Source organism: Monodelphis domestica, chromosome 3 (assembly GCF_027887165.1).
Source record: "Monodelphis domestica isolate mMonDom1 chromosome 3, mMonDom1.pri, whole genome shotgun sequence".
NCBI classification, from domain to species: domain Eukaryota; kingdom Metazoa; phylum Chordata; class Mammalia; order Didelphimorphia; family Didelphidae; genus Monodelphis; species Monodelphis domestica.
The window spans coordinates 480,415,260-480,487,348 of NC_077229.1; the positions used below are offsets into that span (position 1 = coordinate 480,415,260).

The following is a 72,089-nucleotide window of genomic DNA, read 5'->3' on the forward strand; positions in this document are numbered from 1 at the left end:
CTATGAATATTTTTGTACAAGTCTTTGTGTCCATTATCTCTTTGGGGTACAGACCCAGCAGTGCTATGGCTGGGTCAAAGGGTAGATATTCTTTTGTCGCCCTTTGGGCATAGTTCCAAATTGCCCTCCAGAATGGTTGGATCAGTTCACAGCTCCACCAGCAATGAATTAATGTCCCTACTTTGCCACATCCCCTCCAGTATTCATTACTTTCCTTTGCTGTTATGTTAGCCAATCTGCTAGGTGTGAGGTGATACCTCAGAGTTGTTTTGATTTGCATCTCTCTGATTATAAGAGATTTAGAACACTTCTTCATGTGCTTGTTAATAGTTTTGATTTCTTTATCTGAGAACTGCCTATCCATTTCCCTTGCCCATTTATCAATTGGAGAATGGCTTGATTTTTTGTACAATTGTTTTAGCTCATTATAAATATGAGTAATTAAACCTTTGTCAGAGGTTTCTATGAAGATTTTTTCCCAATTTGTTGTTTCCCTTCTGATTTTAGTTATATTGGTTTTGTTTGTACAAAACCTTTTTAATTTGATGTAGTTGAAATTATTTTTTTTACATTTTGGGACTCTTTCTATGTCTTGCTTGGTTTTAAAGCCTTTCCCCTCCCAAAGGTCTGACATGTATACTATTCTGTGTTTACCCAATTTACTTATGGTTTCCTTCTTTATGTTTAAGTCACTCACCCATTTTGAATTTATCTTGGTGTAGGGTATGAGGTGTTGATCTATTCCTAGTCTCTCCCATACTGTCTTCCAATTTTCCCAGCAGTTTTTATTGAATAGTGCATTTTTGTCCCAAAAGCTGGGGTCTTTGGGTTTATCGTATACTGTCTTGCTGAGGTCGCTTTCCCCCAGTCTATTCCACTGATCTTCCTTTCTGTTTCTTAGCCAGTACCAAATTGTTTTGATGACTGCTGCTTTGTAATATAGTTTTAGGTCAGGGACTGCAAGGCCCCCATCATATGTGTTTTTTTTTTCATTATTTCCCTGGATATCCTTGATCTTTTGTTCTTCCAAATGAACTTTGTTATGGTTCTTTCTAAATCAGTGAAGAAGTATTTTGGTAGTTCAATGGGTATGGCACTAAATAGATAAATAAGTTTGGGTAGGATGGTCATTTTTATTATATTGGCTCGTCCTATCCATGAGCAGTTAATGTTTTTCCATTTGTTCAAGTCTAGTTTTAGTTGTGTGGCGAGTGTTTTGTAGTTGTGTTCATATAGTTCCTGTGTTTGTCTTGGGAGGTAGATTCCTAGGTATTTTATTTTGTCTAAGGTGATTTTGAATGGGATTTCTCTTTCTAGTTCTTGCTGCTGAGCTGTGTTGGAGATATATAGAAAAGTTGATGATTTATGTGGGTTTATTTTGTATCCTGCAACTTTGCTAAAGTTGTTGATTATTTCAATTAGCTTTTTGGTTGAATCTCTAGGATTCTTTAAGTAGACCATCATGTCATCCGCAAAGAGTGATAACTTGGTCTCCTCCTTGCCTATTTTGATGCCTTCAATTCCTTTATCTTCTCTAATTGCTACTGCTAGTGTTTCTAGTACAATGTCAAATAGTAGAGGTGATAATGGGCATCCTTGTTTCACTCCTGATCTTATTGGGAATGCATCTAGTTTATCCCCATTGCAGATGATATTAGCTGTTGGTTTTAGATATATACTGTTTATTATTTTTAGGAACGACCCTTCTATTCCTATGCTTTCTAGTGTTTTTAATAGGAATGGGTGTTGTATTTTATCAAAGGCTTTTTCTGCATCTATTGAGATAATCATGTGGTTCTTGCTAGTTTGCTTGTTGATGTGGTCAATTATGTGGATGGTTTTCCTAATGTTGAACCAGCCCTGCATCCCTGGTATGAATCCTACTTGATCATGGTGAATGATCCTTCTGATCACTTGCTCACCAAGGCTCTGAGTCTAGAAAACCTCATAGTCATAAATTTAGTAAAGACCTCCTTTCCCCTCTAAACAGGAACCAATAACATTTGCTGACAGATGTGGATCTATTTTTTTTTCGTACTTTTAATTTTTATTTGGTAATTTCCAAACATTATTCATTGGAAACAAAGATAATTTTCTTTTCTTCCCTCCCCACCCTCCTTAGGGTTTCTTTGTTAAAACACCTGGTTGAGTATTTTCTACTTTAACTAATCTCAGCAAGGCAACCAGAGTTCTAGAATGTCTGGATTGAAAGTCATGGCCTTTAACACAAAGTATTTGTTCAAGATTTTTTTTAAATGTAGAAGATTGCTATTCACTTCCTGCTATACAGTGGTTAAATATAAATATTTAAACCTGAGGGCTCTGAGTCTAGAAAACTTCATAGTCATAAATTTAGTAAAGACCTCCTTTCCCCTCTAAACAGGAACCAATAACATTTGCTAACAGATGTGGATCTATTTTTTTTTTAATTTTTACGTACTTTTAATTTTTATTTGGTCATTTCCAAACATTATTCATTGGAAACAAAGATAATTTTCTTTTCTTCCCTCCCCACCCTCCCACCACCTCTCCCATAGCCCACGCGCAATTCCACTGGGTATCACATGTGTTCTTGATTCAAATCCATTTCCATGTTGTTGGTATTTGCATTAGAGTGTTCATTTAGAGTCTCTCCTCAGTCATATCCCCTCCACCCCTATAGTCAAGCAGTTGCTTTTCATCGGTGTTTTTACTCCCACAGTTTATCTTCTGCTTGTGGATAGTGTTTTCTAGATCCCTACAGATTGTTCAGGGACATTGCATTGCCACTAAAGGAGAAGTCCATTACCTTGGATTGTACCACAATGTATCAGTCTCTGTGTACAGTGTTCTCCTGGTTCTGCTCCTTTCACTCTGCATCACTTCCTGGAAGTTGTTCCAGTCCCCATGGAATTCTTCCACTTTATTATTCCTTGGAGCACAATAGTATTCCATCACCAACATATACCACAATTTGTTCAGCCATTCCCCAATTGAAGGGCATCCCCTCATTTTCCAGTTTTGGGCCACCACAAAGAGTGCAGCTATGAATATTCTTGTACAAGTCTTTTTCCTTATTATCTCTTTGGGTACAAGTCCAGCAGTGCTATGGCTGGATCAAAGGGCAGATAGACTTTTATCACCCTTTGGACATAGTTCCAAATTGCCCTCCAGAATGGTTGGATCAATTCACAACTCCACCAGCAATGAATTAGTGTCCCTACTTTGCCACATCCCCTCCAGCATTCATTACTTTCCATAGCTGTTATGTTAGCCAATCTGCTAGGTGTGAGGTGATACCTCAGAGTTGTTTTGATTTGCATCTCTCTGATTATAAGAGATGTAGAACACTTTTTCATGTGCTTATTAATAGTTTTGATTTCTTTGGCTGAGAACTGCCTGTTCATGTCCCTTGCCCATTTATCAATTAGAGAATGGCTTGAGATGTGGATCTATTAATAAAGGAATAGCTTCCTGTTAATGTTGGAGATCAAAACTTAATTCATGTCACTTACAAATCTGGCATTAATTATTTGTCAATCTTAGATGTAGTTTTGTAACAAAGGCATGAATGGTGCATGTAAAAGATTATTTACTGCCCTAATTATATTTAAAAGGAAGACTGATGAAATTTGTTATAGCAGAACTGCAAGGATAGCTAGCTACACTATAGAATCAATTACAGTGTTGTATGTACTCCACCGACATATTTCATAGTCAGAGTGAATTTAGAACAAGGAATTCAAATATTTCCATAGTAATGAAGCACTAATTTTTTCTTTTATTTTATAAGTACAAATCCTGTTGGGAGTGGGAGTGAATCTTGCAGGATAGGTACAAAATTGTACAAAATCCCTGGTGAAGTTTTATGCTGGATATGTATGTATACTTTACAACATGACCTCTATCAGTCTTAGGGAAAACATATTACTTCCTTAAAATTTAATTTAATTTAATTTATGTTCTGCCAATTCATGCCCAAAGGGACTAATCCTTGCCCTGTATTCAAGGTAAATTAAATTATGTGTAAAGGTGATAAATAGGCTTTCACTATCCTTGATGATCTGTGTGCTGCTATCTCTACATTGTGAGTACCCCGTGTTGACTACTTGCCTACACTATTATCATTCATAATTCAGTTTTGTTTTTAATGAAAACTGATACTGATTCCTGGACCATCTAGTAATGAAAAAATGTTAGGAAGAAAAACGAGGAGAGAAAGGAAAGGAATGATTACTAATTACCACAAAATTCTTGTTTATCAGGCTTCCATTGCAAGTTGACCTATTGTTTTCAAAGACCTGTCTTAGTTCTGGAAATATAGCACAAGATCATAGATTCAGAAGATTTTATAAATAAGGAAAATGAGGACCAGAGAGAATTAATTAATTGCCCCGACATCATCCAGGTTTTATGATTCCAAATACAATATTTATTTCATATTCTGTTACTAGATTTTGTTGAATTGAAATAGATCAAATAGAAAATTTTTCTTGCAAAATTTTACTATCAGATTGCTCAAAATAGTTGTCCGGTCATTTTAGTCAAGACTTTATTTGGAGTTTTCCTGGCAAAGATACTGGAATGGTTTGCTGTTTCCTTCCCCACCTCATTTTACAGAAGAGGAAACTGAGAAAACTGGGTTAGGTAACTAGCTCAGCTTCACACAACTAGCGTCTGAGATTGGATTTGAATTCAAGACTTCTTGACTCCAGGCCTAGCATTCTATCCATTGTTTTACTTAGCTTCCCCATGAAATAGTAACATTTTTCATTTTAATAATACATCCTGTGGTCACACACAAAAGAAATTCCCAAAGACTGACAGTTGACTTTAAAAGTAAGTAGGTATGTGACTTAGTTTTTCAATGTACTCTTAAAGTAATCACAATGCATGCTTTTGCAACATGAATGAAACTGACTCTACTCTGTTATATTTTACCTTATTTTGGATTCTCTTGAACCTTGAATGTGTTGAAGGGTTTTTCTTCTTTGCAATTAACCCAGACCCAATGACTATGCTTCCTATAGTTTTAGGGTCCCAGAGACTAAGCATTCAAGTTCCATTTAACCACTTTTATAAAGGGCTATTTAGTTCAAAGATACAATAATAAAAATACCATTAAAATGTTCCCCAATATGTGGGAGCATAATCCACCTTCAACCATCTTGGTCTCTGAGAAGAGTTAGGTTCATAACTTATCTCAGTTCCTATATGGCATTAGCCCTACAAAGTTCAACTGACAATGTCGACTTCTAGGCTGGGCTGGCACTGGCAGATACATGTTACTTGGCTGAATTTAGAAATAACTAGATTATAGCACCCAGCATAGACCTTTGGACCCTAGAATTCTTATGGTTCATGATTCCAGGTTTGACCGGACTCTCTACTTCATGCATAAAGGACATAAATGAATACATGCAAAAGCCAGAGAAATTTGTCTCTTCGATTACTTTAACTTTTTTTTTTAAGGTAGCCCTACTCCCAGGGTCTCTTTTTCCCTAACTCTCAAATACCCACATCAGTTTTGTTTCATTTGAAAAGGGAAAGTCTTTGGAGCTGTGCTTATTAATTCCTTTTTCTGTCCTGTTTTTATGTAATTATTTCTTTGCCTCTTCCCACCTCCCCCAAACTATTTAGGTAGATTTCCCCCTTTCTATCTTCCCCTTTTCTTAGTCCTATTCATTAGATTTTTAAGTTCTTTTTATTATCCTCCTTTCCAATTATGATTTCATTCATCCATTCTTTTCACTATTCATCCCTTCTGTCTACTCTAGTCCTACATTTCTGGTTCATGGCCTTAGCTAGTTTTACGTTCATGGATTTCTAAATTCTTCATGTAGTAAAAACTTCTAAGATATCCATTCTAGGATCTCTAGCCTAAGCAGTTTTCTGTCCCTCTCTTATAGAATATGTCCCATAAATTCATGTTTCATTGTTTGATTCTATTATCTCACTCCCAGAAAAAGATACCAATTCCTGCACATAGAAAGGAAGACAGCACCCCATGTCATAAATTTCCCTTGATTTTGACACATGTCAGAAATTATCCTTGATTATGTAGCTCACCTCTGCCCTCTGGCCACATTCCTTCCCCATTTGCCTCAAAATCTCCTCTCTGGGTTCCTGTCCTCTTATATTCCCAGGAGAAATTTATCCTTAGGAGTTCAAATTTCCTCCTGAATCAGTTTGAGTGGTATTTTTGAGCAGCAAATCCTCATAACACCCAATGCATAATCCTCATCTCCCTTCACAGAACATCTTTATTCACCCTTAGAAGCAATCATTTGTGAGACCACATTCTATCACCCAAAGAAGGCCTCTTTATTCACCTCCTTTTTTAATCATCCACCCTTCCACCTGACCCACTTCCTTATAGTTTCTTCTTTTACTGGGAGGGAGTCCACAGAAATCACTTTCCCCTTGTTTTGATTCAAGCACATCATGTACTCTCCTCAATTATCTTCTTCCACACCTCCTTTCTATGGCCTCTTTTTTTTTTTTTTAATAACACAATCCCACAAAAGGCATTCTCTGGTAGCCAATGTGTCATGAAGTTTTGTCCATAATATCCCATGCCTATCTCTTCACTGTTTCACCATCTTATTTCTACCTTTACCCTTGTCTCTGTACAATTAGAAATAAATCTCTTATTTGTCTCTCTGCTTTCATTCTGTTGCTGTTGATGTCCTTGGATGCTGTATGTTGTTGAAGGTATTCAAGAGGCAAATAATCTCTTCAGGTCTAGACTTCATTCTAAGAATATTTCAAACCTATTTATTATTGAATATTCATTTTTTAATTTATTATTAAGCTCAAGTTAGCAAGGTTAGTCATGCTGGTGGTATGATGAGCTTTGTAGTTTTTGTAAAACATTATTCCATTCTCTTTTTAGTGAGTGTGAAATAGTCTTATGCCATCCAAATTTCCTTTCTTTTATATTTGAAAATTTTTCTTCTGGTTGCTGGCATAGCTTGTTTCTTAATTAAATCATCATTATGTTTTAGTGTTGTTTTTTTTAATAACCCTTACCTTCTGCCTTGGAGTCAATACTGTGTATTGGCTCCAAGGCAGAAGAATGGTAAGGGCTAGGCAATGGGGGTCAAGTGACTTGCCCAGGCTGGGAAGTGTCTGAGGTCAGATTTGAACCTAGGACCTCCCATCTCTAGGCTTGACTCTCAATCCACTGTGCTACCCAGCTGCCCCATGTTTTAGTGTTTTAATTCTGCCTTTTAGTGGAATTAAATTCTGCATTCTTGCCATAGGTATTTCTTTTTATTTTGTTCAGAAGTTCCAGGATATTTTCTTATATTTTTTCACTTATGATTCTCAGGATTTGGGAATTATCATGTTTTTCTTGGAGACCTACAATCTTTATATTGTCTCTGCCTCCTGCCTTTATGATCAATATGTTTGCCTAGATTTGCAAGTTTATTTAAATATTAATACCTTTTGGGGGAGTTCTGGGGGCAGAGCCAAGATGTCAAAGTAAAGCAGAGAATCTTAGAGTCACCAGGAGAATCCTCTCCAACCAATATTAAAATAACACCACAAAATGAATATAGGAGAGAAAGAACCAACAAAGAAACAGAGTGGAACATCTTTCAAGAAAAAATTCTAAACCTGTGGGGATGTCAGGAATCTCAACCCAGGGCAGCTGAAGTGGGCTGATCTCTGTTTGCCCAGAATGAAGCAAGAAAGCTCAGGACTGACCTTCAGGACAGAGCAATCAACTGTGTGCCTGATCAAGTACACAGTGAAGCAAAAAAATAAGCAAACAAACAAACAAAAAAACTTACACCTACGCCTAAGGCTAGAATTTGAACAGTTCCTGACTTGATCAAGCTCAGAGTAACACCAAAAGCCAAGCCTAAGGTAAGTCTTCAATGTTATTATCTTTTGATTTTCTTCTTCAAATTATTCTTTACATAAATGTGTATTTATATGTCCAATAAGTTTTTCTCCTTGTCAGACTTGCCATTGCAGATGCAAGTTTTTCTATTCTACTAATAATTTTTGCTATGCAGAACATAAAGTATGTTCTAAAAGTTTTCATTTCTCTATTAATCCACTCTGAACAAAATATATATTGTATTTTCACGTTCTCCCCAAACTTTGTAGTGTCTCATTAAGTTTTGAATCATTTTTCTTTTTTCTTAAAAGTTTTTCATAGCACTCTGAAGAGTTTACTAAATATGGTGGCAATGTTTTCTTCTGCTCTTTACATTTTTCCTGTTATTATACTTGAGAAGATCTAGTTTAAATATGGATCTTTTCATTTCAAATTTAGGCTTGATCTCTGTTTTAAACCTCTTTATCCTGACATTCTCTTACATACCCTGCTCCAGAGCATCTTCTAGCTTGAGATGATTGAAAGTGAGATTGTGGGCTCCCTTTTGCAAAGCCAGCTAGACTAGCTTAAGCCAGGTATGTTTGTGGGTAGAAGGGTAGTATACATAGATCATTCTCAAGTGAATTGGAGTGAATGAGACAATGCTATTCTTAACTAGGCATAATCTGATTTTTTGATCTAGAGATTACAATCCTCAGACCCAGTATGTGATTTTCCCTCCTCATCAAAGAATTGTGATAGGACTGCTAGAATGTTGCTCTCCTTCCTCATTAGCTATCACCAATTAAAGTTGTCTGGGGATGTCTAGGAGAGGGCTGAATAATGAGCTTCTAAAATTATATTTAATGATTTGAGGTTAAATGTCTTTGCAATGATCACTGAAAAATTAACTTATTGGGTATTGCTAGCCTGATCAGTAAATTTATTTTCTTGTCCAGAACTTGATCTCTGAGAAGTTTTAGCTGTTATATACTGAAGGTCTTTAAATTTTCTTCCTATTGATATTTGAGATTTCATTTTCATCTATTTCCATCTTGTTTTCCCTATTGTACACTTTCTAATTCTCTCCTTTCAGATCATGTTTTTCCTAGAGGCTGGAACTCAAAGTATCTTAGCTCCACATTGGGCAATTTACTCTTGTCATTTGCTCTTGATGGCATTAACAACACAAGGAAATACTCAAGAATAGTGTTCACTGTTGATATTGTTGATATTTTTGAGGTTGAAGTTAACAATATTTGAAATTATGGAGAAATAACTTTGCTGCCTTGGAAAATATATCATACATATCATAGCTGATTGATGTATTCAATCTATACGTATAAGCATAGCTAGATACTAGGCTCTTTCCCTTTGACTTAGTGACATGAGGTATAGCTCCTTTCCTCCATCACATATGGAAACTTGTTTCCAAATAACCTTTAATTCCTTATGTTCCTCATATTTTTGGCCCCAGATTTCAAAACACTATAATGCTATTATTATTGCAGCTTAAAATGATTTCTAGTATTTGGAATTTGGATCTCAGAGACTGAATCAGGACTAGGAGTGGGATTCAGAATGTGTGGTTAAGCTCTATTTCAAGCCAAGATATGAGTCCTGTCCCATACTCTCTATTCTCCTTAAAAGACCTTTTGCAGAACAGAATTCTGCTGTTCCCCTGGTCATCAAGGGTTCACTAAATTTCTACATATTGGAATTCATATTTCAAAGGCACCCAGAAGGAATTGGGGTATAGGGTTGGATTTTCTTGCCAAATATGGAAGATGGTAAAAGAGTAGATCCTTAGCACACACTAGGCAGGTATTCATAAATGTTTTTTAAACCCTTGGTTCCGAGGCAGAAGAGTGATAATGTATAGGCAGTGGGGCTTAAGTGACATGGGGTCCCATAGCAAAGAAGTATCTAATGTCAGATTTGATTCCAGGACCTCTCATTTCTAGGAGTAGCTCTCAATCTACTTAACCATTTAGCTGTCCCCAATAATTTTTTTTTATTTTGGGTAACTGGTAAACCATGGAAAAACAGCTTTGTGTCATTATTTCTTTTTGGGGGATATTTAAGAAGTCATAAGGATCAGAGAATATGTTTTCTCCTCCAGTTTGATGATCACATGACCCAGATATGCTATAGATTATCTTTAAAAAAAAAAAACTCTGAATGTTTTACAATCATTACAAGTATCAGTTCCAAGGTATAAGAGTGTTAAGGGCTAGGCAATTGGGGTCACAAAGGTGGGAGGTGTCTAAGGCCAAATTTGAACTCATGTCCTTTTGACTCCAGGTCTGGCTTTCTACTGAGCCACCAAACTTCCACTTAATCCCAAACACTCTTGATAGATATTGTAAGCACAAGAAAAAGCTCAGGAATTGTGTGTACAACCAATAGAGATGACCCAAGTTGTAAAGATGCAAGATTTCTAAAGATCTCTAAAGATGCAAGATCTCATGATTTTCCCTCCAGAGTAGGACTCCAGTGCCAATTCTACTGGCATTATCCTGCCCTTTGCCGCTTCTTTCCCCCATTAAAGTTTTGCTCTATTACCTTACTGTGGTCTCATTGTCTCTTGAGTCAAACTTCCATCAGTTGGGTTGACATACACAATTAATAATAATGGTAGCTACCAATATGAATGAGATTAATTCATCCACAAAATTTAAAAAGATTGGATTTTATTATAAAGCAGAAACAAACTCTTTCTTTATAAGAAACACACAACAAAAATAGTCTGGAGTAATATCTATTATATTTTTAAAAAGACAGAGGTAATGATCATGTTCTCAGATAAGACAATAGGAAAAATAAACAATTAATGCTGAAAGATATATAATAAAAAAGACATCAAAATTTGACACATATAACAAATTGCACATGTAAAATGGAGGTTTGAACCCCAGACTTCAATTCCCAGAAGTCCTTGGTAGTTCCCAGAATTCCCCAAAATCCCACTGGAGGTCCTCACCTTGGCCAGAGCAAAAGGGGTATTTAAACTGACTGTACCACCTACCAATTCTCTCTAGGCTTCCGCTTCTGGGCACACCTGGCTCTCTACCAGGTAGGCAAGATGTAGGTTGCAAATGTTTTTCCTTATTTTGTATTTTCTTTAATTCTTAATTCTAATAATCTTCAATAAACCTCATAAAAATATAATACTTTTAGCAGAGAAACTAATTTTAACTGCTACACATGAGTTAAATTCTTAAAATAAAACCTAAATGAATTATAGAAAAATGACTTTTAATATGAAACAAATGACTTGGCTACTTAAAGAAATGTTGGCAATAAAAATAGAGCTAGAAATTCTAAAGACACAATGCTAAATACCATAACTCACAATATTTTCTCAATGCTGCTTGTTTCACTGCTTTAGTTTGTGTAATCTTTCTAGGTTTATTCTGAGATCCTCCTGCTTGTCATTTCTTATAGCACAATAGAATTCCCTTTTATTAATATACTATAACTTTACCATTCCCCAACTGATAAATATTCCCTTGATTTTCAATCCTTTTTACCCCCACAGAAAGAGATACTTTAAATATTTTGTATATAACAGGCCATTTTTAATCTATTTTTATTAGATAAAATCCTAGTACTGGTCTTGCTGGATAAAAAGAAATGCACTGCTTTATAGCCCTTTTATCATAAGTCCAAATTGCTCTCCAAAATTATTAAACAAGTTCACAATTCCCTCAGCAATGTTTTAGTATCTCAGTTTTCCCACATCCTCTCAAAATTTTATCATTTTTCCTTTTCTGTCATAATAGTCAATCTGATAGGTTGGGGTAGTTCCTCTGAAATGTTTTTATTTGCATTTTAATTTTTTAATAGCGACTTAGAGCATTTTTAAATTACTATAGAGATATTTAATACTTTGAGAATTTCAAATTCATATACTTTGACCATTTATCAATTAGGGGATGATTTGTATCTATATATATTTGAGTCATTTCTCTATGTATTTGAGAAATGAGGTATTGATTTCCAGGTTAAGATGGCCCCAAAGTAGAGGCACGACTCTTCCTCTCCTCTCCACCAATTTAGATAGGGTGCCTCACAAGGACAAAACCAAGATCAGATGACCAAAGGGGCTCCACAGTAGGGTGCAGAACAGAACGTAGGCAAAGCATTTCCAAACTAAGAAGAGTGAAATTACTCCCACTAAGGGGCAAGGTCATCACCCCATCCCCACTCCACCTATAATACCAGAGTCAGAGTCAGTGAGGGGCAACCTCTAGGTTCTGGCTGGCTAAGGTCACCACAGTCTTATTTCAGGAGGCTGAGGAAATGTGGAGATAGGGCACGGAGATTGGACAGAGAGGGACAGCTCATAGGGGACACCACAGAGACTAAAAAAATAAGCTCAGGGCAAAAACCTCTCTGGAGCTCAGTACAGAGATTTGCCTACCCTCCACACTCAGACCTCTGAAGAGCAAACTCTAGGTCCTCAGGGGCTGGCTGAGGCCACCACAGACTTGCCCCCAAGAGCAGTGAGACTTGAGTCCCCAGGATGCTAAGGAACACAGAGTTTGGGTGAAGAAAGAGTGCAGGACTACACATAGAAGACTGCTGAGGATACTCAAAAAATAGCCTCAGGGCAAAACCTTGCTGAAGCTCAATAAACAGAGTGCTGCCTACTCTCTTCATTCAGACTTCTGGCTGGGAAAGGAAAAGAAAACTAACAGAAATGGCTAGCCACACCCAAGAAATACAATCTATAACTACAGAAAGAAATAAAGAGAAAGAAAGAAAGAAAGAAAGAAAGAAAGAAAGAAAGAAAGAAAGAAAGAAAGAAAGAAAGAAAGAAAGAAAGAAAGAAAGAAAGAAAGAAAGAAAGAAAGAAAGAAAGAAAGAAAGAAAGAAAGAAAGAAAGAAAGAAAGAAAGAAAGAAAGAAAGAAAGAAAGAAAGAAAGAAAGAAAGAAAGAAAGAAAGAAAGAAAGAAAGAAAAGAGAAGAAAAAGAAAAAGAAAAAGCCTTTGACTCTGGAAAATTTCTATTTAGAGAAACAACAAACTACAGAGGAGACAACAGAGGATGACAAATAAGCAAACATCCAAACTGTTTTTTTTGAAAATTTTATCTAGTCAATATAGAACATTATTCCTTGGTTACAAAAATCATATTATTTCCCTCCCTCCATTCCCCCCACCCCACCCCATAGCCGATGCTCAATTCTACTGAGTTTTACATGTGTCCTTGATCAGAACCTCTTTCTATGTTGTTGATGTTTGCACTAGGGTGATCATTTAGTCTACATCCCCAATCATATCCCCTCAACCCATGTAATCAAGCAGTTGTTTTCCTTTGGTGTTTCTGCTTCTACAGTTTTTCCTCTGTATGAGGATAGTGTTCTTTCTTGTAGATCTCTCTGGGTTGTTCAGGATCGATGCATCACCACTAATGGAGAAGTCCATTACATTCGATTGTACCACAGTGCATAGGTCTCTGTGTACAATGTTCTCCTGGTTCTGCTCCTCTCACCCTGCATAAACTCCTGGAGGTCATTCCAGTTCACATGGAATTCCTCCAGTTCATTATTTCTTTGAGTACAATAGTATTCCATCACCAACATATACCATAATTTGTTCAGCCATTCTCCAATTGGAGGGCATCTCCTCATTTTGCAGTTTTTTGCCACCACAAAGAGCGTAGCTATGAATATTCTTGTAGAGGTCTTTTTCATTATTATCTCTTTGGAGTATAAACCGAGCAGTGCTATGGCTGGATCAAAGGGCAGACAGTCTTTTAGCTCCCCTTGGGTACAGTTCCAAATTGTCCTCCAGAATGGTTGGATCAATTCACAACCCTACCAGCAGTGCATTAATGTCCCAACTTTACCACATCTGTTCTAGCATTCATTACTTTCCTTTGTTGTCATGTTAGCCAATCTGATAGGTGTGAGGTGATACCTGTGGAGAAGAGAGAAATTACAAGACATGTAGAGAGGCAAGAAGCTATAGATTGATCAGTTGTCAGTCAAAGGAAAATTCCATTTGGAATGTGACCGGGAAACAGGCAAGAGCCAACTACTGACTTTTTCCTGGCTTTTGGCTGATGGTGGTGACTTTGAAGGAAGAAGCAGGGTTTATCTCTGGGACTTGGGGTAATCAAGCTGGAGGTGGCCTGCCTTATTTGAAGGCAGAAGAAGGACAATAGTTCATATCTCTCTCTCTGACTTTCTCTGTTTCATGATAGTGACTGAATTGCCATTTCTCTCAATATCCTCCAACCTAAGACTCACTGTAGATAATAGGGAAACCTCCAACCCTCTTACTTCCATCTTCCTTTTTGTCCTGTTTTCCCCAATAAACCCTTACTTGAGATAAAGAAGAGAAAAGAGTATTTCCTCTGAAACATCATAGCTCAACCCGAGTGACATAGAAGGAGGCTGAAGAGAAGGGGGGAAAGGGAAACTAAAGGGAAGAGGGGAGGAAGGGAGATTGGAAGATGGAGGAAGGGAAGTATAAAAGGGAGGAGGGTAGGCAAAGAAGATCCATTAGTTATCTAGTATCCATCAAATATAGCCCCTCCAATATCATCTATTATAAACCTCAGAGTTGTTTTGACTTTTTCATGTGCTTATTAATAGATTTTGTTTCTTCATCTGAAAATTGCCTATTCAAGTCCCTTGCCCATTTATCAATTGGAGAATGGCTTGAATTTTTTTGTACAATTGATTTGGCTCTTTATAAATTTGAGTTAATTAGACCTTTGTCAGAGGTTTTTATTATGAAGATTGTTTTCCAATTTGTTGTTCCCTTCTGATTTTAGTTGCATTGGTTTTGTTTGTACAAAACCTTTTTAATTTAATGTAATCAAAAGTATTTATTTTATATTTTGTGATTTTTTTCTAACTCTTCCTTAGTATTAAAATCTTTCCTTTCCCAAAGATCTGACATGTATACTGTTCTGTGTTTACCTAATTTGCTTATAGTTTCCTTCTTTATATTCAAGTCATTCACCCATTCTGAGTTTATCTTGGTGTAGGGTGTGAGATGTTGATCCAAACCTAATCTTTACCATACTGTCTTCCAATTTTCCCAGAACTTTTTATCAAATAGTGGATTTTTGTCCCCAAAGATGGGATCTTTGGGCTGGTCATAGACTGTCTTGCTGAGGTCACTTACCCCAAGTCTATTCCACTGATCCTCCTTTCTGTCTCTTAGCCAGTACCATATTGTTTTGATGACCACTGCTTTATAGTATAGTTTGAAATCTGGGACTGCAAGGCCACCTTCCTTCTCATTTTTTTTTCATTATTTCCATGGATATCCTTGATCTTTTATTCATCCAAATGAATTTTGTTACGTTTTTTTCTAATTCAGTAAAAAAAAAAAGTTTTTGGTAGTAAATTGGGTGTGGCACTAAATAAGTAAATTAATTTGGGTAGGATTGTTATTTTTATTATGTTAGCTCATCCTACCCATGAGCAATCAATATTTTCCAATTGTTTAGATCTAGTTTTAATTGTGTGGAGGTGTTTTGTAGTTGTGTTCATCTAATTCTGGGGTTTTCTTGGCAGATAGATTCCAAAGTATTTTATATTGTCTAGGGTGATTTTAAATGGAATTTCTCTTTCTAATTCTTGCTGCTGAGATGTGTTGGAAATGTATAGAAATGTTGATGACTTATGTGGGTTTATTTTGTATTCTGCAACTTTGCTAAAGTTGTTGATTATTTCTGCTAGCTAGCTTTTTAGTTGATTATCTAGAATTCTTTAAGTAGAATATCATATCATCTGCAAAGAGTGATACCTTGGTCTCTTCATTGTCTATTTTAATACCTTTGATTTATTTTTTTCTCCAATTGCTCATACTAGTGTTTATAGTACAATGTTAAATAATAGAGGTAGGTGTTAATGGGCATCCTTGTTTCACTCCTGATCTTATTGGGAAGGTTTCTAGGTTATCTCCATTGCAGATGATGTTTACTGATGATTTTTAGATATATACTGTTTATTATTTTTAGGAAAGGCCCTTCTATTGCTATACTTTCTAATGATTTCCATAGGAATAAGTGTTTTATTTTGTCAAAAGCTTTTTCTGCATCTATTGAAATAATCATGTGATTTTTGTTGGTTTGACTCTTAATATGGTCAATTATGTGGATGGTTTTCCTAATATTGAACCATCCTTGCATTCCTAGTATAAATCCTACCTGGTCATAATGAATAATCCTTGTGACCACATGCTGGAGTCTTTTTGCTCTTTTCCTTGATTAGGGCCTTAGAATTTCTACCTGACTCAGAGAAGTTAAAGGTTTTTCTCTCTATATCATTCTTTAATATCTTCCCTCTATTGCACATAAAACTACTATAAATTACATTTTACTTTAATAATTCATTTTGGGATTTAGAGTTTAAATCCCTGGAAACAACCAATTTAAACCAACAATAATATTCAAGTCCAACCAAAATTAAAATTAACACCTGCAAGGTACTCCCTCTAGACTAGCACCCTTTCTTTGCCCAAAATTCCAGCCACTGCTGGAGGCTCAGTACTGTAGGTGTGGGATTGGTCCTGGGACCTTCCTTCTTTGTTCCCCTTAAAACCAAGTGTTCTTGGATTCAGGCTTTTTGGGGGTATACCTTTTAAGTTGAGTCCAGCAGGAGGGTTCCTTAACTCTGTCCTGTTGTTACATTTGGTTTTCAATCCCCTAGGAGGATTTTGTTTTTTAATTGGTAAGGAAGGGTTTTCAGAGGTCTGAACTTTCACTTCCTCTATGCCACCATCTTGACTCCACCTCCACCACCCACATCCAAACTTTCCAAAAAAAAATGGAAATCAGCCACAAACTGTCCAAGAAATCAGGATTAAATTTGAGAACCAAGTTTAAAAGATAGGAGAAACTTGGCAAGAAAAGTGGGAAATAGTTAAAAAAATAAATAACAGTTTAAAAGACAGAATCTCCCACTTGGAAACAGAAGTCCAGAAATCAAATAAAATGATAACCAAATTGAAGACCATAAATGACCTGCTGGAAGCCATGAAAAGCAGGATAGACCAAACCAAAAAGGAAAATAAAAAGATTATAGTGAAAAACCAGTCTTTAAAGACTAGAATTGAGCAAGATCTCATGATCTAACAAGACAGCAAGAATCACTAAAGCTAAGTCAAAAGATTGACAAAATAGAAGGTAACATGAAATATCTCATTGAGAAAATGAATGATTTGAAAAACAGGTTGAGAACAGACAACTTGAGTATCATAGGTCTACCTGAAAACCAAGAAATAAACAGAAATCTTGACAACATACTACAGGAAATTATCCAATAAAGCTGATCTGATGTTTTTGAACAAGAGGGAAAAATAGACATTGAAAGGGCCCATCGATCACCTTGTACACTAAATCCTCAAAAGACAACCTCGGGTATGTAATTGCCAAATTCAAGAGCTTCTAAGCTAAGGAGAAAATATTCCAAGCCAGAAAGAGACAATTCAGATATCAAGGAGCACAGATAATGATTATCCAGGATCTGGAAGTGTCCACCCAAAGGACCACAAGACTTGGAATATGATATTCAGAAAGGTAAGGGAATTGGGTCTAAAACAAAAAATCACCTTACCCATCAAAACTGATTATATACCTTGAGGAGAAAGTATGGGTATTTAACTAAATAGAAGGTTTCCAAGTATTTGTAAAGAAATGACCAGAAGTAAATGGAAAATTTGATGTTCAAATATAAAAACTCGAAGAACATGAAAAAGTAAAAAAAAAGAAAGGGAGAAAAAAATTTAAGGGCTTCAGCAAGGTCAAATTGTTTATATTCCTGTATAGAAAAATTATATATGTAACTCTCAAACATTGTATTCACTAATATAGGAGTTAGAAGAATTATTCATAGATAGTGATTAGGAAACTAAGTGTTTTAAGATGATATGCAAAAATAAAAGGTGGGGAATAGAAGATGGCACCAAGAGAAACCTGAAGGAATAAGAAAATTTGGATAACCTATATCACACAAAGAGGTGCACAAAAGTGGGAGGGGACGAATACTATTATAAGAAGGAGAGGAAGGGAGTGCTACTAGGTAATATTCAAACCTTACTCTCAGTGGAATAAGTTCTGAGAGGGAAGAGCATCTAGATCCATTGGGGTCTTGAATTCTATCTTACCTGATAGGGCAGTTGAGAGGGAAAAACTAAGGTGGGGGGGGGAGAATGGCGCTGGGAGTACAAGAAGGGAGATAAAGAGAAGGGGGAGGAAATTTAATAGACCCTAAAAAAATAAGAGGGGAATAAAGAAGGAGGGAGTGGAAAGGGCAATAAAAAAGGGTGGGGATTAGGGATTAAAAGCAAACCACTGGAGTAGAAGGAAATAGCAAAAGAAAAGAATGCAAGGCTAGGAGAAGAAATCAAAATGTTGGGGAATACACAGGTGGTAATCATAATTTGAATATGAATGGGATGAACTCACCCATTAAAAGGAAGCAAATAGCAGAGTGATATGTTGTCTACAATAAATACACCTGACGCAGATAAACACACACAAGGTACCAACGAAGAAAAAGAAGGCAGGAGTTGCAATCATGATATCTGAGAAAGTCAAAATAAAAATACTTCTGATTGAAAGAGATAGGGAAGGTAATTGCATCCTGATAAAAGGCAGTATAGACAATGAGGAAATATCAGTACTTAACATGTATGCACCATATTGTATAGCATCCAAATTTCTAAAGGAAAACACAGCAGAGCTTAAGGATGAAATAGATAGTAAAACCATACTATTGGGAGATCTGAACCTTCCTCTATCAAATCTAGATAAATCAAACCAAAAAATAAATAAGAAAGAGGTAAGAGATGTGAATGAAATCTTATAAAAATTAGTTAATAGATATATGGAGAAAAATAAGCAGGAACAAAAAAGAAATACACCTTCCTTTCAGGCTCACATTGTAAACCTTAAAATTTCTCAGACCCTACTTTATAAGATTGGATTAAGACCATTCCCCATTTGGGCAGTGAACTCTACTTAAAGCAGGAATGTGAGAATTCTACTTTATCTACTTGGGTCTGCCCTACGGGAAGATAAAGTTGTAAACTCTTTTCTGAACAATGAAAAGTACTTAAACCCATACTTTTCTTAAGCTAAGTACCTATAATGTCAAGCAACTTGTGAATTTACAAGGAACAAAGAACTGGAAAACTTACTCAGAGCTTTCCTGGTGTGAATTACTCAAAAATCCACACCTTCTTAGGTGTGGACTAAGAATGGGTGGTCCTTTAGAAACATCTACAGTGATTGGTAGATGTAAGGACTTAGGGGAGGTGACAGAGGAGATTTTGCCCTTAAAAATAAGAGCTCAGAGAAGAGCAAGGGAAGGGGATCTTGATTTCTGACTCTCATTCTGAAGAAGAGCTCCTTGAGGAGCTCCTCTGAGGGGCTCTGTCCCTCTGGGGTAGGAGCTCTGGAGGCTCTTGAGAGAGGCCCTTTGAAACAATCTCTGCACTGGAAGACTCTTTGAGGAAGGACACTGGCCTGGTGTCACTAAAATCCTTGTTTAGTCAGATCTTGTGGTGAGTGTTAAAAAACTGACTGATTTCTCTCTTAAGGCTCAGGTCTAGGCCTTATTGGCTTGAGGCCCTTCATACTTATTCCTTTCTTACTACTCTCTCTCTCTTTCTTTGATTACTCATTGTATTGTTAATTAAAAATCTCCATAAAACCCAATTGACTTGGTTATTTGAATAATTGGGAATATTTCCCTGGCGACCACCTTATATTTGATTTTGAACCCAAAACACTGTAGTGACACATATTTCTGCGGTCAAATTTACTCACCCTGTCTTATATCTATCACAATTTATATCTTTCACTATTTTAATCACTACAGTTTAAGACCTCAACCATTTTAAATCTCACAACATGGCATATTCACAAAGATTGACCGTGTACTAGGGCATAAAAACATGGAAAACAAGTGCAAAAGAGCATAAATAATAAATGCATCCTTTTCAGATCATAACGCAATAAAATAACAATTAGTAAAGGAATATGGAGAGGCAAATCAAAAACTACTTGGAAATTAAATAACATGATTCTCCAAATTGGTTGGTTAAAAAAATCATAGAAAAAAATTAACAATTTCTTTGAAGAAAATGACTATGAAACATCCAATCAAAATCTAAGGGATGCAGCCAAAGTAGTACACAGGGGGAAATGTATATGCTAGAGTGCATATATTAACAAATTAGGGAGGGCAGAGGTCAATGAATTTGGCATGCAAAGTAAAAAAAATAGAAAGTGAACAAATTAAAAATCCCCAGATGATAACTAAATTAAAAATTCTAAAAATTAAAGGAGAAATTAATAAAATTGAAAGTAAAAGAACTATTGAATTAATAAATAAGACTAGAAGCTGATACTTTGAAAAAGAAAATAAAATAGACAAAGTACTGGTAAATCTAATTTAAAAAAGGAAAGAAGAAAATCAAATTAACAGTATCAAAGATGAAAAGAAAGCCCTCATCTCAAATGAACAGAAAATTAAGGCAATCTTTTAAAACTATTTTGCACAATGATATGGCAATCTAGATGATATGGATGAATATTTACAAAAATATAAATTGCCTAGATTAGCAGAATAAGAAATAGAATACTTAAATAAACCTTTATTAGAAAAAGAAATTGAACAAGCCATCAAAGAACTCCCTAAGAAAAATATCCCCAAGGATTCACAAGTGAATTCTATCAAATATTTAAAGAACAACTAATCCCAATATTACACAAACTATTTGACAAAATAAGCAAGGAAGGAGTTCTATCAAATTCCTTTTGTGACACATATATGACACTGATTCCAAAGCCAGGTAGATCAAAAACAGATAAAGAAAACTATAGACCAATCTCGTTAATGAATATAGATGCAAAAATCTTAAATAGGATACTAGCAAAAAAACTACAGCAAGTCATAACAAGGGTTATTCAGTATGATCAGATGAGATTTATACCATGAATGCAAGGATGGCTCAATGTTAGGAAAAGCATCCATATAATTGACCATATTAACACAAAACCAGCAAAAATCACATTATCTCAATAGATGCAGAAAAAGCCTTTGAGAAAATACGATACCCAATCCTGCTGAAAACACTAGAAAGTATAGGAAAAGAAGGAACTTTTCTAAAAATAATAAACAGTATATATCTAAAACAATCAGCAAGCACCATCTGCAATGGGGATAAATTAGAAGCATTCTCAATAAGTTCAGGGTTGAAACAAGGATGCCCATCATCACCTCTATTATTTAACATTGTACTAGAAACACTAGCATGAGTAATGAGAGAAGAAAAATAAATTGAAGGTATTAAAATAGGCAATGAAGAGACCAAGGTATCACTCTTTGCAGATGATATGATATTCTACTTAAAGAATTCTAGATAATCAATTAAGAGGCTAGAGGAAATAATGAACAACTTTTTGCAAGCATGCAGGATACAAAATAAACCCATAGAAATCATCATCATTTCTATACATTTCCAGCAAGAATTAGAAAGAGAAATTCCATTTAAAATTGCCCTAGGCAACATAAAATACCAAGGAATCTATCTGCCAAGACAAACACAGGAATTAGATGAACACAACTACAAAACATTTCCACACAATTAAAACTAGATCTAAACAACTGGAAGAACATTATTTGCTCATGGGTAGGATGATCTAATACAATAAAAATGATAATCCTATCCAAATTAATTTACTTATTTAGTGCCATACCTATCAAGTTACCAAGAAACTTTTTTTACCGAGTTAGAAAAACTATAACAAAGTTCATTTGGAAGAACAAAAGATAAAAAAATATCAAGGGAAATAATGAAAAAAATGTGAAGGAAGGTGACCTCACAGTACTAGATCTCAAACTGTACTATAAAGCAGTGGTCATCAAAACCATATGGTACTGGCTAAGAGACAGAAGAAAAGACGAGTGGAATTAACTTGGGGTAAGTGACCTCAGCAAGACAATCTATGATAAACCCAAAGATCCCAACTTTTGAGACAAAAATCCACTATTTGGAAAAAAACTGCTGAGACAATTAAAAATATTTACCATATATAAATATATACCAAGGTAAATTCAGAATGGGTGAATGACTTGAATATAAAGAAGGAAACTCTAAGTAAATTAGGTGAACACAGAAGAGTATAGTTCTCAGATCTTTAGGAAAGCAAAGATATTCAGATCAAGCAAGAGTTATTAAAAATTACAAAATGTAAAATAAATCATTTGATTAAATTTAATTAAAAAGGTTTTGTACAAACAAAACCAATGCAACCAAAATTAAAAGGGAAGCAAAAAATTGGGAAAACATCTTTATAACAAAAACTTCTGGCAAAGGTCTAATTACTCAAATATTTAAGTAGCTAAATCAGTTGTACAAAAAAGTCAAGTCATTCCCCAATTGATAAATGGGCAAGGGATATGAATAGTCAATTTTCAGTCAAACAAATAAAAGATATCAGTAAGCACATGAAAAAGTGTTCAAATCTCTAATAATAATAAATCTCTAATAAAATAATCTAAATCTCTTATAATTAGAGAAATGCAAATCAAAACAACTCTGAGGTACCACTTCACACCTAGCAAATTGGCTAACATGACAGCAAGGAAAGTAATAAATATTGGAGAGGATGTGGCACAATTGGGACATTAATGCACTGATGATGGAGTTGTGAATTGATCCAACCATTCTAGATGGCAATTTGGAACTATGTCCAAAGGGTGGTAAAAGACTACCTGCCCTTTGATCAAGCAATACCACTCCTGGGTTTATACCCCAAAGAGATCATAGGGAAAAAGTCTTGTATGAAAATATTTACAGCTGTGTTCTTTGTGGTGGCAAAAAATTGGAAAATGAGGGGATGCCCTTCATTTGGGAAATGGATTAACAAATTGTGGTATCTCTTGGTGATGGAATACTCTTGTGCTTAAAAGAATGATGAACTGGAGGAATTCCATGTGAACTGGAATGACTTCCTGGAAATGATGCAGAGTGAAAGGAGTAGAACCAGAACATTATGCACAGAGACTGATACACTGTGGTATAATAGAATGTAATGGGCTTCTCTACTAGATGCAATGCAATGGTCCAAGACAATTCTGAGGGACTTATGAGAAAGAACATTCAGAGGAAGAACTGTGGGAATAGAAACACAGAAGAAAAACAACTGCTTGATCACATGGGTTGATGGGGATATGATTTGGAATGTAGATTCTAAATAATCACCCTAGTGAAAATATTAATATGGAAATAAGTCTTGATCAATGCCACATGTAAAACCCAGTGGAATTGCATGTTGGCTGTGGAAGGGGATTGAGGCGAGAGAAGGGAAAGAACATGAATCATGTAACCATGGAAAATATTCTAAATTAATTAATTAATTAATTTTTTCAAAAAAAAAAGAAATGAGAGCTACCTGTAAATAAATTTTGTACCATTTCGATTACTGTATATTATTCTCCATCCTACTTCCTCCTATTTAATTTCCAACCACTATCTTCCCCCATTTGTCTTCTTTTCTATCAGCTCCACCTTTCTTCTCTTATCCTCTTCCCTTCCTACTTTCTTATAGGTAATATAGATTTTATTACCCAATTGATTATTTATATTCTACCCTAATTGAGCCAATTCTCATGAGAGTAAGGTTCACATGTTCCTCTCTCCACTGCTTCCATCTGCCCATCCATTGTAAAAGATCTTTCATTCCTCTTTTATGTACATCTATTTACTCCATTCTTTTTTTTCCTTTTCCCTCCTCTCTATGCATTATTCTTTCTCATGCTTTAATTGTACACACACTCTTGCATTCTCTCTATGTATTCTAATTACCCTAATAATGATAAAGTTCTCATGAGTTGCAAGAATCATTGCCCCAGTTATGTATGTGCACAGTTTAATCTCGTTGTATGTCTTGATTTCTCTTTCTTGTTTACTTTTTTATTTTTCCCTTTAGTCTTATAATGGAAAGTCAGACGTTCCATTCAAGTCTGGTCTTTTCATTAGGAATATTCAAAATTCCTCTATTTCATTGAATACCCATTTCCCCTCCAAACAGAGTAAACTTAGTTTTCCTGAGCTTACTTAAAGGACTACTTAAAGTCCTAGCTCCTTTGCCTTCTGGAGTATCATATTTCAAGCCCTCTAATCCTTGAATGGAGAAACTGCTAAATCTTGTGTTATCTTGTCAGTGGCTCCATGATATTTGAATTATTTCTTGGCTGCTAGAATATTTTCTCCTTCTCCTAGGAATTCTATAATTTGTCTATAATATTCCTGGGAGGTATCCTTTTGAAATCTCTTTCAGGAAGTGATTGCTGGATTCTTTTTTTTCTATTTTGCCCTCTTCTTCTAGAATATCAGGGCAATTTTCCTTGATAATTTCTTGAAAGATGATGCATCACCTCATTTTTTTAACATGGCCTTTAGATAGTACAATAATTCTTAGATTTTCTCTCCCACATTTGTTTACCAGACTAGTTTTTTTTTTAGTCAGATATTTCACATTTTCTTCTTTTTTTTGTTTTCATTTTTTTTACTTTGCCTAAATGTTTCTTAATGTTTCATAGTGTCATTAGCTACCACTTGTGTCAGCTCTGGAAATAACTTTCCAGTCACCCAAACCGGGATGCAAGGGGTATATCCTGGGCTTACAGGAGGGTCAATACTGACTAAGAACCTTACAGACAATCTCTTAGAGTGGTGATGAAGTTTAATGGGTTGGAGTCTACAATTTATAGGGTAAATGACATGTAATTTTCATACAGAGACAATGATAAGTAATGATTTACAAGATAAGGATAATAGATATAAAATATTCAGTGATTCTTAACCAGAGTTTCTATAGGATAATAATTCAATATGTCAGTGTATAACCATCTAACAAAGTTTCTCAGGTAAATGTTTGCTTCAGTGGGTAGAACAAGCCTGGAAAAGCCCAAACTTATCAGGTGCTTCAGGTGAGATCATCTGTAACTGACTCTAGCTAGCTGATATCTCTAATTTTATTGGGGCCTACTCTCAGTACCAGGGGCTACACATTTGTCCAATTTGTTTTTTAAGCATGATTTTCTTGAGTGAGATTTTGTACCTTTCTTTCCATTTGGTTAGAATTAGTTTATAATTTTCTTTTCTTTAAGGACTTTTTGCACCTTTTTCCTATATGTCCAGTTCTGTCTTTCAATAAGTTCTTCTCATGAATGAATTTTTGTATATCTTTTTTCTATTTTGCTAATTCTGCTTTTTAAGGAGTTCTTTTCAGTAAATTTTTGTGTTTCTTTTATCAATTGGTCTATCCTATTTTTAAGAGATTAATTTCTTTAGTACTTTTTGTGCCTCTTACAAAGTTGTTGACTGATAATTTATCCCCATTGCAGATGGTGCTTGCTGATTGTTTTAGATATATACTGTTTATTATTTTTAGAAAAGTCTTAGTGCTAGTGCTAGTATGTGCTGGTGATCCTCCTTGCTTAGCAACCATTCCCTAAGACTGCTATCTGTGTATGGGCAATGTGATGAGTCTAGCTCTCAGAGCCAACAAACAGACCTCCATAATTTCTTTATGAGAAGTTGTCCTATCCCTCTTACTGTCTATGGCTGAGAGTTTCAGAAGTCTTTGTTGCTGATTCAACTGTGTCTAGGCCTATTGCCATGATGAGACCTGCCTTTGCATGCTGATTTATGCTATACTTCCACCCTGGTGCACCATATCTTTCATACTGTTCTAAACTATTTTGGGCTGAAAAACTATTTTACCTCATTTTTTGTGTGTTATGATGTTCTAAAATTCATTTTGATGCATTATATACTAGTTTTTAAAATGTAATTTGTTAGTTTTCTTTTTTAATATTTCTTTGCACTGCCTTCACAATCTATGTCTCTGAAATAATTTTATCAATTATTTGGTCATGTTTCCTAAAATTGTGAAAATTTCTGAAATTCATACAATAAAAGATTTTATTTCTAAAGATTAATAAAGCTTTTGTGAAGCAATTGTCCTATATCTGTAGAGACAAAGATTGTTCACTTCTAAAATATTATTACATGCTACTAAATGCAAAGTCATGTGTGACCAATAGTTCAGTTAATTATGGGAATCTTTTTCCTTAACAGTAATAAATATATTTGCTAAGAAGAATAGGAGAGACATGGGCTGTGTTTAAGAGAAAAATCCACACTCAACCCATTCACGTTTTCAGTTTTTATGATATGCAAATATTGCTGATGCACAACACACACACACAATCACACACACAACGGTTCAACATCTGTTACAATTCCCAGGAGAATGTCAGTCATTATCCCCTATTGATTGGGTACTTACCACACAGAGCTGAACAATTCAAAGAAAAATTAAGCATAGAATTTCTAATTGTTATTCCTTTAAAATGAGAGGTGATGATGTTAAACAATTCTACATATATAAATCAGTATTCTGGACAAGTTCTCAGCATGAGACTATGATTCCTTGGTAACAGCTTTCTCCAAGGCAACCAGTTGTCAGAAAATTTCCAATTAAATTACTATAGTATTTATTAATCACTTTCTAAGATATTTTTATATCAAAGTATTAAAGTCATTGACACGATTAAGTAGGTTTATGAGTAGTTACAACTTTGGGGGGTTATACTTCAATTTTCTTTTCAGAAAGGTCATGCCTTAGTCTGTTCTTAAGTGACACATAAATTTATAAATTTCCTATGTATCCTGAGATGAATTGATAGTATTTTTCCAACATTTGTATTTACCCCACAATGAGGGAGCTTGAGAATAAAATTTTAAATATTAAAGGTGAATTGAGGGAGCAGCTGGATAGCTCAGTGGATTGAGAGCCAGGCCTAGAGATGGAAGGTCCTATGTTCAAATCTGCCTCAGACACGTCCTAGCTGTGTGACCCTGGGCAAGTCACTTAACCCCCATTGTCTAGCCCTTACCACTTTTCTGCCTTGGAACCGTTCCAAGACAGAAGGTAAGGGTTTATAAAAAAAAAAAAAAGGTGAATTGAGCTCCTAATGATTGTTATAAAGGCTTTATAACCCTTATTGATTATTGGTCTAGTATGGTAATACCAATAAATTTGCCCTGTGTGGACAGGCTTTTGGTGTGACTATTTGAGAAAATTTAATTCTCAGAGCAGCCTAAGAATTCCAGCTCAGCCTGGTGTATAAAAATATATTTTATCATAGGATAAAAAAAACTAATGAAAGGGATAGTAAAAGGAAACAAGTGGAAAAGAAATTATTATATGAATCCCTAAGCTAATAATTGTTACTGTAGCCAAAATCTGGTCTGCAAAGATCTTCTTCCTCAAACAGATTTGAGCCTACTCTCTCTTCCTATTTTATCTAAGTCCCACAAAACCTTAATCTTCTACCCTACTCTCAATTATATACAAGAGAAATAAGTTAGGTCTCTCTCTCTTCCTTGCTGTATAGATTAACAAACAGCTTTGAATCTACACAGCCTTTCTCCACTCACACAGCAAACCTGATGGGCTTACACTGATGTTTCATCCAACAATCTCCTTCACTTGTCAGGTCTTTCAGCTGAATCTTTAGGTGTGAAAAACATTGAGATTTTCCCAATCTCACTGAGCATCTCTTAGGACCTCCTTTCAAAATAAGATCAGCCCAAAGATTGAAAGTCAGTTGGGTAACTATCTCTCAAAGCCCTCTAGGAAAATTCTCTATTACCTATAAATCTATCTGAGATTCCATTCGGATGTTTTTAAAGAGACCTAACTTATACCTCTCTTATGCATTTATCAATAACATGCTACTTAATTCTATTTCCTAATGAACCCTTAATTAATAAATTATTCTCTACATGATGAAATAAAGATCACTATGACTGTGATTTGCACTTCTATGTAACAAAGATTTAATTTTGTTTTTATTTGTTTTGATTTTGGGTGAGATAAAACTTAATTTTAGCCTTTATTACGAGATATATTTTAATATATGTGCAGCCAAAGTAAGCCCAGGAGATCTATATTATACAAATGGTATGAAATAGACTGTTTGGAGTACACAGGGAAATGGCAAGGAAAGATAAAGAATGATTTGAAATATCTTATCATTCTTCTTGCCAAAACCACATAGGGAGTTTAGAATGTCAGGGAGGAAGTTCAATGATAAGAAATGAAGGCAAAGCAATGAAATACAGAAAGCAAAAAGTGCTTAGAGTCAGATGACCAGAGAAAGAAGAAGGATCCATGCAATGGTCCTCAGTAAGAGTGGATACCAATTTCATTTTCTCCAAAATGGTTTAGCTAAAGTCAGATGAGACCAAAGTCTCCCCCAACATACAGCGAGCCAAAATAGGGAAAGACCTTCTAGTTTATACCATATCCTTCATTTCAGTTTTCACTTCTGTGAAGAAACCAAATTTCTCAATCCTAAGTTTCTACATCTGAACCTGATGACTGACCAATGTTTTAAGAAGTGTAAGATGAACTTCTCAGGAAAATTGGGCTGTTGTACTCCTCTTTCTGCTGAAGGGTTATCTAAAACTGTATGTTGCCTTGAATTCCTGGGTTTGGATCAATCAGTGAGTTGGGAGAAGACTTCTGGGATCTAATAGAATGGAAAACTCTCAACTGCTTTGGAAATGTATATTACTAGAATTAGTACTAATTTGTACTGCCTCCTCGTTATTAGCTATTATTTATTTACTTATTTATTTCATGCTGAAAAAATACCATATTTGTGAAGATGGGATTAACTCTCCTCTCAATCATTCTTAGATTTAATCACCAGAAGTGTATATACCCCCACATTTCCTTAAGTGAGGGGAGGTCTATAACCCACGTGTGCTAAAAGTGGGTGGCAAATCAGAAATGACTGACTGCCCCCTGGGCAAAAGCTGCAATTGTTTCATGTAAAGTGGAAGAAAGGCACAGGAAGTGATGAAAAGAATGGTCTTCAAAAATGGTTGTACCAATGGAATTGCGTGTGGGCTATGGGAAGGGTTGGGGGAGAGGAGAGAGGGAAAGAATGTGATTCTTATAAGGAATAATGTTCTTAAATGACTAGATAAAAAATTTTTTTAATAAAATAAAATAAAAAATAAGTAAAAATGGTTGTAACTTCCTATAGCAGGAGTTCTTTGAGCATTTTCAAGGCTGGTGGAGGATTGGCTTTGTAGACCTGGGACTCTGACATTGGTGAGGCAGCTCTTGGATTTTCTCTTAAGGACTACTACGTAGGTGAGTGAAAAGGCTGACTCCCTTTCCTGACTTCTGGAGAAATTAACTCCAGAGAGCCCTCCTTCTCAAAAACTACATGAGTGATACCTAATTTATCTCTGGACCTTTTGGCTGGGCTTCTGGAGCCCTGCTGAAGCAAAGCCTGGCACCAGAGCAGATACTTAGATCATTAAGCTAGATTTCTTACCCTGCCCCCTTTCTCATTTCTCTACGTTACCCTTTTTCTCTATTTTATAAATAAATACTGCTATAAAGTCATTTTGACTTTAGATATATTAATTTTGGTGACCACACTCTTATATGTTTAGTCCAAACTTTAATTTTTAACCCTTACATATTCAACATTCCAACATGTAATCTACCACCCAAGAGGATGAACTCTTATTATAAGAGAGTCAGCATAACTAGAGCTCATTGAAATATAGCAAAGGTAAAAGTAGGAATACCCAAAGGTTGCAGGCTTGAAATTAAGTTCAGATGTGACAAATGCATACACACAACACACACACACACAAACACAAGCACACACAGTAGGACAATTTATACAACCAATATATTCCAAGACCCTTCACAAAAGCTGAAAATCATGCATACTAGTGGCACCCATTATTTAATAAACATTTAGCATATGAAGATACCTAGGCACTCTGATTATTCTAAAATCACTACTCTTGTACTTTGGGGTCATTGTTAATAACTAAATAGCAATGAGACAAAAAGAGAAGCAAACACAAATTGTTATAAATAAGAACTCCAGGAAAAAACTAATGGAGGAGCTAATTGGTACAAAACAATGTAATGAATCACACTAATGCTTCTCAGAGGGGGAATGAGAGGTGAATTTCTGTGAGACTTTATGCCACTTGGGGAAATGACTGAACTAAAAGGGTGGCAGACATTCTGGGAATAGGGACAACTGATTTTCCTAGATCATACTTCATTTGAATATTGTGTTTTATTCTGGAAATCACAATTTTTAAAAGGACATTTATAAATTGAGAATTTGCTAAAGGGGGCAACCAGGAAGGCAAATTCTATGTAATATTAAAATTGGATAAAGGTACTAAGCAAATTTATCCTGGAAAAAAATTCCATCCTGAAGAAAGGACTATTAGATGTTTTCTATTGAATTCAATCAGTACATCTAGTTATTGAAAATAATTAGTTGTTTTGTTACAGTTGATATCCAAAAGATTAATTGTTGCAGTAAGGTAGAAGAAAATAGAGGGTGGTTGGCTTGACAGCAAACAAATGATTTGATGGAGCTGAGTGCTTAAAACTTTTGGTTCATTTTTCTATCCTATTTCTTGACCTTGTTCTTTAAGTTAAAGTTGGACTCTGCTCACCTAGACTGGAGAACATTTTCCTTAGCTTCAAGCAGTTTTGCCCTGATGTTTATTCAGATGTTTATCTTGGAGGTGTCTAAGTTTTGGTGGCTTCTAAATTTTACTGGCTATCTTACTATGCAGACTATCACCACACTCCCTTAGTTTCCAGTTAGAGCTAGATGAGACATTAAGGATTATTTACTCCAATTCTTTGATTTTGTAAAGGAAATAACTGAGGTCCAAGATTAGGTAACTTGTCCAGTGTAAAAAAAATAGAGGCAAAATTTGAAGTCCTATTTTTCTGACTACAAAGCTAGTGGGCTTGGCTCTCTACCATGTTTTTTTCTCATTCAAACCTAACTAGAGGATAGGTGGAGTGGAGTAAGGGGAAAAAACCTAAATCTCCTGAACTTGTGAACTCCTGAACAATTCTCATTATTAGATACAAGTAATTAAGCTATGAGACTCCCAATCTTCTTGATATTCACCTTTCACTAAACTGGCAACCAACCCAAAACTTAACATAAGTTACACAGTTTGGTATCCTAAAGCTTCTAGAAAAATAAAAGACCAGTGGAAAAGCAAGCAAGGAACCCCAAATTCCAAAATAAATAAAAATAAAAATGTTAAATTGTAATTAATACCATGCTTTAGAAAACAAGCATGGGTCCCAATGCATTGTATAGAAAATATATAGACTAGGAATCTAGCATAAATATAATATTTGAAAATCCCAAGACAATTTTGAGATTGGCCACAGAGAAGGAGTTAATTTCATATTTCCATATGTCAATGAACTAATATATAGATTGAGTATCCTGAGGTATAATGTACTGTTAGTACTTATCCTTCTTATAAGAAAAGAGACAGGAACCTTTGATACTTAATGCAAACCACTCTTTCATTAAAGAGAAAAAGATGTAACTGGAAATAGCTTCTTTTACTAGAAACATTTAGTGAAGATGTTGAATGTCAAATGTTCTTTGCCAAAAGAGATTTCCCTTTTAAAATACATACATTAACTCATCTCTAAATCAGATTTTACTTTATGTTCACATTAGAAAGTAGTTGTTTTGTGTTTCCTGTAAAATGTGATATATATATTTTTAATAACAGCACCAGATTGTATGTATGGTTTGTCTCATCATTTGTCTCTTTTATAAATCACCGCAAAAGAAAAAACAATAACAATATTAATCTTTTTTGGTCTTAAAAGAATTTCATCTCCAGAAATATCAATAATATTTTTTAAACCCTTACCTTCTTTCTTGGGATCAATACTATGTACAAGTCTAAGAAAAGAGTGGTAAGGGCAAGGCTAAAGGGACTAAATGACTTTCCCAAGGGCACACTGCTAGAAAGTATCTGAATCCAGATCTTCCTGGATCCAGGCCTGGTGCTTCATCCACTGAGATGCTTAGAGGCCTCAGTATCAATAATACTTTGTCTCTTTTCTCAGATATTTCATTATTTTTTAATCCATTACCTACTCTCCTAGAATTGATTGTAAATATTTATTCCAAGTCAGAAGATAGTCAGGATTAAATAACTTGTCCAGGTCACACATTGAGGAATGATCTGAGGTCATATTTGGACCCAGGACCTATCATCTCCAGGTCTGAATATCTATCCATATAGCCACCTAGCTGCCCCCATTTCATTCATTTTATTTTATTATTATTAATACAATTCATCTCCAGATATCTAAGAACCTCCCTGCCCTCCTTGCACCAAAGAAGGCATCATCTGGCAAACAGATATGTATATATAGATCATGTCTTTCCTGTTTCCATTTTACAGTTAATTTTTTGGAGATGAACATTCACAGGTTATTCTTCCAATATTAAATCTGTAGGTCTATATACTGCCCACTCAGTTCTACTCATTTCACTCTTCATTATCTCATATAGTTCTTTCCAAGTTTGTTTTAAATATTAATAGATCTTATTACCAGGTACCTCAGCCCCTTCCCAGTGCTATGGCTGGATCAAAGGGCAGACAGTCTTTTAGCACCCTTTGGGCATAGTTCTAAATCACCATCCATAATGGATGTATTAATTCACAACTCCACCAGAAATGCATTAATGTCCTGACTTTGCCACATCCCCTCCAGCATTCATTACTTTCCATTGCTGTCATGTTAGTCAATCTGCTAGGTGTGGGGTAATACCTCAGAGTTGTTTTGATTTGCATCTCTCTGGTTATAAGAGATTTAGAACACTTTTCATATGCTTATTAATAGTTTTGATTTCTTTAACTGAAAATTGCCTATTCATGTCCCTTGCCCATTTATCAATTGGAGAATGGCTTGATTTTTTTTTGTATAATTGGTTTAGCTCTTTATAAATTTGAGTAATTAGACCTTTGTCAGAGGTTTCTGTTATAAAGATTGTTTCCTAATTTGTTACTTCCCTTCTAATTTTGTTTGCATTGGTTTTGTTGGTGCAAAAGCTTTTTAATTTGATGTAATCAAAATTATTGATTTTACATTTTGTGATTTTTTTTCTAGCTCTTGTTTGGTTTTAAAGTCTTTCCTTTCCCAAAGATCTGACATGTATATTATTCTGTGTTCACCTAATTTGCTTAGTTTCCTTCTTTATATTCAAGTTATTCACCCATTCTGAGTTTATCTTGGTGTAGGGTGTGAGATGTTGATCCAAACCTAATCTCTCCCACACTGTCTTCCAATTTTCTCAGCCATTTTTTATCAAATAGTGTGTCTTGGTCCCAAAAGCTGGGATGTTTGGGCTTATCATAGACTGTCTTTCTGAGGTCACTTACTCTGAGTCTCTTCCACTCATCCTCCTTTCTATCTCTGAGCCAGTACCAAATTGTTTTGATGACCACTGCTTTATAGTATAGTTTGAGATCTGGGACTGCAAGACCTCCTTCCTTTGCATTTTTTTTTCATGATTTCCCTGGATATCCTTGATCTTTTCTTCTTCCAAATGAACTTTGTTATGTTTTTTCTAATTCAGTAAAAAAGTTTTTTGGTAGTTTTCATTGAACCTTTTTCAAGATGTAATTTCCTTCCCTATCTCTCTTAATCAGATCTGGTTTTGCTTTGGCTTTATCTGAGATCATCATTGCTACTCTTGCTTTTTTTTTTTACTTTAGATGCTTCACACTAAATTCTGCTCCAGCCCCTTACCTTTAGTCTCTCTCTGTGTCACCATGACTCAAATGTGTTTCTCGTAATACACTCTGCTATCTGTTCCATTTTATGGGTGAGTTCATCACATTCACATTCATTGTTATGGTTACCAACTGTGTGTCCTTCATCTTATTTTCCTCTTTTAATCCTGTTTTTTTTTTCCTTTCATTGTGTTCTTCTTCACCAGTGTCTTGCTTTTTATCACCTGCCACTATCCCCTCCCTCCTATTACTACCCCTTATGCCCCTCCTAATTCTCTATAAGATGATAATATTCTATACTCTAATGAGTATGCTTATTATTCATTCTCTGAGTCAGTTATGAGAGTAACATTTAAGCATTGCCCATCACCACCCTCATTTTCCTCTCCACTATAATAGTTTTTAACACCACTTTAGGTTAAATAATTTGCTTTAATTTCATCTCTCCCTTCCATTTTCTCTCAGTGCAATCCTCTATTTTGCCCCTTGATCATTTTTTGCATATGATATCATTCTAATAAGTTTACTTCCCCACCCTCTGTTTAAGTATACTCCTTCAAACTGATCATACTACTAATAAGAATCTTTAAGAATTACAAATATCTTCTCTCTGTGTAGGAATATATTCAGTTTGACTTTGAGTCCCGTAAATTTTCTCTTTCTTACTTACCTTTTATATCTTCTCTTGGATCTTGTGTGTAGATTTAAGATTTTCTACTTAGGTTTGGTCATTTCCTCAGGAATGCTTTGAAATCCTCTCTTTCATTTCTCCAGAAAGAATATACTCAGGTTTGCTGAAGAGAGCTCAGGAAGTCCTCATGCCAGAAGTGCTAATCTTATCTGAATACTCCAAAGAAAATTTTTAAAAGAACAGATTAATGAGTTGAAATTACAGCAAAACCAGAATAAATAAAAAGAATCATCAGAACCTGCTATGCACAATCATGTGATGATTTCAAAAGTGAAAGAAATAGAGTACTTGAACCTGTTAGAGACCACCAGGGACCACCTGATTGGGGATCCTGAGGGGTAAGAATGCAGATGGTGGCCAAATGGCATAAGAGGCAAGGTTTATTGATCACAGCTAGTATTTTATAGAGAAAGTGACATAGCCTAAGGGATTAGGTAACCTTTTCTCAAACACAATGAATGAAGATAATTTATCATTCTTTTACAATAGACTTAGTTTACCTCATCAAATCTAGACAGAGTTTTATATAAGCTGATAAATCAATATGTCAATGTGTAACCATGTAACCCAGATTCTCGTACTGATTCTGAATCAGTAGTTTCTTGGAAGGATATGCAGTTTCTACAAAGTATAGTAAGGAGAAGTTAGAAATCTCAGGTAAAGTCATATGACTGACTCTAGCTAGATTATGGCTTTGATTTTATTGGGATCTCCTCTCCCTACTGGAGGATAATCTTCTCCACTGCTTTGCTGAATGGAGTTAGACCTTACAAGTCCCTACCATACCCAAATTAAAAGAAGGCCATATGGAGATCTTAAATAATTCAATATCAGAATAGGAAATAGAGCTAGTTATAATGGAACTTCCAAAGGAAAAAAAAAAGAAAATGTCATTTCTGATGGATTCACAGCTAATTTCCATCAAATATTTTAAAAGAGGTAGTTATTATAAAAATTATTCTCATAAGAATTCCATGTGAACTGGAAGGACCTCCAGGAATTGATGCAGAGAGAAAGGAGAAGAACCAGGAGAACATTGTACACAGAGACTGACACATTAAGGCACAATCTAATGTAATGGACTCCTTTACTACCAGCAATGTAATGATCCAGGACAATTCTGAGAGACTTATGAGAAAGAACGCTATCCACATCCAGGGAAAGAACTGTGGGAGTAGAAACACAGAAGAAATACATACGATTGATCACATGGTTCAATGGGGATATGATTGGGGATGTTGACTTTAAATGATCACTCTATTGCAAATATTAATAATATGGAAACAGATTTTGAATAATGATACATGTAAAATTCAGTGGAATTGCTCTTTGGCTCTTGGAAGGGGATGGAAAGAACATGAATCATGTAACCTTGGGAAAAATTTTCTAAATTCATTATATATATATATATATATATATATATATATATATATATATATATATATATATTTAAAAAGATTAAGGGAACAATTATTCCCATAAAATGAGTAGGAAAACACTCTCTAAGACTCACTATATGAGACAAATATTATTCTAATACCTAAACCAATATTGGACAAAGCATAGAATCCTTCTCCACTCCCTCCTTCCTTCTTTCTTTTCTTTCTATCTTCCTTCTTTCATTCATTGATAAATATTCATTAAAATAAATATTATTTCATTAATAAATATCCATTTAATTTTTGAAATGAAATATTTTTGAATAGAGGAAAATAATTCATAAATTCATAAAACAAATGTTTTATTGTGAACAAGTTGGATTCATGCCAGGGATTCGACAATGATTCAATGTAGTTAATGACATTAAAAACAAAAACTTACAAAAATACATTATTTCAATATATGTGTAAAAAACCTTTGACAAATATAATAAACATTCTTACTAAAATTCCATAGTGTGTGTGTATGTGTGTGGGTGCATGTATGTATGTGCAAATAAAGTGAGTATGCTTACTCTACCCAGTATTATTTTTACTGGAAATGCTAAATAACTGCAATAAGAAAAAAGAAATTAAAGGTGTAGACATAAGTAAAAAGGAAATAAAACTATCACAATATTTGCTAATGACATTACATAGAATTTGAAACCAAAAGCATCAACTTGTTTCATGGGGAATTTCTTTTATGTTAATGTAGCAGTCTCATTAGATTTTTTTTGTCCCCCTTGGCCTCTTTATTTGCTTGGAAAGCATTTTTGTCTACTTCAAGAAAAGGAGATTTTACTTATGCATAATAAATGCTGATGTCTCTATTTTCCTTAGTCTTCACACTCTGATTCTTCATCTTTTAAAAGTCTCTGATGGCTGAAGGCCCACAAAGGAAGAAAGATAGTGTAAATCCCATATTCTAGTCTTCTTTCACAATAAAATAAACAAATGGAATGATAATTACAGAATAACATTTATTTCCTTTCAGAAATAAAAACTATATGTTTTAATATGAATTTACAGCTTTTACCCACAACACTATTCTCATGGTTTGATTTATCAGGAATTAAACAAGAATGCAGTAGAAAGGCTGGGGCAATTATATAAAAGAATTTTTTTCCTCCTTTTGTTTGGGCTCTTTTTTTTTAATATCCACTTGAGTGTGTCAGTGTCAAAGATAAACTGGCCTTATGAAGGATTTCAGGATCAATCTACCCATGAGCAATTAATAGCTCTCTGGTTATTTAAGTCTATCTTTATTTCTACAAGAATGTTTTATGGTTGGAGTCATATAATTCCTGTGTAAATCTCAGCAGCTAAACTTCCAAATATTTTTGTAGCTTCTGTCATTTTAAATAACATTTCTCTTCCTTTTTCTTCCATCTCTGTTTTATTAATAATGTACAAAATGCTAATAATTCTGTAAAATTTGTTTTTGTTTTGCACTGTTATGATTTTTATTGAGAATCACCATAGGATTATAAATAAAAGTTATAAATAAAGTTGCTAGAAGCAACTTTAGATGTCATCTATAGCAACTGGCTCATTTTATAGATGAAGAAACTGAGACCAAAGGAGCTTGGGCCTTGATTAAGGGCACATATATTCTTAGTATTATAACATGACATAAAGAGAAATGAAATAAATTGGTTAGTATTCACAGGTTTCAAGTTTTTATTTATTAATACTGCCAAAGGTTCTGGTATCAGCACCCATCATGAAAAATCATGCACACATTTTAGGATACTCTTTTAAAACTTTGGCTAATTAAATCTATGTAGAAGATAACTGGGGCTTGAGAAAATAATATTTTTGGTAGGCACTAAAATATAGGGTAAATTGGGGGAAATAAGAACCTTAAGCCTAAATTTAAAATAAATGCAACACATGATTCCTTGGGAAATTTATAATCATTTATAAATAGCATCAGTATTGTAACCTCTTGCTTTTGGTATGTCAAAATCTGATCTTTGTTCTCAATTCAAAACAATACTAAAACAGTGGTTGTAAATCTAAATAAGAGATTTCCTCCTTTGTAAAATCTTTATCTAGGCTTTTGATATTACTGGTTACATTGTTGATGTTGGTATGTGAACAGATACAAATTATCTTCTGTTATTTGGATGCTAATTCAACCAAATAAAATGTAAATTGGGCTTATCACTTATGGAGAAAAACAGGTATGTAAAAAATAAAGAGTATTTGAATGACGAGATAATAATTTTAACCCGGCCTCTCACACCAGCTCTATGGATGTTGATTTCCTCATCTGAATAATGAGGGACTAGAGGAATAGTAAATACTCTTTATATCTGTAAAGTATATGATATTAAGTAGTCTAAGAAAGGAAAATGTTCTTTGTTAACAAGAAAATGTCTCCCTCAAACGTGAACAATTCAGTTCCAGAGAAGATTATACTTTTGTAACACAAGTGGAAAAAAATATGTAGGACCCTCACATCCCTTACTTAGGCAAAATCAATACTTTTTCACTATGAGGGTTTGTTTTGATTTCTCCAACCTGTTCTCACAGGTCTAAGATCCAAGAGACGGACAACCAATCTAAATTCAAATTCTCACTAAGTCCTAGGAATAACTCCACTGAGGGGTTACCTCTTGAGCTTCCTTCCTTCAGAGCCAGTTACAAAGAAATATATCCAAAGAGGATATAATATTTACATAATCATGAAGTCACAAAAATATACTTTCAGAATTTAAACAAACTTAATGAAAAGAGAAAACTCTATAGCTATTAATATGTAGGTGTCTTAGAGGGTTTGGTTTGGGTGTTATGGAGGAAGGGAGAAAGAATGGAGTCTTCCCCCCTGTCCCTTCAAGTTTAGGAAAAGGTACAGAAGGAGTTGATGTTATGTGCTCCTGTGATAGTGCAATCACTTTTAAAGACTGATATATATATTAATTTAAGGTCGCCAAGGAATTCACTTATGAAATTCCTAAATGAAACACTCCAGTCAAAATGGAGATTTATGGTAGTTTAATTACAATGGGAGTAAGAAAGAAAGAGAGAGAGAGAAGGAAAGAAGGGGACAAGGAAAGAGATTAACTCAACCTTCTGGCAGAGCCAGAGGGAGTTCAGGCCTTAGAAGGCCAAGGCAGAGAAGGGAACCAGTCCTTGACTCACGTGACCAATCTGAAGGAAAGCTGCCTGCAGGTCTCCTCCCTGCTCGAGCTCCTAGAATGAACTGGTGCCTATCCCTGTCCACAGGAAGTAAGAGAACTCCAGAGGCTGTTCTCTACCTCACTTCCTGTACCTCACACATGCCAATGGTGGCTCAAGCTTGGCTTGGGATAGCCCAGGTGGGCAGTTAGTTATTTCTGATTTGCCATTGACTAGCACATGCCCATGTAGTGTGGGTGTGCACAATTTTGGGTGCTAGACCAAGCAAGATGGAGATTTAAAAATCACAATCTCCCCTTATGATAAGTGGAGGAATAGTCTCCCCAATTGATCACTAAACATGAGTGTTCTGCATCCCAAAAAATTCTAACTGCAGGTGTATACAAAAATTTACACTCTAAGAGGAAAACTACAATATTTGTAGATAAGGGGAAATAGAGGAGAGAGAGGCAGCAAAACCAATGTTTTGCTTGGTGCATTGACAAAACCCAATTAGGGGGCAGTCCCCTTTGGCATAAGTGTACATTCAAAATAAATGTTCGATCAACCACACCCAAAGGTTCATTCTGGATCTTCCTCTAGTGTAAGGGTTTAGGTATCTTTCTTCAAACAGTTCATTCTATGGATTCAGTTAGTTAGCAAGCTTCTTCTCTGAAGATCTATCTCAAACAAAATTTAAATCTTGGATATTATGAAAATACTATCCCCCCTGAAGAAAGTGTTGAAAAAAACACTCAGACCAGCTGAGGATGCAAGGTTTAGTTATGGGGTTGCATGAGTTAATTCAAAACAAAAACAAAAACAAAAATGAAAACAAAATAAAAAAAAGAAAAGCAAAAAACAAAAGAAAAAGGGAAAAATTAAGGGAAAAAAGTAAACCCTTTATTTATCTATCTATCTATCTATCTATCTATCTATCTATCTATCTATATATATATATATATATTTACATTTATTGTAACAAAGAATTCAAAATCAGTATCAAAATATCAAAATCTATGTATAAATTTTTTTTAGAAAGCAAGAATAAATTTCTCACAGGCCCTTGTATTAGGGTCCAGTTAAGTAATTTCTAATCTCACAAGTCTGTTGGAAAGAATGCAATAATTTTCACTTACCCATTTGCAGCCAAGGCTACAGGAAGTTGCTATACTATAGGAGAGAGAAAAGGACCAGATTTTTATTTTAACAGAGAACTGGTCTGATTTTACCTTCATTCTCAGGGATAGAGGGAGCCAGGATAATAGCCAACCTTTGGAACTTGTCTGTAAGTATTTTCACAAAGAGTGTGGATACAAGCAAGGCCTAAGTCTTAATGTATGTCAAGTGTCCCAACCTCGAGTCTCATGCTCAGTTCAAGTCCTTAGTATTGGCTTAGAAGTCCATCAATCCTACCTGAATTGGTTTTTGATTTGTAGACCTGTGAACTCTTTTGGCATTATTCAGGTTATCTCAGTGCTCCTTTTTGATCCCATTTCCTAGAATCAGACACAAACATTAATCACAGTCCCATAACAATTATCAATAAATGGCAGGTTCCCACAGCTGTTTGGGTATGTATTAATAATATAGCATATATATATATATATATATACATATATATAGATATATAAACTAATATTATTGTAGAATGAAAATTAACATTGATTGTATGTACCTTGAGTACATAGAAATGAGAAAAGGGAAAAATAAAATGTTTTTTAAAAGAAAAATAATAATAAAATAAAGGTAAAGAGAAAAGGGAAAAATAAATTCAGGAATTCAATGTGTTAAAAACAAAACAAAACAACACAATATCCACTCATCAATAGGTAATTATCTCCAATGCATGTATAGGATACAGTCAATCAGTCTCAATAGAAGATGCTCTCTTTACATGTGAGCAATGAATCCAAGAGTCCTTGTCTCCAACCTTTGTAGATGTTGGAGTAATTAACAATATTTGGAATGGTCCTTCCCAGGAAGGCTGAGTTGCTCTCGTATGCTGGAACTTCTTTATATACACGTTGTCTCCAGGGTTCAGGTCGTGAAGTGAGAAGTCTAGTGGACCAGCTTGTACTGCAGTTCTAGATTCATGTAGTTCACACAGTTTGTGCTCTAATTCCTCTATAGAGGAAGCAATAGTAGTGTCTCCCCCTAATGGCGATGTATACGCCAGGGAGAAAGGCTTAACCTGTATAGGCGGATGTTCAAAATGCATCTCAAATGGTGAGATGTGTAGGTCTCCTCTAGGCCTGCTTCTAAGATAAAATAGGGCCAGAGGGAGAATTTCAGGCCAATTTAAATGGCTCTCAATGCATAATTTGCCAATCATAGTTTTAAGTTCTTTATTCATCCTTTCAACTTGGCCTGAACTCTGGGGATGATATGGAACATGGAATTTGGGAGTTATACCCAAGCAAGAATATATCTGATTTAGTATAGAATCAATACAATGACTTCCCCTATCTGAATCAATATGTGCTGGCAGGCCAAAGCAAGGAATAATTTCTTTTAAAAGCACCTTAGCAACAAAAGCTGCTGTGGCTTGGGCTGTAGGAAATGCTTCTGGCCATCTAGTCAGTTGCTCTACTATGAACAGACAAAATTTATATTGTCCAGCCTTTGGCATCATTATGAAATCTATCTGTAGGTGCTCAAAAGGTGTGTAAGCCACAGGATGCCCACCAAAGGCTTTGCCACGAAAGACATGTTGGTTATATGCCTGGCAGGTAGAGCAGGCTGAACACACTTTAGAGGCTATGGTAGTTATACCAGGGGCTATCCACACTCTCTTAACAGAGTTCATGATGCCCTGGGTACCAAAGTGGCCATTCTTGTGAACAGATTGGCAAATTTCGTGATAAAATCTTCTAGGGAGCAGGGGTTTCCCTTCAGACAACACCCGTACTCCATTGATCTTGTTCGCTTTGAATTTTTGTTTCTATTTTTCACTTCCTTTTCATTATACGAAAGTGATAAATTTAAGTCATCGATGGTTGTTAATGTTAAAAGTAATTCAGGCCTTTCTATGGCTGCTAGCTTTGCAGCAGCATCTGCTTGGTCATTTCCCTTAGAGACAGGGTCAGTGCCACCTGTATGGGCAGAGCAATGAACTACAGCTAAGGCTTCAGGCAGCTGGAGAGCAGAAAAAACTTCATTAATAATTTCTGCATTAGCTATGGATTTTCCAGCTGAGTTAAAAATCCTCCATATAGCCATAGCATCCCAACCGAGTGACAAATGTCAAAAGCACATATAGAATTTGTATAAATTGTTTCCTTTTTACCCTTGGCAATTATACAGGCATGTTTCAGAGCTATGAGTTCTGCCCCTTGAGTGCTAATGTTAGAGGGCAATGAAGCTGACCACTCAGTGGCAAATTCTGTGACTATAGCAGCTCCACTGTAGCGTATGCCATCCCTCATAAAAGAAGAACCATCAGTAAATAAGACCAGGTCTGAGTTTTTTAAGGGAGTGTCCAAGAGATCATCCCGAGGCTTTTCTGCCATGGACACTAGTGTTTCACAACTGTGTAGTGGTTCTCCTGAAGATGGTAAATCTGGAAGCAAGGTGGCAGGATTAAGGGTTGTACAGCATTTTAGAGTAATTGAGATATGATATTATAGCTCCTAGAATTACAATCCCAAGAAAAATGAGTGCAGGGATCACGTATCGCCATAGAGTCTCTGAGAAGAACCACCCTATAGAAACACCTACTAGTAATTCCATAAACCTGGTTATGGAGCTCACAAGCTAATTCTTAAGTAAATTATGTATCAGCTGCATCCACATTTTTTTTTAAGTCAATTACTAAGTCGCCTGTAACTTTTTCCTCTTGTCAGTAGGTGGCTCTCCTTACTGCCTACTGCCAAGGGCCTATTCTATTGTAAATTCTCCTTTCTTTTCTCTTAGGTTAGGCCTTTTAAAGGTCTGGGAGGGGTCACAAGTAAAAGAGGAGGAAAGACAAAAGGACTCTTTTGGGAGAGATTACAAGTGTAAAGATGGTAAACAAAGGGTAGACCCAGGACTCCTTTTCAAAAGCATTTATGGGAGAGGTCCCCAATGATCTTTCTTTAGCCCCCAGGCTAAAACTGCTAGGGCTATGTGCTATTCTCCTTGAGCAAAGCCCACTTAAATTTTTAAAACTAGAGAGGCCGGGAAATAGGAAAATGGGCTTTAAGTTGGCTCACTAGCTGTACTCAGCTGTTTTTGTTGTGAGAGATCGAAGCAAGGGCTCCATTTTTCCAGAGTTTCCTCACTGCTAATCAACAAGGGTCAGCTAATTAGATTTAGCTATCTATCTAGCTATCAGAGTCACACAGCTGGGAAGTATCTAAGGTCAGGTTTGAACCTAGGACCTTCTGTTTCTAGGCCTCGCTCTCAATCCACTGAGCCACCCATCTGTCCCTTAAGATTAAAAGGGGGGAAAAACTGCTGATTTCAATTTAACTTAAGAAGGAAAGAGAAGAGAGAGAAAATGTTTTATACTCACCTGTTCTGGCAGCTGTGTCTTTAAGCCGAGTTAGTTGATAAAAAGGACTGACTAAATGAGGAGAAAGTAGAGTGAAAGGCAAGAAAGTTCAGGAAATTTATTGAGGGGACTCAATAAACTTTCGTGGTCAGCCAAAGCTGTGATAGTGCAATCACTTTTAAAGACTGATATATATTAATTTAAGGTCACCAAGGAATTAACTTATTAAATTCCTAAATGAAACACTCCAGTCAAAATGGAGTTTTATGGCAGTTTAATTACAATGGGAGTAAGAAAGAAAGAGAGAGAGAGAAAGAAAGAGATTAACTCAACCTTCTGGCAGAGCCAGAGGGAGTTCAGGCCTTAGAAGGCCAAGGCAGAGAAGGGAACCAGTCCTTGACTCACGTGACCAATCTGAAGGAAAGCTGCCTGCAGGTCTCCTCCCTGCTCGAGCTCCTAGAACGAACTGGTGCCTATCCCTGTCCACAGGAAGTGAGCGAACTCCAGAGGCTGTTCTCTACCTCACTTCCTGTACCTCACACATGCCAATGGTGGCTCAAGCTTGGCTTGGGACATCCCAGGTGGGCAGTTAGTTATTTCTGATTTGCCATTGACTAGCACATGCCCATGTAGTGTGGGTATGCACAGTTTTGGGTGCTAGTCCAAGCAAGATGGAGATTTAAAAATCACAGCTCCAGAAGGTAGAAGGAGGATGAGATGGGTTATTCTCCCCTTCAGTCCTTGCCAGATGTGTCCTCACTAAACCTGCCTTTTACTCCCCTCTATTAACTGTTTTTATAGATGAACTTCTTCCCTTGTGGAAAGAGAGAGAAATCAGCTTTCTCCCTCTTCCACTGTGATTATTTCCTTTAATCACAATGAAATCACTTGAGGATAAATGATGATCTTTATTCTAACAGTTATTGTCAGGGGTAAAATAGGAAGATGTTTGAAGGGTTAGGTCTAGGAAAGATGGGAAAAGGAGGTCCCTGTCTGTCTTAATTTTTCTTCCCTCCCTCAAAAGTTGAGAGGCCCAGGCTTGACAGCCTGGCCTCTGAGAGGTTCAGATTTGGTGAACCCTGGTCTTTGTCACAGCAGAGCAATGTCCAGACCCAGGGTGTCCAAGTTGCTGTGAGAGATCTTGTTAAGACTGCTTCTTCCTCTTTTCAGGTTTCCGCCTCTTCTTGCTGGTATCTTTGGGGGGTTGGGGGTGATCAGGTTCAAGGAGGGATTTATTCTAGTGCTCAGGATCCAGTCTCAGTTAAGAATTTCCCCTTTGCTGTCTCAAGAGAGAGAGAGAGGGAGAGAGAGAGCCAGACCAAGGGTTCCCATTTTTAGTATCTCCTCTGCAGCTTTCCAGACTTTGTCATTCAAGTTCTTAGATTAGACTTCAATCACACAGTGAGCTAGTAAATAAAGACCAGTCCAATAGACCTGGGTTCAACCTTGGCCTCAGACACTTACTAGCTCTGTGATCCTTTGGTTTCCTCATCTATAAAATAAGATGGAGAAGTGTATTAAAAAAGATAAATGAGGGAAGTCTGTACCCTGAGGGAAACTTGGACTTTTGGTATGGAGAGGGGGAAAGAGAGGAGAACCCTCTTCTCAAAGTGGGATTCAGGGAAGACAGCAGATGTAACAGGTTGGCTCAGAGAGAGGAGAGGGTGTTTGAATATTTTCCCCCTTCTGCCTTCCCTCCTTAGCTAAAGCTGCTCTCCCCAATTCACTCTTGTCCCTCTTGCCCCCCTCCTCCACTACTCAAGACCAAGAGGTCTCCCCTTGATCCATTCACTCACACTCAGCTTGGGGAACAGATAACTTTTAATGTTAATTCAATCAGGTAATACAAAAGTAATAATGGGCAGGGAAGAATGGGAAAAGGAAAGTGGGGAAACGGGTCCCTGTCTCTATCTAAACCCTTTCCCCTTCCCTCCTCGAGTTTGGGGAGGGGAACTCAAGCCTTGGCAGCCTGAGCCCCCTGAGAGAAAGTTAGGTTGACTCACCCCTGGGCAATAGGAGCTAAGGTAAAGTCTGCTTAGGTTTCTCTTCAGAAGTCCCTTCAATTGGGAAGTGTTGGGGAAAAAAGATTTCCAGTCACCAGCAGGAAAAGTGGGTAACCCTCAGGAGAAAGTATTTTTCCCAACTTCTCTCTTCAGCTTCTCAACACTAAGAGACCTCACTGCTCTCCCAGTCAGAGTCTTCTCCTCCTTCAGAGTCCATCTCTGGGGCCCCTCCCCCATTAAGGTGATCAATTTTACATACTCTTCAGCCTGACACTTTTCTCTAGTGCCAACCTCTGTCACAGAAGGAAATGGCCAACTCCTTCTATATCTTTGCTAGGAAAACCCCAAATGTAGTCAGGAAGAGTTGGAAATGATTGAAATAATGGAATAACAACAACATTGTGGCAAATGAATAGAATACATTATATTACACATATAAACTTATTAATATTCTCCCACCAATGGACTAGTGAAAGGAATTTTAACCAATAAATAAAATAAACCCATTTCTCTGAGCATAATATCATTTAGTAATAGGAACACATCATCTATTGTGAACTTTAAATTACTCCACCTACTTAGATAAAGTTGTAATCTCCTGATTGAATAATGAAGGTACTTAGTTCTCACCTTATAGTGAAGCTAGAAATTTAAGCTGTCTATTTTTAGTATCTTAATATAAAAAATAGACTTTTTTCTCATTTTTTGTACTAAAGGTTCATACAATTAATATCATTTTTCTGCAGTAATAGAAGTTATATATATATGTATACATATATATATATATATATATATTTGCTATAATATCAATATATACCCATAAAGCTTTAAACTGAGGGAACCTGCCATTTATTGATAAAATGGTATGGGACTGTGATTAATGATTGTGTCTGATTCCAGGAAATGGAATAAAACAAGGAGCACAGACTTAACCTGAATAATGCCAAAAATAGCACACAGAAAAAAACTAGTGTGAGATTTGAGGTTGCAACACTTGACATATGTTAAGTAGTAGGACTTCCTTGTATCTACACTCTTTGTGAAGAATTCAGACAAGTACCAAAATTTGACTATTATCCTGTCTCCCAATATCCCTTAGAATGACAAAAATCAGACAAGGGAATTACACTTCCCTATCAAAAAAAATTCTAGATCCTTTCCTTCTTATAGTATGGCAACTTCCTGTAGTCTTGGATGCAAATGGGTAAGGGAAATATTACTGCATTATGTCCTACAGACTTGTGAGATAGAAACTACTTTAAATTGGACCTATACAAGGGCCTGTTAGAAATGTATTAAGCCCAAATAAGGGCCTATTTTGAATTTTTTTTCTTTTTTCTTTCCATTTTTTTTTCTTTCATTATGTTTTTGGTTGTTTTTCTCTTCTTTTGATAATTGACTCATACACCCCCATAATGCAAACATTGCATCCTAAGCTGAACTGGATGTTTTTAACACCCACTTGGGGGGGGGTGTATTTTAATAAAAATCCAAGATTTTGAAATTTTGTTCAAGAAAGATCTTCAAGGAAGAAGCTTGCTAACTCCTAAATCCAGAAAATGAACTGTTGCAGAAAGATGCCAGAAAAACCTAAACTACATCAACAATATCAAGAATGAACTTTGGGTGTGGTTGATTGAACTGAAGTTTGATTGAACATTTATTTGAATGTATACTCTTATACCAAAAGGAGGACTTCCCCCAATTGGTTTTTGTCAATGCACTCAGCAAACATTGGTTTTGCTATCTGTCTTTCTTCTATTTCCCTCTTTTATCTAACTATTGTAATTTCCTCTTAGAAACTGAATATTGTATACATCTGTAGTTAGAAGTGCTTTAGGACCACAAGATGATTATGTTAAATGATCAATGGGAAGACTAGTCTCGCAATGATCATCAGGGGGGATTGTGAACTTTAAATTACTCCACCCTACTTAGATAAAGTTGTAATCTCCTGATTGAACAATGAAGGTACTTAGTTCTCACCTTATAGTGAAGCTACAACTTTAAGCTAAGTCTATTTTTAGTATCTTAATATAAAAAGATGTTAAGTAACTATAGAGGTTAAATTAATCACAAAAAGGTCAAGTAACTAACAAAAGGTGAACTTAACAAAGTAACTCAAAAGATATAATCTAATCAAAGAACATGAGAACTAAAAGTATGGGCAGACCTGGAGAAAGCCTTTGATGTGATTGGTAGTTGTGAATATTTAGAGGAGGAGACACAAGGGTGAAAGGTCTATATATTTGGAATTTTTCATATTTCCAGGTCTCTTTCCCTGATTGGTGGTGGAGAGTTAGCTGAGAGCAGCATGCTGAGCTTTTTGGTATCTTAGCATGGCTACAAGCTATTATCCAGTTCAGGGGTGAGTTTCTGGCTGAGTTTTCCTCCTTTACTTTCCAACTTTATCCTCTTAGAAGCCTCTAATCTTCTTCAGAGGCCTAGAGGTGGGGATTTTAAATGCCCCCTGGCATAGGCCAGGCAGGAGAAATCCTATATCCTCTTGCCTCTCTTCTCCTTAATTACTTCTCTCTACATTAATTAAATTACCATAATTTCCAGATTGACTTGGGTATTTTATTTGGTGACAAATTAGATATAGATTTTTAAGTCACAATGCTAAAATTATCCTTAACACTATTAATAAAAGACAAGCCAATATTGTATCTCCATTTATGCCAAAGATCCATAGGGTAGGCCAAGAATGTCTTTTACATCTAGATGTATCCTTCTTCTGATTGGCCTGACAGTACATCAGTTGGAACTACCTTAGCAAATATAAGACACCCATGATCTGTGTATATTTTAGTGGGGAGGTGGGTAAAGAGTATTCTGCTTGTTCTTATTACCTCATAATAAGGGGAGACAAGGGTGGAGGGTGATGGGACAGATTAGGACTAAACAAAGTCATTTCCTGTGGAGGATTTTAGCATTAGCACTTCTGTTTACCGGGTAAACAAAAAGCAAGAGTCATTGCCTATATAAATGCCTTGGAGGTGCCAGGCCAGAGTAATTATCTTATTCAGTTACACCTTTCAGGAACTGCCTGACTTTCAGAAGTGTTGGTGTTTGAAGATACAGATGGATTCACATAGAAATATTGATAATATATTATATAACCCAACATTAATTCTCCTCAAGACTCAATATCTAGGTTAAAAAATATATACCCAGAAGAATTTGATAGAAAAAATAAATGAAAGAAAAAAATTATGTGCTTAGAGTAACTCATAGATATGGAACTATATGTTTTGTTTTTATGGGTCCATTCAGAAACATCTGTACCACTTTGTTGCTCTTTAGCTACTAGAGTATAGATAAAAAGATATAAATGTGCCATCATCCAATTTAGAAATTGCTAATTCCTAATAGAAATATTTCTTTTTCAGCCAGACAACTACAAAACTCACTAATTTTTCCTATCCCTAGTTTATATAACCTAATCTAGTGCTTTTTACTATCAGAATGAAGCAAAATAGTTCAGATTGAGCTTTAAACCTGACCTTAAGTGCACTTGAAAATTAAAGCATCTGAAAAAGTCCCCTGTGTTTTCCCTTCTCATTCCAAAAGTAAGAACAGAGTGTAACAAGCACTTATAAGAATATTCTTCTCTCTTTAACTCTAGGTGGCAAAAAGGGTAGTAGTTTTCACTAAAAGCTTTTGGACAGTGAAGTCAATTTTCTCTCCCTTCAGTCAGTAATAAATTATTGAAGTCTATGTCTAACTGCCTCAGCTCTAAAAGGATTTCATCTTCAACCTCCACCTCTGAATAGTTATCTTCAATTCTTCTAATTCATATTTTTGGAATCACTGAATAGGGCTTTAAAAGGTTATAATTTAATACATTCCATTCTGATCATAAAATCATACAAATGATAAACTGTATAAACTAGTGATAGAAAAACTGATGAATTTTGTAGTAAAGAAATATTTTCTAAATGCCCTTTTAAGAATGATAGTAAATTAGAAGACTATCTTTAACATCTGAGATAAATAACCAGAAATTATATACTGACTTTAAAGATCATAGTTAGGTTTATTTTTTGTTCATTTTAAAGAATCTAAGTGAATCTTAATTCTGGAGGGCCACTAAAAGAGTTACTAATTGACAGACATAATTCATTGATAGGAAAGAATGGAAGGAATGGATAGGAAAGAGTAAGGAAGAAAAAAGAAAAAAGAAAAGAGATAATATAAGTTCAAAAAGGGAGGGGGGAAGGTTCCAATCCTCCATTCTAAAGCTACCCAAATCCTTCCACTGGAGTGATCTATAGAATTTCTGCTTCAGCGGTAGCAATCTACATTTAATCTTAAATCTTTTCATTTTTCACTTCTTCCATATCCTTGCACTCATTGAGAGCTAGCTCTATCCATCCCCATGTTAGTGAACCTATGGCATGAAATACTGGGGGGAGTCACATGTGGTGTGAGGCTTGTAGTTTGTGCATTCAATATCTGAAAGGTTCACCATCACTTCTCTGTCCTGATGACACACAGCTTCTCCAGTCACCCTTTATATCTCTGGTTATGTTTACATTCATTCCCTGACTATTCACTGGTTTTTGTGGAGTATTTGAAGTATTTTTTGCTACTCAATGCCTCTTCCAGGATCTCCAACATTATCATTCAGTAACCTTTCCTCCTTTGAGTTTCTTTTATTCTATATTCTATCAAGATTCTGGTAGTTACTTTTTTTCCCCTACAAAATAGTCTACTAACTTTCTCAAGTTCTTTTTCTCCTCAACTACTATCTTCATATTATGGGACCTGAATACATATTGGTTTACATACATATTGATATACTCTCAAATATTCTAATCTTCCCATACAGTTAATTTCCATGACTTTCTCCTCCCAACTCCACCCTCAGGTACATCCTTTTGTTATTGTAAAATTAAGACTCTGTTCCTTAGAATTTAACAAAGTTTGAATTGGCAAAAGAAAAAGATAGAAAAACAGAGATTAACAGCTAGGTTAGCTATCCACATGGCTAGTCTAGTGGAACTTGCAGTAACAGCTTCCTTCACAGGACACTAGAGACAGAGAGAGTGAATACTTCCTCATTCACTCCTTTTATCTTCTCTTTCCCACCCAATTCAAATTCAGTCATGTCTGGTTCAAGTTTAGAATCACTTAGCCTATGCAGGTGATGTAGGTGACATGGATGACTCAAGTGGCTTGACTCCAAAAAAGGGGAAAGGGTACATTTCCTTCACACACTATTATGTTCAAATTCTTAATCTCATCATTCATGAGTGAACCACAGTCATGTTGATGAACTCTGAAATGTCTTTATCTTATTACAAGCTATCATTCCTCTTTTCTCTCACTCCATTGTTTATATCAAATTCTGTTCTTCATTCTTATCTAATCTTTTTTTATTTTTCAGTTATCACTTCTCACCCTCAACTTAATCCTTTGGTTAAACAATTCAATTTTATAATATTCTCTTCTCTTATATCCATTAACTTTTTATCCTGTTGAAGATCTTGTCCTACCAAAGCCTAGCTTTGCATTATTCTCAATATTTGCTGCCTATTCTCTTCCTCATAAGGTACTAAGTAAAGCTGGGGAAAAATCATGAAACTATGCTTGTTGGTTAGACTATAAATTTACCTAACCTAATCTCAACTGGACCATCACAATTCTTTTGTACTTTCCTAATCAAGTCACTATCCCATTCACTATAGAAATTCATCTTTTTCTTCCTCTTCAATCCTTCCCCAAACTATCTCAGCTAAGAAACTTGACTCATAGGAATTCCATATGAACTGGAATGACCTTCAGGAATTGATGCAGAGTGAAAAGAGCAGAACCAGGAGAACCTCATACACAGAGACGGATACACTATGGCACAATCTAATGTAATAGACTTCTCTACTAGCAACAATATAATAATCCAAGACATTTCTGAGGGACCTATGAGAAAAAACACTATCTACATCCAGAGAAAGAATTGTGGGAACAGAAACACAGAAGATAAATGATTGCTTGATCACATGGTTCAATCGGCACTGGGGATATAGATTCTAAATGATCACCCTAGGGCAAATATCAGTAATATTGAAATAGATCTTGATCAATGACACATGTAAAATCCAATGGAATTCTGGCTATGGGAGGGGGGCAAGAAGGGGGGAGGGAAAGGACATGAATCATGTAGCCATGGAAAAAATTTTCTGAATTAACCAATAAAAATAAAAAAAAGGAACTTGCCTCATACTTGACTAAAAAATTGAGATCTCCTTCTTTTCCCCATATCACTCAAATGCTTTTCACTTCTATGTCTTCCTTACTCCTTTCAAATAAAAAGGTGACCCTTCTCTTTGGCAAAGCAAGATTCTAAATGTACAAATGAGTCAATTCCTTCTGACTCCCTCTACCATCTTTATTGTATTGCTAATCTTTAATCTTTGCCTGCCTGCTGGCTGTTTCTTAATGCCTTCAGATATCTTAAAAAAAAAAATCCTCATTTGCTTCACTTGCTAGCTACTATTGTATATCTTTCTTTCTTTTTTGTGACTAAATTCCTTAAGAATCCCATTTTTTCCAGTCAAATAGACATCATCATAATTCAGATTCTCAACAGCTGAAATAATCCTTTAATTGAAATCTTTCAGCCAGTCTTCTACAGGATGTTTTAAATTTGAAGCTCTAATATCAAAGGTATATGGCAGATTAGGCCCTACCATTAATTCCCCAGAATTTAGCAGAAATTGTCCAGGTAGTTACTGTTAGGGTACAAAGAAATCCCAGCCCCCAGTGGGTTGCTACAGTCAGCTGGTTGTGAGTTGAGTTACTGCTTGTCCTGGCTAGCACCGGTGCTTGAGGAGTGGAATTACAGCATGCTTCTGGCCAGCAAAGACAGTGAAAGAGTGTGTGAATGTGAGCAAGAGAGCAAAAGACAGACAGATAGATAGAGACATGAGTGGAATCTAATCAGACATCAATTGAGAGAGAGATTATGGGATCTAGGGAAACTTGCAAGTGGGATCACAGAATTCAGTTTATTGAGAATATAAGTGTAGTATTGATACAGTTTCCACACAATATGATCAAAGGACTAATATATCAAGAAGAAGGTAACATGTCAGAAGTCTAAATTCTTGAGAGTCAATTAAAGTATATTGGCCTAATTTAAATATGCAGGTTTTCTATATAATGAATATATATATTCATCATAGTAATCTTCAAAGCTTCTCTTTGGTGTGTTATCTTTGATATAGGAACTTCCTGGGAATAGAATCATGCCAGGCTAAAGGTTGATTAGTAGAAGGTCATTCTGTCCTGAGATAGAGCCCAAGGTTCATGATAACTTAGTCAGGATGTCCTGAGCCAAAATCATGTCTTGAGATATTCTCAAGACATGATTTGTTGAACCTGAAAGTTCAAAATTGGTCCTTGCCAAGGGTCTGAGGCAGATTTTGCAAATGTGTATTTTCTAGCTGCTTTTTCCTCATTGGGCTTAGGATGTCCTTATGGACTTGTCAGGTCTCAGTTGCAAATGACTATTAACCTAGGGAAAGTGTATGAAGTCTAGGTTTTCTCATAAATAACATAAGAGTGACTTGCAACTAGTAGTTTTAGAGGGCAGTAGTGGGAGGCCAAACTAGTTCAGAAATTATTTGTTCTGAGAAAGACCTGGTAAAAGACTTGGAAAAAGGAAAGGATTTCTTGTATATAAACAAGAAAAAACACTAAAATGTTGAAATGTAATTGAACAGATTATATGCAGCTATGACAAAATTATTAAATTAATGTATAAGCAAAGCATCACATTCATTTGATCAACAAGACAAAGTACTGAATCTTTTCTCCATCTTCTTCGTCTCTAAAAAATCCACCAAAAATAGAATTGTGTATAGGAGATAAAGCAATTTCAAGTGTATCAACTAAGAAGCCTAATGATGTAACAATTCAACAAATTAAAAGCAAAAATGAAAAATTCTTTCATTAATCTTTCTCTCCTACATTGCCAATCATTCTCCAGAGCCATGGTGATACAAACTCATGAACAGGTTTACAACAAAACTCTCTCCTCCCAATGATTGAGGATATGAAAAAGCATGCATTTATCCTGGCTGGGACTACATTATGACACTACTGTACATGAACAAAGGTCATCCTAAGAACTGAGGAACAGAGAGAAATGGTATAAGACATGTTTATGTGGCTGTGTGTTTAATTATTTTTTCTTGTGATGGCAGCATTTCCTGGGGCCCCTGTCAGGGCTCATGGCTGAAGAAGAACACTTGAAGTCATTCATAGACTAGTCTGTGACCAAGGGGAGCACAAACTATACCCAACCCTGAATTATAGAAGTTGGAAGACATGTGAGGTCAAAGGTTCCCAAAGAGTTCAGCAAATAATGGCACAAACAACTTGAAACCTGAGACATCCTTCACACCCTGGAACAGCCTGGCCCTAGCATAAAGGTAACAATTAAAAATGGGTTACAAAACTTTGTTTAAAATGAGTAAGCAAAAAAGAAAGAAACCAATCATAGATAGCTACTATTGTAATAGAGAAGATCAGAGTTCAAAAAGAGAATGATGTTAAAACAACTTCAAAAGCATCAAAAAAAAGTATAAAATGGTTACGTGCCCAAAAAGAATTCTTAGAAAAGCTTTAAAAGGACTTTAAAAAGTAAATGTGGTAGAGGCAGAAGTGCAAAATCTCTCTAAAACCCCCTCCAACCAACCTTAAAATAAAGGTTCAGAATGAATACTAGAGTAGGAGAACCAACAAATGAATAGTGGGAAGTGATTCTCTTACAAAGACAGAGGTCTTTTTCATTGTGTTGGGATGAGAGCAAATTCAGCAGCAAGCCTACACCAGTAGATCAGGCCAACAGTGAAACACTCTTCTCCTCAACTCCTTAAAGTTCTAAACCCTGATAAAAGCCAGCAGCAAGACCACAAGACTCTGCCTAAATCAGAAGCAGAGCATCCCCGTGCCCACCCCTCAAAGTACCAAGTGTGATGAAGCCATAAACTGTGACAGTTAAAAGAGTGGTTGACTTAAATTGTGACCACAGAAAATATGGTTTCAAGACAGTGTCTTGTTTTAAATCAAATATAAGGTGGTTGCCAGGGAAAAATTCCCAAATATTAAATATACCCAAGTCAGCTGGGTTTTATAAAGATTTTAATTAATACAAATTAAGCAATTAATGAAAGAGAGAGAGTAAGAGGAAACAATGAGAAAAAGAGATAGGCCAGCCTGGGCCAACCTAGGCTTTTAAGCCTTAAGAGAGAGATCAGTCAGTCTTTAATCCACTCACCACAAGATTTGTCCCAAGCAAGATTCTAGTGTTCAGGGAGACACCAGTTCAGCTTCAGCTAGTTCAATCAAGTTCAGCCATCAAGCCCTTCAAGGCAGCTTTGGCCAGCTGCCTCCTCCAATTCAGCTTTTCCCAGATGAATCTCCAGAGACCTCTTTTATACTTCCTTTTAAAGGGAATTTTCTCCTATGTCACCTCCCCTAAGTTCTCACATCTACCAATCACAGTAGACATTCTCCAAAGGTCTGACCATTCTTAATTCACACCTGAGTAGACTAAACTTTTGATTAATTTCACACTTGAGTAGACTAAAATCTCTGAGTAAGTTCTCACCTCTGCTCCTTGTAAATTTATAAGTTGCCTGACCTTTATAGGTACTTAGCACCCTTTTGTATTAGATCTAAAAATAGGCACAGCTTAAGAACTTTTGCCTTACTATAAGTATGGGTTAAGTATTTTTCATTGTTCAGCAAGAAGTTTACAATTTTATTTTCCCCTAAAATATGCTAAAGTAGGGATGGAGTAGAGGGCTCACATTCCTGATCTAAGTCCCTTCATTGTTTAAAATGAGGAATCATCTTAACCAAGTGTTCTGAAGTAGGGTCTGAGAATTTTTAAGGTTCACACAAGCCCCAGCACAATGCACAAAGGTGCCTGGTTAGCATAAGCCTCTAGTGAGGCCTGAGTACTAGTCTAATCCTACAGTAAGTTCTATAATGTGTCACCAAGTATGAGTACAAGCCCAAAGTGAATGTCTGAAGTCCAACATTATGCTTAGCCTCGTAAACCAAGAACAGACCCTGAAGGAGTCTGAAATAGCATTCAAACCTTTCAGTCCACAGGCTATCATTACACTTTGGAAGAATTGAAACTTGCATAGAGAACTAAATGTGAGGTTGCAGTAAGAAAATACTGAATTTCAAGAGAATTCCCCCTCTCCCTGGGAACAGAGTCTACCTTTGAGGTAAAAAATAAATAAATAAATAAAAGTCAAGTAAAAGGCTAGGAAAATACACAAACATAAAAAAACCTATCTAAAAGTATTATGGACACAAGATAGGGCAAGGCACAAATTCAAAAGGGGTCAATGAGATCAAAGCACAAAACCTCAAAGAAAAATGGGAATTGATATCAGGATCTCAAAGAGCTCAAAAAGAATTTCAAAAATAAAAAAGAGGCAAATGGAAGATAAAGGAAAGAAATGAAAATGATTAATGAAGAAATTAATACTTTAAAAAGCAGAATTGGCCAAATATTAAAGAAGGCACAAAAATGCATTGAAAGAAAATTTTTTCAAAAGCAGAATTGGCCAAATGGAAAAAGAGGTACCAAAACCCAATGAAGAAATGAACTTCTGAAAAAGTAGAATTACTGAACAAAATAATTTCTGAAAAATTAATAACTTCATGAGACATCAAAAAGCAATACACCAAATTCAAAGGAATGAAAAATAGGGGGGAGGGGAGGAAATATCTCATTGGAAAAACTGCTGACCTAGAAAAGAGATCATTTAAGAATTATTGTACTACCCGAAGGCCATCATAAAAAAAAAAGCCTAGACATCACATTGCAAAGAATTTATCAAAGAAAATTGCCCTACTATTCTTGAAGAACCAGAGATTAAAATTGAAATTAAAAAAAAAAACTACGAATCACCTCCTGAAAGAGATCCCAAAAGGAAAATTCCATGGAATACTACAGCTAAATTTAATAACTTACATGATGAGAAGAAAATACTGCAAACAGCCAGAAAGAAACAACTCAAATATCATGGAGCTACAGTAAGGATTACACAGGACTTCTCAAATTCTACATTAATGGATCATAAAACTTATAATATAATATTCCAGAAGGCAAAGGAGCTAGGTTTACAAACAAGAATTCCCCTACCCAGAAAAACTGAAAATATTCTCTCAGGGAAAAAAAAAAGCCATTTACTGAAATAGAATATTTCCAGAAATTCCTTATGAAAAAGTGAGACATGAACAGAAAATTTTTGGCTTAGAGAGAGAATTACACCTATATTCAGTTGGCAACATAATTTGAGCTTACCTTATGGGGAAGCAGTGAAGGGAATAAGAAAAAGAGGTAGTTAATATGTGAGATGTTTTTTGGAGGAGACAGTAATTAGCAGTAAATACTTGTGAGAAGAGATTGAGTAGAAAAGAATAGTAGGAGCAAAAGCAGAAAATAGGTTGGAGGAAAATACATAATTAGTAGGAAACATAAAATGAATAATTTTCATTATATCAAATTAAAAGGACTATGTAAACAAAACTAGGATTAGAAGGGAAACAACTACTAAGAGAAAAAATAACCACAGATTTCCATGTCAAAGTCCTCATTTCACAAATAAATACAGAATACTGTCAAATTTAGAACACAAGACATTCCCCATTTGATAAATGGTCAAAGGATATGAGAAGGTATTTTTCAGATAAAGAAAACAAACTCTTCTAGAAAAAATATTCAAAATCACTATTAATCAGAGAAATGAATATTTACATAACCACCTTACATGTATCAGATTGACTAATATGATAGTAAAAGAAAATGATAAATATTGGAGGGGAAGGGGAAAATTGAGACACTAGAACATGATTTTATGAATTGATCTAACCATTCTGGAGGGAAATTTGGGACTATAAAACCCATATTCAGTTGGATACATAATTTTGAACCAGTAAAACCATTAGTAGATCCATATGCCAAAGAGATCAAAATAAAAAGAAAAGGACCTATTTGTACAAAAAGATATATAGCAATTCTTTTTGTATGGACAAAGTATTGTAAATTGAGAGGATGTCCATCATTTGAGAGGATGACCATCAGAAATATGAAAATGATAAGCAGCTTGATTTCAGAAAAACCTACATAAACTGATGTAGAGGGAAATGATCAGAACCAGGAGAACATTGTATTCAATAACCGCAAAATTGTACAATGATGCAATATAAAAAATAGCTATTCTGAGCAATTCATTGATCCAAGACAATTCTGAAGGACTTATGTCAAAGAATTCACTTCCAGGAAAAGAAAATCTGAGTGCAACTGAAACATATTGTTTTTCACTTTATTTGTGTTTTTATTTTTGGAGTTGGATTTTATATGAATAGTCTCTCACAATATGTCCAATAAGGAAACATTTTGCAGATATTCTATGTATAATTCAGATCAAATTGCTTACCATCTCAGCAAAGGAGGGATGGGGAAGGGAGAGAGGGAGATAATATGGATATCATAATTTTGGAAAAAATATATAAAAGATTTTTATTTTATATAATTAGGAAAATAAAATATTAAATTAATGATTTTTAAAAATCAAATGAGAGAGATTAAGGGAATTTTTTTAAATGAGAACAGTACAAGAAAAGAAAATTATAGATAAAAAGGTTAACCAATTGAGGGAAAAAATTGTCCAAAAAGGCTTCACTTATCATTTCTTAGCTGCGTCCGTTTAGGTCTTGGCGCAACTTGCGTCATGGCCTCGGTTCGCTTCTTGCTTCGGCGCTTAGAGAGCGATGGGGGCCTAGAGCCTTGTTAGTCTGAACTTCCTGTCCGTGGCGAAGCCTCGGGCTGTGGACTGTCTCTTCTTCCCCGCTTCCCCCTTCACCCCTTTCTTCCTCCCCACGGAGACCCAGCTGTCAGAGCCTCTGCCTGAGAGCTTCTTGAAACTCTGCTAGTATATCACTAGCTGCAGAATGTTCCCCTTTGACATCTTTGTCCTATCTGCATAACTTCTATAGGCTTTCACTGTGGGAATCAGAGTTCTTCATATCTAGAGAAACACTTGGATCACAGTCTTTCATGGCATCCAGAGAACCAGATGTGCCTGCCATTGAGCACAGTGCAGGTGGGCTTCTAGGCAAGATGTCCCTACCAATTGGAATGCATCATCGGGCATTCAGTTATGATGATGTCCTGGAGGATCCCACACCGATGACTCCGCCTTCATCAGACATGTGCAGTAAGGTTCTATGGAAAAAGCCGGTCATCCCAGATCGGAAGTACCAACAGCTTTCCAAGGTTGAGGATGTTTCACTAGTTTGTCCTCTCCTTCCATAACCCCCTCAGCTTCCAGTGACCAAATGAACAAGGTCCCAGTGGTGAAGGCCAAAGCTACGCATGTCATCATGAATTCTCTAATTACAAAACAGACACAAGAGAGCATCCAACGCTTTGAACAGCAAGCAGGGCTGAGAGACGCAGGATATACTCCCCATAAAGGCCTCACCACAGAAGAAGTCAAGTACCATCGTGTGGTGGAGGCTGTCCATAAATTGAAGTTGCAAAATGGAGAAATAACAAAAGATGATAGATTGACTGTTTCAGCCCAGTCCACTCCAAGTAGTAGACCCCATTCTTCTCCCAGGCAAAAGCCCAGAGGTTGGTTTGCTCATGGATCTTCTAATTCTTTACCGGGCCTAGACATCAGCAATATGGACTCTGGAAATGGAGATAGAGACAAACCCTCATCTGAAAAATGGAGCCTTTTTGGACCAAGAACCCTTCAGAAATCCAATTCAGGTTTCAGTATCCAGTCCTACAGAGGTACACAGAAACCATCACCAGTGGAGCTCATTCGGGCTCAGGCTACTAGAATTGCAGAAGACCCAGCAGCCTTCAAACCACCTAAGATGGACCTTCCAGGAATGGAAGGAAAGAAACTAGCTCCACGGGTCCATAACCTCAAACCAAGAGACATGAATGTGTTGACTCCCACAGGGTTCTAAAGCTCCCTTTTCATTTGCTTTTCCTGCTGACCCACAGTTATGTAGAGAGGGTATTATAGACAGACTTTTCCGTCTTCCTATCCACCTTGTACTTGACCTAGGAAAGATGTCATCCATTTACAATTCTGCTGATGAAGATAGTATTCCTGGGGAGGTAGTGACTGTTTCTTTAAATATTTGTAGCAAAACTTGATTCTTCTAATACTAGAAGACCTATTTTGTAATGACCCAAAATTGATCTGAATAACTTCTCACAACAGTCAACCACATCCAACTACCAATCTATAGAACTAGATTGCAAGGGATAAGGGGAATAATTAAAATCTGGTAGACTTTGTTCTACATATTTATCCAAATTAAAAATAAATTGTCCAAAAAGTCACTGAACTCTTTAAAAATTGGAACTTGGCAGGGAAAAGTTAATGACTTTTTAGGACAACAAGAACTAGTTAAACAAAATCAAAAGAATGAAAAAATAGACCAGAATATTACAAGACAATATTACAAAAATAACTGACCTAGAAAAGAGATTGAAGGGAGACAATAAAAGACTTGTTAGTCTACCAGAAAGTTGTGTTAAAAAAAATGTGTAGATCCCATACTTCGAGAAATTAAGGAAAATAGTCCTGAAGTTTTAGAACTAGAGGGTAAAATAGAAATTGAAAGAATTCCCTGATCACACCACCTGAAAAAGACCCCAAGATGAAAATGTTTAGAAATATTATAGTTAAGTTTCAATGCTCCCAGGTTAAGGAGAAAATATTTAAATATTGTGGAGCTATAGTCAGGATAACACAAAATTAGCAGAATCTACATTAAAAGAATTAAGGACATAAAACACAATATTTTGAAGAGCAAAGAGGCTGAGTTTACAATAAAAAAAAAACTAAAAAAAGTTAAGAATAATCTTACAAAAATGGATATTTAATGAGTTAAAGGACTTTCAGCTGTTCTTGAGGAAAAGAAAACAACAGAAAATTTCATCTATGAAAATCAGAAGAATTAAGAAGATAAACATGAAAGGAATTCAATAAAGTCAAACATTTTGGTACTTGTATGAAAAAATGTTATCTATGACTCTTAAGAATATCATTATTTTGAAAGAGTATATATAGATAGAAGATTTGGGGTTGAATTAAATAGCATGGAATAAGCCAGCAAAATAAAATTTGGTAGTTATATGTAAAATGGAACATATATTTCATGAAAATTTTATGGGAATGAAAAATTGTTAAAGTGAAGGGGAGAAGAGAGTTCAGGACTGGTGATGCTAGGACTTTATTCTCATCAGATCTAGAGCAAAGAATAATGCATACATCTAAAAAGGTAAAAGTCTTAACTTACAAAGAAATAGGAGATAGAAGCAATAATATAAGGAGGGACTCTTAGAAAGGTATGCAGGTTAAGAGAAAAAAAGTCAAAGAAATAATATAAAGCTGGGTCTCAGAGAAGGGAGGATTAAGTGGTCCTTGACTCCAAAGAAACTCCTTAATTCAAGACTTGAAACTCAGTTCTTTTCTGACAGTAAGTCCTTTGTTCATTCTTTTATATTGTATTTTACATTACTGATAATATGTTTTTAAATCACTTTCATAACTTTGTAATTGTGACTGTTGTTTCTACATGTGAGCAATTCCCCACTTAAAAGGAAAATAAAATAAGATTAAATGTGAATTTTGAGGTAGTCTGTATTCTTTTCCGAGCTAAGGAAAAAACTGGTCATAGTTTTCACACATTAGAAAGTATCTACTATTATATAATTTACTTTTTCAAATTTTGCTGCTTTATTCTTTTTACTGAGATAAAAGAAATTTCCAAATGACAATTTAAATTCTAAAATATAGAGATTCTATGGTCCACATACTTGTTGCTATATATAAATATATGAAATAAATGAATTATTAATGCCTATGCTTTTTACAGCATCAAATATTGTTATCAAAAGTTATTCTGAGAAAGCATTAAGAATATGCTTAAGGGGCAGCTGGGTGGCTCAGTGGATTGGGAGCTAGGCCAAGAGATGGAAGGTCCTAGGTTCAAATCTATTCTCAGACACTTCCCAGCTATCCGACCCTGGGCAAGTCACTTAACCCTATTGCTTAGCCCTGACTACTCTTTTGCTTTGGAACCAATACACAGTTTTTATTCTAAGACAGAAGATAAGGGTTTAAAAATATGTCTATAAAGGCCTTATTCATCAGTCTTCATTAGTTTTTGGTTTTGTTTTATTTTGTTTTGTTTTGCCTACTTGAAATATATGGCTACTTCACAATTGATCAGATTGGCCATGAGTTGATTTGCCCATCTGCTAATGAAACCAGAAACTCCATATTGACTGTTTTCATGATCGAACATTTATTGACATCTTTGGGGTTGCCTCAATGAATAGGTGACAACATGTCCCTTTTAATTAATTATTGTTTTGTTTAATATCTGTGGACCTCACTGATATGAACTACATAATTTAATTTTTAAAAATCAAAATAATACTAATTTATAATAAGAAATAGGAGGGCAAGGAAAGGAAGATGTTTTATTTAGAAGGATAGACAGATTGAGAACTAGGAGGATAGGGGGATAATAAGGGAGGGACCCTTAAAAGAATACATTGATTTAGAACTAGGAAGTCAAGTGGAGAGGATAAATGCGGGTCTCTTAAAAGGGTTATGGATTAGGGAGGTAGTGGTTTTAGGCAAATTGGACTTCTGAAAAGAAATGGGATAAAAAGAGAGGAAGAGATAAACAGTGAGGAAAAATAGAATGAAAGGAAACATACAGCTTTTAATTATAATTTTAAAAGTGAATGCAATGATGCAGGGCTAGTTTGATATAAGAAAAACTATTGAAAATAATTGATTATATCAATAACAAAACAAAAATATTATATGACTATAGCAAATAGATTCCCTGTTTAAGATGTCTAAAAGGCATTTGAAGATGCAAGATTGGGGATCATCAGAGAGGTTAGGAAAGAAAAGGTAGATTTGAGAATCATTAGTACAGTGAAGGTAATTAAATGCACCAAAAAACTGATGATATCAACAAATAAAATATAGAAGAAAAGAAAGCTCAGAACATAAACTTATGTGACACTTATAGTTAGGAGGTGTGGTCTGGATATGGATTCAGCAAAGGAAAATGAAAAGTTGTCTGATAGGTAGGGGGAGAACCTAAAGGTGAGAGTATCAAGGGGAAGAGGGTGATAAACAGTATTAAATCCTTCAGCTAGGTTTAGGAGAATGAGGAATGAGAAAAGGTCATTGGATTTGGCAATTAAGAGATCACTGGGTACTTATAAATGGCCTTTTTAAGGAGTTTAGTGACAACTCAAAATTTGGGAGTTCAGTCACAATTCCAAAGACAGAAATTATATGTAATGATAGTGTAAGGGTTAAATTAAGGAGTTCAACAAAGTGAGGAGAGCAGTTTAACAAACTTTGTTTAATTAGAGAAAGAAGTACAGATAGAAAGATAGAAAAGAGAAGAGAGAGATTATTCATCTTATACCCTATAAATATATCTAACATTTCCTAAACCTATTCTCTGTCTTTTGATGACAGTTTCTTCTGCCTGGCAAGCCAAGCCTACTCTACTCTATCTATACGCTATTTACCAACTACCTGACTCCTTAAAATAATAGAAAGCCACCACTCACTCCTTCAGTTTTCTATAACAGCCCAGCTGTCAGTAGCCAACTGCTCACAGATCCCAGAGGCAAAAGCCATTCAACTCTCCTTGGCTGCTTTCTTTTATCTTCACTGATCAATTGTCTCCCCTAACTTCCTGTCAGAAGGTCCACTACTTCTTCTCCTCAGTCCTGGTATCCCTGGCAACAGAATCTTCAGCTCTGGCTCACTGACTCCTGTCAGTTCTGATCTACTTGGAAATCCTGCTCTCTAGCTTCTTAAGGAGACAGAGGGAGAAAGTAAGAAAATCCCTTTAACAAAGCAGGAGTAGAGGATTATATGACTGTCTTTTAATAATATTATAATAAATTTAAATGTTCTCCAGATCATATCAATACAATTTAAAAAATTTTAGTTTTCTGATATTTTGTATACAAGTCATCTCTTTCCCTCCCACCCCTTCCACCTGCCTAAGAAGGCAGGCAACATGGTAAAAGTTATATAAATATTATAAGACATATCCATGTTCATCATTTTATGAAAGAAGACACAAATTGCTTACATTAGAGAAAAATTTATGTAGGAAATAAAGAATGGTACATTTTATTTTTCCATCTATGGCAATGGATATCTTTTTTCATCATGAGTCCTTTGGCATTGTCCTGGATCCTTACATTATTGATAATATTTAAGTCATTAACAGTTGAACTTCCTATATTACTGTTGTAACTGAGAACGATGTTTTCCTTGCTCTGCTCCCTTCACTTTCTACCACTTCATATAAGTCTTTCAAGGCTTTTTGTGATTATCTTGTTATTTCTTATGGCACAATATTATTCTACTACAATAATAAACCACAACTTGTTCAGTCATTCTCCAATTGAACATCCTGATAGTTTCCAGTTCTTTGCCAATACAAAAAGAACTATTATAAAAAAATTTTTACAAGTAGGTTCTTTCCCCCTATCTTTAATCTCTTTGAGATACAGACATAGTAGTGGTATTGCTGAATAAAAGCATATGCATAGTTTTTATTGATATTCACCCTTTGGACATAGTTAGAAATTGCTCTCCAGAATGATTGAATCAGTTCACAACTCCACCAATGGTGTTTTGATTTTTCCACCTTCCAACATTTGTCACTTTCCTTTTTATTTTGTCATGTTAGCTAAACTGATAGATGTAAGGTGGTACATTAGAGCTATTTTAATTTGCATTTCTCTACTTTCTAGTGATTTGGAGTATTTTTTCATATGACTAAAGACAGTTTTAATTTCTTCATCTTAGAATTACCTGCTCATATCCTTTGACCATTGGTCAATTAGGAAATGCTTTACATTCTTATATGTCTGACTCAATTCTCTATGTGCGTAAGAAATCAAACCTTTGTCGGAGAAATTTACTAAAAAGATTTTTCCCCAGTTCATTGTTTGCCTTTTAATTATGGTTGCATTGCTTTTGTTTGTGCATAAACTTTTAATTCAATAGAGTCAAAGTTAGTTTAACCTCTAATAATTATCTCTGTCTTCTGTTGACCTTAATTCTTCTCTTAGCCATATCTCTGACAGGTAAACTATTTTGTGTTCCCCTAATTTGTCTAAGGCATCATCCTTTATTTTTAAAGCATGTACCCATTTAGACTTTACCTTAGCATTTGGCATGAGGTGTTTCTCTATGCCTAATTTCTGCTATACTGTTTTACAGTTTTTCCAGCAGATTTTCTCAAATAGTGATTTCTATTTCCAAATACTTAGATCTTTGGGTTTATCCAATACCAGGTGACTATGATCATTTGCCATTGTATATTGAGTGTCTAATCTATTCCATTGGTCCTCCACTCTATTTCTTAGCTAGTACCATGCTGTTTTGATGGTTCTCACTTTGTAATATAGTATAATATAGTACAGCTAAATCATCTTTATTCATATTTTTTCTTAAATTCCCTTCACATTCTAGATCTTTTGTTCTTCCAGATGAATTTTATAATTATTTTTCTAGTTCTATGAACTAATAACTTTTGGGCAGTTTGATTGGTATGACACTGAATAAGAAAATTAATTTAGGAAGAAGTATGATTTTTATTGTTTGGCTCAATCCACCCATGAGATATTAAAATGATTGCAATTGTTTAGATCTGACTTTAGTTGTGTGTAGTAGTGATCATATAGTTCCCAAGCTTGTCTTGTGAGGTAGATTTTAAGGTATTTTATATTGTCTACAGTTATTTTAAATAAGATCTCACTTTTTATTTCTTGCTGTTGGGCTTTATTCAGAGTATAGATTCTGTGGGTTTATTTTATATTCTTCAGCTTTGCTAAAGTTATTAATTGTTTCTTTTAGTTTTTTTTTTAATTTATTCTCTAGGATTTTCTAGGTATACCATAATATCATGTGCAAAGAGGGATACCTTTATTTCATCCTTGTCCAGTATAATTCATTTAATTTCTTTTTTCTGTCCTTATTATGATAGCTAGAATTTCTAGTAAAATATTGAATTATTAGTGTTGATAATGGGCATCCTTGCTTCACTCATGATTTTATTGGGGAGGATTCTAGCTTATCCCCATTACAGAAATGTTTACTGATAGTTTTAAGTAAATGTTATTTATCATTTTAAGGAGTGGTCCATTTGTTCCATTGTTCTCTAGTGTTTTTAATAAGAATGGGTGTTCTATTTTGATGAAAGCTTTTTCTACATTTAGTGAAATAATCATATGATTTCTGACAGTTTTGTTATTAATATGGTCAATTTTATTGATAGTTTCCCTAATACTGAACCATTCCTGAATTCTCTCTATAAAATCTACCTGGTCATAATGTATCATCTTTATGATATAATGTTGCAATATTCTTGCTAGTATTTTGCTTTAAATTTTCGCAGCATATTGACTAGGAATATCATTTTGTAGTTTTCTTTCTCTCTGTTCTTCCTGGTTTAGGTATCAACACCATATTTGTGTCATAAAAGGGATTCAGTATAATTTTTTACTTAGCAATATTTCTGAAGAGTTCATATAGTATTGGAATTGTTCTTTAAATGTTTTGTGGAATTCAATTGTGAATCCATGTGGCCCTGGTGCTTTTTCCTTAGAGAATTCATTGATAGCTTGTTCAATTTCTCTTTTTGAAATGGGATTGTTTAAATATTCTATTTCCTCTACCCTTGATGTGATCAATTTATGTTTCTTTAAATATCAGTCTATTGGGGACTTCCAGGTAAGCATGGCGGCAGTCTAAACGTGGCTTAGGTACTCTTCCCAGCACACACTGACAAGAACTACCCCAAAAGACCTTAAGAATCATTTTCAGAGGAGCAGAGGAACTGTAAAGAGGGGCACAGAATTGAAGGTGTGTGGGATTTGGGATTTTCCGGTCTATAAGAAAGGTGAAAGGGCTTCCACCCAAAAGCGAGCCAATCTACCCTCCCCCACCCCCACCTACAGAGTCAGAGTCAGTGCACGCCAAGACAAACTAGCAAGGGGTGCCTCTGGTAGTGTGAGTAGGGGGCACATCTGCATCCTTGGGAGTTGACTAGGACAGCAGGGGACCAACCCCTGAAGGCAGCTAGGCAGAAAACTCCAATGCGCGAGAGAATGCAGACCTTAGGTGCCCAGAGCCAGCGTGCCAGCTGGATCCAGGGAGTGAGCAAGGAGTGCCTCCAGAATGAGCAGGGGCCACTTTTGGGTCCTTGGGAATTGACTAGGACCACAGGGGACCCACCACTGAAAGCAGCTAGACCGGAAAACCAGGCAGGCAAGAGAGCGCAGATGCTGAGCACCCCTGGGAGGGTGGCACTGAGAAAAGTCACAAAGGACTGTGGAGAATTGAGAGCCTGCCTTTGCTCCTTAACTCCATACACAGAGAACCTGCCCACCTGACTCAGATTTCTGACTAAAGCGGGAACTGAAAACATCCAGAAAAAAAAATGGCTAATTGTTCATAGGAGCCTCAAAATACTGAAAAAAAAAAACTAAAAAGAAAGCTGTGATCTTCTAGAATTTTTATGGAGGAAAAACCCAGGCTACAGAGGAAATACTAGACGAAACTCAAATAAAGGCAAAACAGAAAAAAACCCAGAAATTGCCCACAAGCCCTGGAAGAGTCTCAAATGGAGCTTATCATCAAAAAGATAGAAACCTTCTGGAAAGAGAAGTGGGAAATGGTTCCAAAAAATGAAGAAATCATAGCTGAATGCCAAAAGATTAAAGCAGAAAATCAAAAGATCATAACAGAAAACCAGGACTTAAGGACCAGAATGAAGCAACTGGAAACCAATGATCTTGAAAAACAGCAAGAATTAATAAAGCAAAGTCAAAAGAATGATACAATAGAAGAAAGCATAAAATATCTCGCTGACAAGGTGACAGATCAGGAAAACAGAGGAAGGAGAGACAATTTAAGAATCATTGGTCTACCTGAAAATCCAGAAATAAACAGAAACCTTGACACCATACTAGAAGAAATCATCCAAGAAAACTGCCCTGAAGTTCTTGAACAAGGTGGCAAAATTGACATTGAAAGAGTTCATAAAACACCCTCTACACTAAACCCAAAAAAAACAAATCCCAGAAATGTAATTGCCAAATTCCAGAACTTTTAAGCTAAGGAGAGAATCCTACAAGAAGCCAAAAAGAAACCATTCTGATACAAAGGAGCGCCAATCAGGATCACACAAGACCTGGCAGGTTCAACACTAAAAGACCACAAGGCCTGGAACATGATATTCAGAAAGGCAAGAGAACTGGGTCTTCAACCAAGAATCACCTATCCATCAAAACTGACTATATACTTCCAGGGGAAAGTATGGGCATTCAACAAAATAGAAGATTTCCAAGTATTTGTAAGGAAAAGACCAGAACTAAGTGGAAAGTTTGATATCCAAACAAAGATCAAGAGAAACATGAAAAGGTAAATATGAAAGAGAGGAAAAAGGAGAAAAATGTTTTCTTTTTTTTTTTATTCAAACTCTCTTCTTTAAGGGTTACAATTAGACCAAGTTACATATATATATATATATATATATATATATATATTTGGGGTGTATGGGGTGTTCAGGGAGGGGTAGTATCTCTGGTATGAAGGGCTTGTCATGCCCTCCTAGGGCAGCTCTCCAGCCTCTGACCCTCACCTGACACCCAGCTCTCACTTGTGGCTCCCAGTAGCTGCTAGCATAGGGCAGCAGCCACACCCCGGGCAACGGCTTCGACAGGCTGGCTAAACCTTGTGAGGGTAGCCATCGGGTTGTAGACCCCTGGTGAACCAAGGCTTTGCTCACCCAGCATGTGAAGATTGCTTTGGCTAAACAGATGGAAGAAACCAGTAAGATGGTTCAATGGCTGAGATGGCGTTGCAGCAAGGCACTGTGGAGTGCTTAGGGCGTATTGGAGCACAAAGGACAACATGGCCATCCAATGCAGCTAAGGAAGTCTCCAGGTGTAATGACTTTTTGTGCCACTGGACCCAGGCTTCCAATGCCAAGAGAGCGGGACTGTCTCAGTGTATCGACTTTTCCACTTAAATCTTCATGCACAAGTGTCTTTGTGCACAAAAACGCACAAAGACAATCGTCATACTCGGTTACCGAGAGACTACTACTAGACTAGAGACTATATTAATATTTGGGGAAAATGTTATTTGTAACTCTCAAAATTGTTTTCATTATTATAGTAAATAGAAGAATCATTCATTGGAAAAGATTGGGGAATTAAAGGCTATAAAATTATATGGGGGGAAAAGGGTGAGGGGGAATTGATGATGGTACTAAGAGATACTTGAAGAAATAAAATAAATAGAATAATCTTTGTCACACAAAGATACACATGGGAAGGGGAGGGGGAAAATACTCTTATAAGAGGAAGAGGAAGAGAATGCTAATAGATTATTCCCAAATATTACTCTCAGTGAAATCAATTCTGAGAGGGAAGAGCATCTAGACCCATTAGATCTTGAAGTCTATCTTGTCCTACAGGGTAAGGAAGAAGGGGAAACTAAGTGGGGTAAAGAGGGAGCTCAAAAAATAAATATCAGTCTATTTCACAAGAATTATGAGATTTATTGGCACATAATTGGGAAAATAACTCCTCATAATTGCTTCAATTTCTTCTTTGTTGAAATCTTATACTTTCCATTTTTAATCCTGGTAATTTTGACTCTTGTTTTCTTCTTTCTTTTTTGATCAGATAAATAAGTGGTTTATCTATTTTATTGATTTTTTTCATAATACCAACTTTTTGACTTATTTTTTTTTAGTTCAATGGATTTCTTGCTTTCAATTTTTAGGGTTTCTAATTTGGTGTTGAAAAGATGGACCATACTAGGTATATTAGCATCTTGAAAGTATTATTGGAGTATTGATATTGTATCTTATGTGTTCATATATCAGACTCATGGTCATGTTACTTTTTGATAATCATATTTCCAAATCTTCAGTCCTAAGGACAAAAGAATTCCTGAGCAAGACATTATTTGCCATAGGGTCCTAGTTCCTACCTTGTTAGACCACATTCCACACCAAGTCACATGTTTGATTAACCACCTTCTCTTTTTTTATGTGATTGTCAATTGAGCCAATGTTAAAACCTATGCCATGTCACATGTTCATTAGCTACCTCCCCCTCCACATTCCTAAACTCTCCAATAAAAGTTTGGGGATTTGGCAAATCGCTCTCTTTTAGAAGCATCACCAGAGTGTACTGGATCCCTTGTGTTTCAACTCTTTGTCTCTGAGTCTTTATTTCTCTCTCTCTCTCTCTCTCTCTCTCTCTCTCTCTCTCTCTCTCTCTCTCTCTCTCTCTCTCTCTCTTACCTCTTCATCCATTTTCCCTCAGTGTCCATTCTCCTCAGGTGTCCACCCACTAAGAAATTAAGTAAGAATTGCAGGCAATTTCAAGAAAAGAGGATTTTTAATTTGTTCTTTTTCTAGTTTTTCTAGTTGTATACCCACTTCTAATTCTGTTTTATTAGTATAACCGTGTAGAAATGCAAATTATCCCCTATGTACTGCTTTGGCTGCACCAAAAATTTTTGATATGTTGTCTCCTTTGTTGTCATCCTCTTCAATGAAATCATTGATTGTTTCTATGATTTGTTTTCTGACCCACTCATTCTTTAATATTTTTAATTTCTAATTACTTTTTAGTCTTTTTTTTTCACCAGCCCTTTGTTAAATGTAATTATGGTTTAAAAGGAATGCATTTAATATTTCTTCTTTTCTGCATTTGGTTGTGAGATTTTTATGTCCTATAATGGAATCCATTTTTTTTAAGGTGACATGAAATCCTGAGAAAAAGTATATTCCTTTCCATTCCCATTCAGTTTTCTCCAGAGGTCTGTCAAATCTAACTTATCTAAAATTCTACTTAACTCTTTCATTTCTCCCTTGTTTTTTATCCAAGAGGGAAAGTTAATGGTTCCTACTAATATACTTTTATTGTCTATTTCCTCTTGTATATTGTGAATTGTGTATTGTATATTGTCTATATACTCTTGTAACTTCTCCTTTATAAATTTGGATGCTATACCATTTAGTGCATATGTTTTATGTTGAATTGTTTTATTATATGTGGTTCCTGCTACTAATATGTAATTTACTTCCTTATCTCTTTTAATAAGGTAAATTTTCACTCTTAGTTTCTTTGAGATCATAACTACTACCTCTGCTTTTTTACTTTAGCTGAAACATACTATATTTAGCTCGAGCTTTTTTCTTTAACTGTCATATTGGCCAGTCTGATAGGTGTAAGGTGATATGTCAGAGTTGTTTTGATTTACATTTCCCTAATCAAGAGGGATTTTGATTTCTTCATATGAAAGCTGCATATTCATATCCCTTAACCATTTGTGAATTGGGGACTGACTTGGATTCTTATAAATTTGACTTAATACTTATTTCTTTATTTGAGAAATTAGACCTTTCTCAGAGAATTTTATTATAATGATTTTTCCCAGATTGTTGCTTCCCTTCTAATCTTGAATTGAAAACTTTTTAATTTAATATAATCAAAATAATTCATTTTACATCTTTTAATGTTATCTATCTCTTGTTTGGTCTTAAATTCTTCCCTTCTCCATAGATATGAAACCTAATTTACTTATACTATTACTCTTTATGTTTAAGTCATATTCCCATTTTTACCATATCTAAGTTTAGGGTGTGAAATATTGATCTAAACCTAATTTTTGCCATACTTTTTTCCAAATTTCCCAGCAGTTTTGGTCAAATAGTGAGTTCCTATCCCCAAAACTAATCCCTACTCTATTCCACTGCATTTTTTTTAAAAAAGGAAAATAATCTATAGGTATAAAGATATCTATAACAACTCTTTTTGTAGAGGCAAAGAACTAGAAACTGAAGGGAACCCTTACAATTGAGAAATTGTTGAATAAGTTATGTTATCTGAGTGTGATGGAATACTATTGTGTTATAAGAAATGATGAGCAAGGTACACTCAGAAAAATCTTGAATGACTTACATGAATTGATGCAAAGTGAAAAAAGTAGAACTAGGAAAACATTTTAGATGATAATAGCTTTATAAAATAGTCAGTTGTAAATGACTTAGCCTTTCTCAATAATACAATGATCTATGACAATTTTGAAATTCTCATGATGAAAAATCCTATCTACTTCCAGAGAAAGAACTGATGGAATCTGAATGGAGAGCAATACATTCTTTTTTAAATTTCTCTTCTTTTTAATTCTTTTTGTGCAATGTTTTCTTATACAATATGACCATTATGTAAATATATTTTGTATGTCTGCACATGTCTAACCTTTATCAAATTGGAGAAAGAAAGAATTTAAGAACAAACCAGAGATAAAGAACATTAAAATATGTAAAATGAATAATTTTGATTATGGAAATATGTTTTAAATTATTGCATATGTATAATGTATCAAATTGCTTTCTGTTTCAGGGAGAGAAGGAAAGGACAGAGAATTTGCAATTTGAAAAATGTTTAATGAATGTTAAAAATAGTTCTTAAATATAATTCTGAAAAAATAAAATATTTTGAAAGGAGGAAAAAAGATCCCATATTTATCATACTTTTTAATTTATACTTTTGTGTAAGATCTTTAAAGCATAAAATAACAAATTCAATGGTATATGCAGATGATAAATAACATAAATTGGAAGGGTTCAATTTTTCTTAAATGATAAGGGTACATAATCAAAATTTTTAGAAACCATTGACCTAGATCAACTCTCTCATTCCCCATGTGAATAAATTCAGGTTACAG

General features: G+C 35.4%; 1 long non-coding RNA gene and 1 pseudogene across 1 annotated transcript; one reads left to right on the forward strand and one right to left on the reverse strand.

The window, feature by feature from the left end:
* Positions 1-12,863: 12,863 nt before the first annotated feature.
* Positions 12,864-40,287, reverse strand: LOC130458517 (uncharacterized). The gene is made up of 3 exons (XR_008917905.1): positions 40,144-40,287; positions 34,163-34,339; positions 12,864-13,737 (listed from the first exon to the last, which is right to left on the reverse strand). It is a non-coding gene; the product is annotated as an uncharacterized LOC130458517 (long non-coding RNA).
* Positions 40,288-57,912: 17,625 nt separating this feature from the next.
* Positions 57,913-59,578, forward strand: LOC100010142 (putative monooxygenase p33MONOX; annotated as a pseudogene).
* Positions 59,579-72,089: the final 12,511 nt, after the last annotated feature.